Genomic DNA, 69,022 nt, shown 5'->3' with positions numbered 1-69,022 from the left:
TCTAATTTGTTTAATTTGATGTTGCTTAATCTTCCTTTCCCACTCTTTGCCATGTTTGTGTAACAGATAGGGGATATTCCTGATGTTGAGATAAAGCCGCCAGACAATGTGCTTTTTGTTTGTAAGCTGAATCCAGTCACAGAAGTATGTAACTCTCCTTGTCTTGATTTTCTTTCTGATTCTGACAATGTGGTCTTTTGCCTAATTTTAGCGGTAATTCAATTGATTCAGGATGAGGACTTGTTCACAATTTTCTCACGCTTTGGAACTGTGCAAGCGTAAGTTGTAATGTTTATTACTAAACTTTTGGGATAGGTATTAGGAACTGGAAACAGCTTATGTTATGATATGTAAATGATTGCAGGGCTGATATAATACGTGATTATAAGACTGGAGACAGTTTATGCTATGCGTTCATAGGTGAGTGAACTTTATGCAAGATATTACTGTGTTTACTTTCTGTTTCGTGTACCGAATACACTCTTGTATTCTGTTCCTGAGAATGTAGTTTTGTTGTCTTTGCTTTGTTGTAGCCGTTCAATTATGTCCTAGATTGTGTAAGCTAATGACCGTGACATTTTTTTTGCCAGAGTTTGAAACAAAGGAGGCATGTGAGCAAGCTTATTTCAAGGTATGAAAGATTCATTTTCCCTATTTCTTGAATCTAACTGTCATTCCATGTGTGCATGCAAGATAATTGTGGTACTTGTGACCTGAACTAATATCGTAGCATGAAGCAACTGTTATGGAGATTATTATAAAGTTGGATTTGTAGTGATGCTCAGTTGTTTTCATGTTTAAACAAATAGGTTGCAGCAAAACATGGGTCCTTGCTGTGGATATTCTGTACCAAAGCCCAGTTTTAATTTCTTGTTTTATTTTAACATTTTTGTCATGGAAATGTATAATGCTTTGATTGATGACCGAATAAATATTCTGTAAACCAGGAACAAATTTCTTTGATATTGAAGCCCATTCTTAATCTCATATTTTCTTCAACATTATTGAGGTATAGATGGATAATGCTTTGATTGATGACCGAATAAATATTCTGTAAACCAGGAACAAATTTCTTTGATATTGAAGCCCATTCTTAATCTCATATTTTCTTCAACATTATTGAGGTACAGATGGATAATGCTTTGATTGATGACCGAATAAATATTCTGTAAACCAGGAACAAATTTCTTTGATATTGAAGCCCATTCTTAATCTCATATTTTCTTCAACATTATTGAGGTACAGATGGATAATGCTTTGATTGATGACCGAAGAATTCATGTTGATTTTAGTCAGAGCGTTGCAAGGTTGTGGTCCCAATACAGGCGCAAAGAAGCTGGCAAAGGTATAGAGTTTGAAGATGTATGATTGGTTCCTTTCTGTCCATTTTTTGCTTTCTTCTGCCTTGAGATACATATGCAACAGATCTTAAATGACCGTTGCTATTCTTTGTTGTAGGGAAAGGTTGCTTCAAATGTGGTTCACTTGATCACATTGCCAAGGAGTGCACTGGTGATTCTGCCAATAAACAGCAACCTAATAAGTACATATTAAAGAATGATAACGCACAGCGTGGTGGAGGCAACAACTCTAGGTATGTCATTCAGTCATTGTGTGTGCCCTAGATCTAAAATGAAATAAAATTACATGACATTCAGTTTTGGCTGTTGCCATAGGGGTAACAATTGGAGAGAGTGTGTCTGATGTTATTATGATTGTTGCAGTTACAAGATGGTGTTTGATGGAGACACTCCAGAAAGTCCAAGACAAAGAAAAAAACATCAAGGCAGTGATCCAAAAGACCAAGCTAAGAACCAAAAGAATAGGCAGAGTTCTGAGGACCAAAGACGAAATCAAGAAAATAAGCACTCTAGTGATAGGGACCGGCACAGTGTCAGAGGTAGAGGATACAAAGAGGAATCAAGTCGAGACAGTAGATCAAGTCGATATGGTGGAAGAAGTCATCGGGAGTATCATGAAGGGGGAAGGGAAACTGAAAAATCGGTGAGACAAAGAGACACAGATGATAAAGTGGACCAACGGGGGAGTGGCAAGAGATTTACAGATGATGACACCTATCCAGAGAGAAGACGTGGTGGAGATTACAGGAAGAGGAGTGCAGATAGTGATGGAGAGAATCACAAGGAGAGACGAAGAGACAGAGATGATGATGAATTCTACAAAAAGAGACGTGGGGAGCGTGATAGGAAGAAATCTGTTGATGTAGACAGACGAGACAAGAGAGATGAGCCAATTCATAAGAAGAGTAGCGCGGGGAAGAAAGATAGAGAACATAGGTGAAAGACGCGAAATTCTCTTGAAGGAGATGAAGAGTGTGATTGTATAATTTTGACCCCAGAACTTTTACCAGAATTTTGTTTTCTGTGACTTGCTCTCTGTAATGAATTGAATCAATATTGTATCGATGTCCATTTTGACTGGTGACCCCAGAGGATGAAATAATAAAACCGATTTACAACTTGGTTCATTTTAATTGAAGACATAATTATCTTCATTTTTCTTTTGGAACATACTAAATGAAACAGACAAATTGCAACATGGAGGGGGTTGCTCCAGCTCATCTCTAAATTAAGGGAAGACAGGGAGAACTGTAGGTCACAATTTCATTACTTCATCTGCAACAAAACTCTGCCATGGTTTATACCAGCTGCTGAAAGCGAGATAAATTGAAAAGACAAAACAAAAAAGGGATGACAATGACCGATCCCAGCTCATTGATTAGAAATATCAAGAGTTTCTTCTCAATTTTAACTAGTAACTACTAAAGATTCAAATTATCATTTTAAAACTATCGTACAGCGTTACATTTGAAACATGTATAGACGATATAGGAAGATAAAGCCTCTTAGGATTTAGGGATCTCTCTGCAGCACAGTACTGGGGGAAATTGGAAGTCTAAAATGAGAGGTACTGATAGATAGGAACATTTCCAGAAGCTGGGAAAGAAGGGGCAATGTAACCCAAAATCATCAGCAAAGAGATCATGATACATGGGTCTAGTCCTCTCTGGAATGTAGCACACCACCTCTTTTTTTTTTTTGAAGTTATGTAGCACACCACCTCAGACATGATTCTCCTGTAAAGCTCTTTTGTTATCCCTTTCACTGTGACCAACTCGGCCAACCCGGTTATTATTTTCAGTAGTATGGTCTAAGTGATTATGGCGGTAATCATGTCTCTGTTTCTTTTCTCCAACAATTTCTAGGGGGCTTCCTTCCTTTCTCTTGCGACTGCTTGATTTGGGGGAAGGAATTCCATGTCCAGCTTCAAAAGCTGATAGCTCACCTTCTTCAAAAGTACTAAAACGTGGTCCACCATCTCCAACACCCTCTCGATGTCTTCCCTGATGAAGGCTCTCATGTTCTTGTCTATGTAAGGGCTTGAACCAGCTTTGCTTTCTGTCCCGTTTGTTTTTCTCACTCCCACCAGCCAGTTCAATACCATCTTCCAGTTCCCTCTCAATCAGATCATCCTCATCCAGCACATCTGTTTTCCTGGTCACATCGGCAGTGGCTTTCCTTCGTTTCTCCAGTGCTGCCCTTACTTTTTCCTTGTCCAGTTTCTTAATAGCTTCCTGAGGTGATCGACCAAGAGCACTATGTGTATTATCCAAATTTCGGCCAAACTGTTTGTCCCCACCTTCCCTTATTTCGCCCTTCCTGTCATTAATCTCTCTTTCTTGACCTTCTTCACTACGTCCCTCAGACACAGACCTTGAAAAATTTTGAGCTTCACCAATTCTTGAGTGTTGAGGGTCTTCTACTTGCATATTTTGATCCAAAGCACCTGTCAATCCAGCACTTCTGTTGTCATTACTTTGACTCTGAGTGGTTCTAGCAGGGCCATCATTCTCAACATATGACTGCTCTGATGCAGGCCTAGATGTCGGCCTTGTAGTTCCAGATCTCGTACCTCCACCCTGCAAATGACTGTTACTTGATGCTTCATTCAAGTTAACAGATGATCCATGACCCAGGTCTTGTTGCTCCAGCCTGGATTTAGTCTTCGCAGAACTTGCTACAGTGCTTTCAACATCGTCAGAAGATGGAAATCTATTTTGTTCATATAGTTCCAACATTTGATTGCTAACTTCTGCAAAAACATACATAATAAATAATTTATAAATAAATAGTCAAGTGCAACCAATACCAAATATTTTTTTAAAGGAAGCTGAAGTAACACTTTAAAGACATGATCACAGGACCGAATGGTGGGAGAACAGATGGAAGGAGAGTGACTGATGGAGCAAGCGACATTATAACTCTTACTCATGGTTGGTAGTTAGAACATTTTAGTTATTCCTAGGAATCATATGATCTCACTACAGAAACATATTTTTAGGATCGAAAGTGGAGTGTAGAATGATGAAAAAATTCATCAGATGAGAATGAGGATGGGAAAGGACATTATCTATTGCTCTGTATTATCACATGTTGTAATAAATCAAGGAGACCCACCCTCCAATTGGCGTGGGGTGACATCAAACTCTTGCCACCAGACCTTCTCGCCATCTGATGGGAGCTTTACTTTGAGGAACTTGGCAGCAAGAAAAATGGCACCAGCTGCAATATGATGGGGCTTAAATTGCAAGCAAAGAGAAGTCCGAAGTCTGCATGCCACATTCCAAGTTCAAGAAGAAATGAAGAAAGGCCAAGAGCAAGCAACAGACATGAAGCGAGAGAACTCTTACCCATCATTAACAAAATTCCATGCAACTTGAGCGAGGGCATTTTGAGCGACTTTGAATTTCTTTATTGCCTCCACCAAGGGTTTATAAGGATGGTGCACATTAAAATCAAAAGCAAGAGTTCCGAGTACAACCCTCTCGCCAGTTAAAATCATTTCCTTCTGCTGTTCATATACCTCCTGCACCATTATTGCATATATGTGAAAAGACTAAACAGATACCAACATAAATACTAGATATTTGACACAATCACACAAACTATGATTTAAAAAAAAAACGTATGAGAGTGGCAGATATCTAAGGATATTTTAACAGTAAATTTCATGAGAGAGAGAGAGAGAGATGTGCTCAACCTAAAGAAGATAACTAAAAATTAAAAGAGTTTAGACATTAAAAAGTTGTATAAGAAGAGAGCATACATGAAGCAGTTGGGAAATTGGGGTGAACCATAAAGAAGAAAAATAAAAGTGCAAAGATCATAATCACCACGAAGAATATAAGGAAACCAATTAGATGAACACAGTAATATTAGGTAAGATAAACTACCTTTTGCTTGATTCTTTGAGCTGCTGCAGGATCCTTCTTATGAATAATATCATAGGAGACAAGGATAACATCTTTCAGAGGCCGGGGAGTTTCTTCAACCTTACCGGCGAGAAACATACACACTGTTGCAATGGTCTACATACATTTTAAGTTGAATATAGTCAATAAGAAATTCACTCAGGATCACTTAAATTATATGATTTATATCTATATACCAATTAGTAAGAGAGCTCCTGTCAAATCTAATTATGGTAATCCCACTCCTAATGTGGCTTCATGCCCAGATATAATCATCAGTCTATCTCAGTTTTCCTATTATCTATCTGTTCATTAAACACATTAGGGCTCTAAATGAATATCAGACTGCGTAAGAAAAACGTGAACAGTACAATATTATAATACAACCGTCGTTGACAAGGTAGAGAGAATAAATAGATGCCATAGAACCAGCCAATATAATGTAGAACCTATCACCTCAGCTAGCAAGTCTAAAGCTAACTCAGATACATATCTAACACAAGAAGAACACATAATGGATTGAAGCCATTCTAGGTCAGAAATCCTCACCCTTCTATCATTTCTTGCATGTGATTGGCAGACGTAGAAACGATGACAGAAAATTATGGCTGTTGCAATTGTTACCTGGGGTCTGCAATAGTATCACAAAATGTTCAGGATCATCAACACAATGAATCATTGATCCAATTGGTTGGTACAATGTGAGCCACCACATAAAAAATTGAGAGTCAAAACACAACATAATAGACTCATTCAATAGCACGGATATTCAATATTTAAACATCCATATTTGGCAATCAGTTAGTTTTATGATGTACAACAGCTAGGAGAACTTTATATATCTTCAGTCCACATAAAATCCATTTCATTTTTAGACATACGTTTATATATATATGGTACATGTATCTCAATATAACCTATTCTAAAAAAAAAATTCACAAAATACATAACCTTTAACCAACAAACAATCTTCACTTTTTAAGCTAAAAGGTAAAACAGAACCCAAGTTATAAGGCTTAGAACTCACACTTTAAGTCTCATCCCCAAATCTTGTAGAAATGTACAGTATGACTTTCGTAGATATGCCTCTTTCTTTAAATCTATACCATCTACTTTAGATGGGGAATTTTCTTCAATTTCCTTCCTGGAAAAGTACCAAGAGCCTCCTTCCTCTTTATCCTCAGTCTGTCTATAGCAACTACTTTCGCTAACAGCAAAATTAGAAGAATCGCCAGACAAAAAGGAAGCCATATGTAGATCTCTTCACCAAATAAAACAAATCGGACATAAACAGTTCATCGGCACAGAAATGTGAAGAATATATACCCAATTCTAGCAATTTCCTGCCAAGGATTCCCACGCCTGGTCAGAAACAATGGGTCGTAAAAAGGGGATAAATGGTATGAAGACAGAACAAAAAAACTATATATATAACTTGTGTTTAATGAATGACAACTGATCACATAACAGCACATTCAGCATCCAGTAAGTGACCTTTATTACATAAAAAGGAATATACAAATAAGTTCATAAGACGGGCACAGTGAAAAGCCCCAAGATACAGCAGCCGAACCACCAAAAACAAAGAAGAAAGAATCACTAAACACAAAAACATAGAATTCACAAACGTCTGTCCCTATACCTAAACTGATGAATTGAAGCCAACAAAGATGCCCCAAAGGTGACTCATCCAGCAAAGAAACATAATATTAACATTCTTAATATTTTATTGCGTCCTCTTCCTCTAGATGATCCAGACCACCGATAGTGTAACACATCTCCCCAGAACCATCCCCTTGTTTCTCACTCAAGAACTTAAAACAAAAGAACATAATCTAAATAGCCACATCTACAGCTGATCAAAGGTTCAAACTTTAGAAGAGACTTTGACCTTCCAAATTACAGAATGAAAATGGATTGGGGTAAAGAATTCACCCCAATCTTCTGGTTCTCTTATCTTTTCTAGATGGGACCAGCAGAATATCCTCAATTTGAGAAATGAAGGAGCTCCCAAACTTCCACATTATTGCAACAGGCTATGTCCCATATCACCAACACTTTCTCCCTTTCCACCCTAAACTCTATTTTATCACAATCTCTACCCACACTTCTCCGACTACAAGCACTGAACTCAAAGATATAATCTTAGTACTCTCATACTCGGTTACTCTGATGGGTGCTGGAACATCCCTTTACATCGTTGCATGTTTTGTTTAGGCACCAATGAGTTCAAAACACAACACCGTCCAACATCTAAACTAAATTAAATTTCATGTTTCTCAACTTTGCTCAATTACCTCCAAGTTCCCACTTTCTCATACTGCCAAAAACCAACACTTCAAATTGGGCACAAGCCGGCGGCATCAAACATCACACAGCTGCTGAATATAACTACTACAAGATCCAAAAAGCCTATCAAACTCAATCTTAAGGGTTACTACACTATCTTTAGCACAAACTCAACAATCATAACTCAGAAGTATATGCAAAGTGCTCCAAGTATCAAACTCAGCTAACCCAAATCAAAAATGCAAAAGCATAAAGCAAAAAATTCAAACTGAAAAAAAAAAACAAAAACAAAAAATCAGCTACTCACTAAAGCTCAAAACTTTGTTCTTTTCTCGGTGAAAATTAGAGGAACCAATCGGTTATGTATCGAAACCGCAAGACCCAATTTGAATTTCCAATTTGGGAAAGATGGGTCAAAATTTGATAAACCCAGCTCAGAAAGAGCTCGATGCTTTGAACACAAAACTGAAAATGGAAAGTAAGGAAATATTAGGAAATGAAGTGAAGGGAAGTGATTGTTACTTGGGTGTTGAATTGACGAAGACGACGAGAGTAGTGCGGTGGCGTAGTTTGCCCAAATCGAAAAGGAGCTTTAGGGTTTTGATACACAGAGCTGGAGGAAAAAGAAGGAAGAAGAAAGATCGGTGTTTTAAGGACGAGGTCCAGCAACTAGTGTTTGTATTATTACTGTTGTTTTTTTTTTCTGATATTGTTCTTACCAAAATCGTAAAGTGAAATTGTCGGCCTCTCTCTCTCTCTCTCTCTCTCCTGTATTATTAGTAAATTAGAGGATTAAGTTAGAAGTAGGAAAGTTAGAGATGCGGATTCATGTTTCGAATTGTAGAGTTAGAAAATGGAACTACGAATTTATCAATAAAATTAGACGGTAAGATCGTAGAGTTGATCATTAATGACAACACTAATCGTATCTTGATGACTCATTATTCACGCTCCGTGATGGACAGAGTGAGATGTTGTACAACTCATTTCTAGACTTACTATATGTATGAGAGAAAAACCGCACCTAATAACGGATTTTCTATATATGAATAAAGAGTCGCAGTCCCATTATACTTTGTATTGAACATAGTTTATGTCAGCACGTGAGAATTGCTCTTCGAGCATAGTGTTGGTCACTTTAACAACTTTGGAACTCGAAGCTAGGTAGGGGAACATAGCTAGCTAGGCAAAAAACCGCTTTGCGATGGTTTGGTTTGTTTGTAACTCACATTATTGCTCATAACTCGCATAACAAATCACCTAGCTCGAGGCCTCAAGCCATGTACGCGCACATCATATGAATCTTTACTTCGTCATTAACCAATGTCTTCTGAGAACTCCGTTAAAGATTATTACTGAAGCTTGTGACAAGTTAATGGTCAAGCTTTGAGATATGACTAGTGGCGGATCCAAAAAAATTTTCCGGTCAAGGCAAGAAAAATTATTCATCACTTGAAGTTATAATCCAATTCTTAATAATTTGTATGAAAGAGCCAGAGGAATTGTCGATTTCGAGGAAGACGCCAAGATCGAGATAGAGTGGACGAGAAAGAGACCATTCCGTTGAGCTTCAGTGGCCGGACATCAGAGACAACATGTGGTAGTCTAGTTTCTGGTTTCGGACTGGTTGTCGAGCTCATCCGCCACCGCCGACATATGTGTTGTCGAGTTGTTCCTTGATTCCCAATTACTCAATGTCATACCACAAACCCAACCATTCTATGATATCTCCACCACCACCGATTCACCGCCACCTCCAAGCATATGTTAAAAGTCAAAACTCAAAAGCACCATGTTAACTAAACAAAATAAAGAGATAGAAAGTATATATGACGGTGTCGATTTGACATGGTAGAGAGAGTGGAAGAGTAAAATAGACATTCCATTTGTGGGTTTTGCCGAACGAGAGGCTGTAAAGTGGTGGCGGTTGGTTCTGCGTTGATGCAGCAAAGAAGGAGAGTCAGATGAACTATGTGCTTTTTTTATTCTTGAAGTTCCTACCTCTTACTAGAAAAGATGTTGAGGTCCTCAAGTTGAGAGTAAATAGAAGAGATGAGTTAACATGTGGCCTAAGGATAAAAAGAAGAGCTGAGATCATAATCAATGGTTGATTTTAAAACATAAACATGGTGATAAGTTTTAACCGATCACGTGCACATCTCATTTTTTTTTTCTAACAGATGACCATCCATTTCAACAACCATTTTTTTCCCCTGCATGTCATTTCTTCCTCCAACCTTTGCCGGAAAACTGTCATTTTTGTATGGCATTTCTTCAGGAAAACTTCATCCTCGACGCCCAGCAGCAAAAACCCAGCCTAAACAGCTACCTAGGCTCGCCCACAAGTGGATCCGCCCCCGCATATGACCTATTAGTGGTGCAACAAAATCATTGTTGATTTTCAAGTTTTTACTTCCTTCTTTTAGGACGTTGCGGATCGTTGGATCTTTTTTTTGGTCAATAAGTTTCGTTGGATCAGTAGAACAAGAAATCAACTAGACAAGATACATCACACTCAAACCAGGCAGCCCAGATCATTAGCATCCAAACCCAAAAGGAGCACTAAGCGTCACTCCAACGATCATAAGCGCTAGTGGAGTTTGGCGCGAGCCAGCGGGATTCATATATGAATTTGAGAAAGAAAATCTCAACAATTAAATACCACAGCAGTGACAGCACCGAGTGCTTGACTAGCTAATACCATGTGTATTAGGACAATAGAAAATGGGAGTGAGGTGAAGCAAAATTGTGATTGCAATGGATTACCTATCCCTCGTATATTCATCATCATATTATTGTCAACCCAGTCCGTAACCATGGACAATGGAACATAAATACATGATGCCCCCACAAAAATTGCAATCATTTTTAATAATTGATGCTTCATCAAGTATTGGAAGTTTCTTCAATCACGATACATCATCATGATGAGCCTTTATGTCCCTTTGGAAACATCAATAGTATATTATTCCGATACCAGGAATAATAAAGGATCAGATGAGCATACCGAGGATAGTCAGCAAAGATATCAGTGTACAATTGTGCAATGAAGGATCCAGCCAACTCAAACATGATTCTCCTGTGCTTGCCATTTCTGATCCCTTTCTGTGTGTCCAACCCTCCTACCATGATCTTCTGCATAATCAAACCCAATATGGTGGGAGGTGCCAGGCTCATAATCACGACGGTGCCTCTTCTCTACAGCATCACGGGTAGGGCTATCTGCCTTGCGTTTGGGTGATTGGTATCCGTGGCCACCATCATCATGTGCAGATACCTCACCTTCTTCCACGTTATTTGTATCAGTTCCACCATACCCAACACTCTCTTGATGTTTTCCTTCATGTAAGTTCTCATGTTCTGGTACATTTGAGGGATTGGACCGGCTTTGACTCCCAGTGCCAAGTTCAATACCATCTTCCAGTTCCCTCTCAATGAGATCATCTTCATCCAACAAATCTTTCTTTCGAGTCATATCACCCTGGGACTTCCTGCGTTTCTCCAGTGCTGCCTTTAACTTGTTTCTGTCAATCTTTTTTATGACATCCTGAGGTGACTGACCAAGAGGACCTGTTCTATTCTCCATACTTCGATCCAATTTGTCCTGCAGTTCCCCTGCTTCTCTTGTTGCACATTTCCCATTATTTTCACCTTCACCACATCCCTCTGACCCAAATTTTGATACACTTTGAGATGGTCCTCCCTTCTCCTGGTGGGATGGCATTGGTACTTTGCATTCAGCATCCACATTTTGCTCAGAAGAAATTTTTGTTTCTGTACTTCTGTAGTCATTACTTCGGCTGCGGGTGGTTCTGGGAAGTCCATCGCCATTGTCAACATCTGACTGGTCAGAAGCTGGTCTAGATGACGAAGACTTCAAGGTTCCAGGTCGTGTAGCATGTTCTTCATTGCAAGCTGTACTTTTTGGCAGAGCCCGATGAGTAGCACCGCTAACGGTACTTCCTTCGACTTCATTGGAAGCTGGGGCTCTATTTTGTTCATACAGTTCCAACATTTGATTGCTAACTTCTGCAGAAAACAATTGTGTAAGATTAAAGCTGGCAGAGCCATAAATATTCAGAATCATATAAAACAACATTACAGATGATACAACTACTATTTTTTCTTCCCAGCAATACTATTTGCCGAAACTACTTTGATATATCCACTAGTCATTCTAGATTTGAACTAATATATTCCATAGACCTGCTATACTTATAATGAATAAGAAAAGGAATTGAAAGGGTATAAAAATAAGGGGAAAATCTGGATTGATTGAGAATAAGGGTGGGAAACGGACACTGTTGATTGCTCTGTAGCATCACCTACTGAATTAAAATGAGGACACCCACCCTCCAATTGGCGTGGGGTGACATCAAACTCCTGCCACCAGACCTTCTCGCCATCTGACGGGAGCTTGACTTTGAGAAACTTGGCAGCAAGAAAAATGGCACCAGCTGCGATGTGGTGGGGTTTAAATTGCAAGCAAAGAGATGTCCGTAGTCTGCATGCCACATTCCAAGTTCAAGTAAACAAAGAAAGGCCAAAGACAAGCAGAATATACATGCAATCAAGCATACCCATCATTGACGAAATTCCATGCAACTTGAGCAAGGGCATTCTGTGCCACTTTAAATTTCTTTATCGCCTCGACTAGGGGTTTATAAGGATGCAGTAAATTAAGATCAAAACCAAGAGTTGCAAGAACAACCCTTTCTCCACTTAGAATTAGTTCTTTCTGCTGTTCATATACCTCCTGCAGTATTTCAAATTGTATTATAACACAACAAAACAAATTGGAGACAGAGGAGAAATATTCTAGGCCATGAAATAGGAGTTGAGATCGTGAGGTGTAACTGAGAACAAAAGATATCATGAATTTGTAATTACCAAAATCATTAAAATGAATGAACTCTAAATGAATAGGACCCATCACAAATATGAATACAGTGACTGGATGAGGTACAGTAATGTATTGTATAAAAGCATTGTTGTGATAACAACCTTTTGCTTGATCTTCTGAACTGCTGCATGATCCTTCTTATGTATGATTTCATAAGAAACGAGGATAACATCTTTCAGTGGCCGTGGAGTTTCTTCAACCTTGCCAGCAAGAAACATACAAACCGTTGCAATAGTCTGCAGTAACATTTTTTAAGAGTTCAGTCAATAAAGATGGATCATCTATATCTCTAAAAATTAACTAATAAATCCCCCCTCCTCATACATGTGCGCCCACACACACCCCAGTATATAATTTGTCATTTTTACTTTTTTTTATTTATAATTCCAGATTGAAAATAGGATATATGAATAGGTAAGAGTCCACAACAGCCAACACCACATGTCAGCTATTACCCCAGGAAGATGGTCTAAACTAACTCAGAGATTGAGGATATAGAAAAAGGCAACCATAAGGGTAGGAAGGCATTCATATTTTCAGTGCTCACCCTTCTGTCATTTCTTGCATGTGATTGTCGAAGAAAAAATCGGTGACAGAATATTATGGCTGTTGCAATCGTTACCTGGGGTCTGCATAACAAATATTCAAGACCTTGATCATACTGAATCAATAAGCCATACTAAGGAAAAAAACGTATATGCAAACTACTATGGAGAGAAACATATACAATGTCAGTTGCAATATTTTTCATAAGCCTTCCAACCCTGCCCACAAGACTCAAATCAAACCTAAATCTGTCTTAGTAATTCAGCTGCAGTGAAAAGCATGCTAGGTGACTTATATATTTTCCACAAAAAAAGTAGAACTTGTATTAGAGAATCACTACTAAACAAGCTGTATCGGAAGCAAACAACAAAACAAAAGGATTCAGGACAAAGTAGCTCCATTAAACATTTTGTTAAGTTTGACACACTTGTAGACCTTTACTTTTATACATTACCAAACACATTGTCAATCAACATTTTTCAGTAGTTACTGAAATATACATTGAAATTAAATACAGCAATGTCAATCATCAGTTTACAATAGTTATTGAAAAATACATTATAAATAAATACAGCACTAATGAACCCTAGTATTCCAATACCAAATAATTCAAACTCACTATTTTGGAATGAGTAAAAATTTAATCCTTCTGAACTGATTCCAACTATATACATCCATCAGGAAAAGGTAGAAGCAATGAGGCATGTCTCTAATGGTTTTGGTTTCATGGATACAACAACAATATACCAAATAGATAGGCAGATCCATAAAAGTGAAGGAAATACATAATACAATGGAAAATGACAGCCTCAACAACAAAGAATCGGTACAAAACTTATGGCAACTGATATATATTTGGAGGTAGGTCTCAGAAACTCACACTTTAAGTCTCATGCCCAAATCTTGTAGAAAGGTACAGTATGACTTGCGTAGATATGTCTCCTTCTTTAAGTCAATGCCATCTAGCCTAGATGGAGAATTCTCTTCAATTTCCTTTCTGTAAAAGTACCAACAGGATCCTTCCTCAAGCCTCTCCTGAGCGTTAGATGATCCGCCATCATACATTCCAGTGATTCCACTATGAGAGGACTCAGCAGGCAAAAACCCAGCCATATCTATTTCTGCTCACAAATTTACAACAACTCTGATGTACAAAATTTATCGTGTTGAATGTTGCAAATTGGAATCCTCCTGTAATATCATGTTCATAGATTAGTAGGCTGCTGAGGACAAGTTGGCCATTAAAAAAGTATATAAAATTAAGAAGCATTGTGCACTAGCCAAAAATTATAACATAACACAGAAACCAAGCATCCAATCACTAGCCAAACACAATTTGCCTCTTTTTTTCACATCATGTCCATGAGATAAAGCTTCTAAGTTTCTTACTGGCTTGCACCTACAAGATTTTTCACCCATCCAGAATTACATATTAAACCATGACCAAGAGAATTCTCATAAAAAAAAAAACCATAATCCTAGGAAGATATTCTTGGCAAGGTCAATATTATAAGAAATCAAAATAAATAAACGTTTCATAAGCTTCAAGCACTTGGTTCTTCCAGTCCCAAAAAAGTGTCTCGATCACAATAAGCTCATTCTACAGATGACCACTAATTCATTCATCAATGAATCATACTTCTTACCCCGGGAAAACAGTACCCAATTGTTTATCTGATCCTATTGCATCAAATGCTTGCCCCTTAATCTTAGCCTTCTCAAATCAAATGACAACCCAGCTTTCGTATGCACTTTCAAGATCCATACAACTTTGTTAAACACTCAATCAATAACAAAATCACAGAGAATTTACACTAAAACATAATAAATTACAACAAAAATTTAATCCTTAACAACCCCAGCCCCACACCATCTGTTCTTAAACCTATTTTCATGAAATTAAATCAAAATAAACAGGGCATTATCCTAAAGCTCCAATCTTTCAGTACCCAAAACTACAGAAACCCCCAAAAATCAAAACCCTTCTCCCTAAATCGCATTTGCGATGATAAATAGGGTAAAATTGGGCATAATGCGAGGTTAAAAAGGGCTCGTAAAATTAAATTAGATGCGTAAAATTGAACGGGAAACTAAATGGGCAAAACCAAAGTAAGAAAAAGACAATAGATTTCACCTGGAATTGACGAACAGGACGGCAGGTAGGGGTAGATAAGTAGCCAGTCTTCCCGATTTGGATTTTTAGGGTTTATGCTGTGGAGACTCTGAAGAAAGAGAGAAGAATCGCGGTTTGGGTCGAGGCCCGAGTTTTAAGAGTCGAGGAAAATTGTACTATTTCTATTCCTTTTCCCTGTGTTGTACGACACGTGTCGTATTTTGGGTGGATAGGTCATTTTAAAAGTTCAAATTCTACAAAACTCAAAAACACACTCATGATTTTTATTATTTTTTAATTTGTGATGATTTCTTGAGCCGAGCCGAATTAAATACTAATTATTTATATTTGGTTTGTTTTCATCTGTTTGAATTCGAGTCAGATTAAAATTTGATTTTTGTACTTTATGTTCAAATTTGAGTCGGTTTGAAAAAGCTCAAATTGAGTTCGGATCAGCTCATTTTATCAGACGAGCTCAAACTCGAATTGAGCCGGTTTGAATCATATGAAATTAAAATTTAAAAATTAATAAATTCAAAATAAAATTTAAAATCTGATGTCATAACATCACATAAAATCTCTTTTATTTGTAATAAAGTAAAAATAACAAATTAAACTTATTATTAAACTTAAATTCATTAACTAACTATTCTAAAAAGAAATTTTTTAACTCCTTCGAACTAATATTATATTTTTAATATTATTTTCTCATATAAAAATTATACTCTATACATACTATAAACAACAAATAAAGTCAACTTTCATTAGTAAATGAGCCGAATTTTTCCCGAACCCGAGCTTGCTCTCGAGCTAAATAAGTCAAACGAGTTAAATACTTATTGTTCAAACTCGGCTCATTTTTAAGGTTTGGCTTAATATTGAGATCAAACTAGGCTCATTTAACTTTACGATCTCGAACCGAACGAGCTAAAAAAGAGCCAAACGGGAGTCAAATTGACTCGAGTTTACTTCCAGCTTTAAATATCATAAGAAGACCTTGATTACATTTTTGTTCGGAAGGATTATTCATTATTGAATGGGTAACACTTATTTCCCCTAGGACAATATTTATCTTTAATTTATTTAGTTAGGGGTTGTTTCAAACGATTTTAAATATAATTTTGTTTTGTTATTATTCTTGTTTCATAGAAATCTCATCGAAGTTTTTTGTTGCACGACAACCATATTTGTTACTTAAGCTATTCATATGTTTGCACAACTAATTTATTTTCATACCAAACTAACATATGTGAATCCCAAAATATCACAAACTCATACAGATAATGTGACGATACAAAGTCTCATTAATAACGTCCTAAACCAAAATTAAATGTCTAGTTTCATCCCATTATCGTCTTAAATCCATTCATTCATAGTTTGATATAAAGTGCAATAATAATATTCTAAATCAGAAGAGAGCTTGCAAGGAGAACATTTTTGTGGTTCAAAACTTTACATTAAGATTTGTTGTCAGACTTGTTTCAAATTCAAAATCGAGCAATCCATACTGACATCGTACTCGGTACAACTATTGGCGGGGTTGTTCGTATTTGGTTGACGACGAACACGTCGGCAGTCACGTGCGGCCACCCACAAAACCAAAAAGAAACCCCAAAATAAAACGACGAAATCGTTTTCAATAATTTACAAAATCATTTAAAAACTGAGAGAGCTGTCACAGCTTGGAGAAAATCCCAAACCAGTCGGCCCTCAAACTCCGGCGGAGATTGGTCGGATGGCATCGGCGCCGGCGAACAAGATCGAGAGGGCCCACCAGATGTACCGTGAAGGCAAGTACGAGGAGGCTCTGGGTTTCTACACGGAGGCCCTATCCATGGCCAAGACCAACCCCCAGAAGATTGCTCTCCACAGCAACAGAGCCGCTTGCTTCCTCAAACTCCACCATTTCCAAAAGGTCCCTCCTTTCTTTCTCTTTTCACAATCCCCATATCGACTAGTTGCTAAAGTTTGCATCTTTTTGTCTGCTAATGATTACATTTTGTGATTTTGGGTAGAAAAAAGTGATGGTAGTTGCTCAATTTCAAGTTTTGAGGAAAATGAAACCAGTGCCCTACAAAAGATAGCGTCTTGTCCTGCCTGGTGTCTGGTCTTTTCTGTTGATTGGTTTCTTACATGGCTTCGCTCTGATCATCTTAGGCTGCAGAGGAATGTACCTCAGTGCTTGAGCTTGATTACAATCACACTGGAGCATTGATGTTGCGGGCTCAGACACTGGTGACACTGAAGGAGTACCGGTCAGCACTCTTTGATGTTAATAGGCTCATAGAGTTAAATCCATCATCTGAAGTGTATCAAAACCTTGAAGCTCGTTTAAGGACGCAAGTGGTATGATCTCTTTTTCATTCTGCCAAATTTTCATTAATCAGCAGAAGATTTCCACGTTACTTACGCTCCAATAAATGAAGATTAGGATCCATCTAAGAAAAAATGCATAATTTCGGTGACCTCTAATTTTTCATGGAATAGTTTGCATTTGGCCCAACTTTTCCAACAACTTCAGGTTTCTGTTCATTTGTATTTGACATAGAATTTTCATCATCATCATCATCTTTGTGTCCCTCATGTTTGCAATTGTGGACATCATCATTGCAATAAATTTACAATTATGAACATCATCATCACCAGTAGCAGTGCAGCAGGTGCTGAAATCATAATTTGCACTTGTCAATTTCCTGGCTGTGAGTAAGAAGTTATTTTTTCTGCTTGAGGAAAGTCACTGGCTCCAATACCCGAGTCCGAAGCTGAGCTAGAAGAAGAGGAAGAAGACGAGGGTGAAGTCGAGCCAAAAAGACATCGGGAGAGAGGAGAGCAATACATAGGAAAAGAAGATGTAGTACCTTTGAGGGAAGGAAGGGATCGGCTTGCTGAGGTTAATAGGACTACTATTCCCTATGTTATCCCATTTAAGACACCAACACATAAGGACTCTGCTGATCAAGGAAGGGATCCAAAAGAAAACTCTGTGAAGACTACTTCCCTGGCTAAAGATGCTACACCAGAGAAAGTATCACCTGAAAAAGAAAAGGGATGGCAAGCAATCCCAAAACCAAAGGGACACTCCTCTCTGGACTATGGGCGGTGGGACAGTGTGGAAGATGACTCTAGTGAAGATGATGATGATGACGATGAGGAAGACTCTCAACCACAGTATCGGTTCCGTGTTAAAACGGTTGGTGTTCGGCCGGTAAAATGATGAGAAAATTATACAGTACTTAAACTAGACGGTCATGATCATAGTGAGTTCAAGTTTGGTTTCATACTCTGAGATTTTTTTTGGCTATGAGAATCCAGCTGTGACATGTTAGCAAACTTGACAACTGTATTGTCCAAACATTCAGGATTTTGCATTCGGTTCAGTTCAGTTGGGCTCGTCGAGTCAGTGCAGTTGTATATTGCGCTCTGCCATGTTCGAATTATACATGCTGCAGCAGCGAACTTAGGGGAGGCTCGGTCTACAATTGAGATAATACTTGCACCTATTGATTATCACTTACGAGCGTCTTGCCTTCATTGCTGCTTTTATGTAATTATGTGTTGTATATTGTATGTGATGCTTGTTTGAAAAGCATGGAAATTGGATGTTTACACGACAGCTGATACAAAGATTTCAATATAGAATTTTTTTTATTACTCTTTCTGGTGTCTCATCGTATTCAGAGTGAATTTTGTAACATTGTTCCTTGAAATGTTTTTATGTTTTTCGTTTACTTTCTTAGCAACCAGCCACAGCCAAGTACAAGTCAATATCACTCTCCAATAACAATTGTAGTTATAGCTTATCCATATATTAAAATGTGGAAAAATAACATTCAGGAGTCTAGATACTGAGAAAGATTTATTCAAACAAAAAACGATACTGAGAAAAAAAAACTAATACAAGAGCTATGGAGCAACATCTACAAAAGAACCGATTCCTACCTTCTAATTTGAATTCTATTTGTCAAGTGCAGGCAACGCTTGGTACAAAATCTTAGCTGCATGATCCAACTCTTGCTCACTTATGATCAATGGAGGCACTAGCCTCACAATATTGCCTTTTCCAGCAGTTAATACTAGAAGCCCAGCATTCTTACATGCGTCCACAAGAGGTGAGGCAGGGACATCCAATTCAACTCCAATAATAAGCCCAAAACCCCGTATATCTTTCACATGAGGATTTCCTCCCAGCTTCTGATTTAAGATATGTTTAAAGTAGAGACCTTTCTTGGAGACACTTTCCAGAAAATTGGAATTTGATATCTTGTTGAGAACAGCTAGGGCAGCATTGCAGATGAGAGGTCCACCCGCAAAAGTACTTCCATGGTCACCAAAAGCTATGGCAGAAGCAACTCTTTCAGTCACCAATGCAGCTCCAATGGGTAGGCCTCCAGCAAGTGGCTTAGCTAGAGTCATTATATCTGGGAATACACCAAATGCCTCATGCGCCCAAAGGTACCCAGTTCGACCTAATCCACATTGAACCTACAAGGGACAAAAAATGTGGAGTGTAAACATGAAAAGCTGTCTATTAGGAAACAAGTGAAGTTCTTACACATTTAACATCATACTCTGGTAGATATAGGATCAATTTACAATATGTTTGTACACAAAACATGTTTGTGTTCTTTGGTAAAGAGGTATGCAAAAAGAAGAATATTCACAAAGTGAAAAACAGTCCCAGGTGATGCAGGGTTAAATCCAGAGGCCACCATCGCCATTATGAAAGGGCTTAAAAAAAAGGATCCCTATTGCAGTTACCAATTCAATTAAAATCAACATACAATGATTCTGGTGCAGACATTGAGGTGTAGACAAATAACTAATATATGAACTCACCATCTAGCAATATGAACTCAACACAAATGAGGACAAAAGTAGCTGATTACCTCATCAAACACCAGAAGAGCCCCGGCCTCATCACAAGCAGTACGCAGAAATTGCAGAAACTCCTTGGTAGAACTGTATATTCCACCTTCACCCTGGATAGGTTCGACAAAAACTGCAGCAGTTTTTCCAGGCTGAATTAATTTTCTGGTAGCTTCTATATTTCCATACTCTGCAAATGTGACCCCAGGCATGACAGGCTCAAAAGGAGACCTGTAATTCCCTTTGCTAGTCAAAGCAAGAGCACCCATGGTCCTTCCGTGGAAGCTGTTAGTGAAAGATATGAAGTTTGTAGCAGGTTCTTTGGCATCGGGATGATTGTGTCTCTGAAACTTTCGTGCAAATTTAATAGCTGCTTCATTTGCTTCAGTTCCAGAATTAGTGAAAAAGACACGGTCTGCAAAACTAGAGCCCACCAAACGCTCTGCTAGTTTTACCTACAGCAAGCAATGCCATAACCAGTCATAACAAGCACAGAACTTAAAATGCTATCATCACAGCCTCTACAATTCACTATTTCAAAGGCTGCTACCTTCATTACAGTAGTTATACATAAGAAAATCAACTTTTGAATTCTCCAAAGGGAATATTTCCATTTTATAAACCACAATTTCTTGTCAATCAAACAAAGAATAATCCGCAAGAATAAAAGATAACACTTGAACCTGAGGGATGGAGTAGTAGACGTTGCTGACATGAGTGAGGGTATTGGCCTGTTCAACCACAGCCTTCAACCAATCCTCATCACCATGTCCAAGTGCATTCACCGCAATCCCCGAACTCAAATCCAAATACTCTTTCCCCTCAGTGTCGAACAATTTACAACCTTTACCACTGGCCAACACCACTGGAGTTCTTGCATAGGTCCCCACCAGAACCTTCGCCTCTGTCTCTATAATTTCCTTGCTCTTCACAGACCCTGATTTTGATGCAGTAACTGGTGCTTCCACGTCAAGGCTAAGGCAAGCTGTCACTGGTCTCCGGACATTAATAAGTCGTACCTTTCGGTCCAAATTTGGCTTGAACTGATGGCAGAGATAGAGCGGCTGAGAAATTGTGTTGGAAGAGATTTGAAGGGAAGTCATTTAAGCGTAGGTTGGTATTATAATCTGTGTGTAAAACAAATCATTTGTGAGCATAATCAAACCAGCAGACTGTTTGGTAAACTTTTGCTATTTGAAAATGTTGTGATCATAAAGTGGTGAATTCGGTAAACCTTACTGTAGAACTGATGTATGTGGCTGCGTAAAACAACCCCGCCACTTGAGGCATTTTAGATTGTGCAATCAAGTTCTTTGCAACTAACTATTATCTAATGATAATGTACCAATTACACATCTAATATTTAGTCTTTACTCACCAAGCTTCATACTTGGGATATATTACCCATGTTTTTGTTAATTGTCTTTTCGATTCTAGTTTTAAACATTACAAGAACCTAAACATATAATAATTAACAAAACAATTAGAATGAGAAACTTGAGAGCCTAGAGTCGAGCAGCATCTCACTATTTCAACATACTTGGTCACAACTTGCAAAACGAAACAATTCAAGACAGCTCTCTTCTCAAACAGCTAGATGAAATTGATAATTCAAGAATGCAGCAAATCCCAATAACCAAGTATAGAATGCAATTGCACACAAAAAACCAAATCAATAGTAATCCGAATCGCATCAAACACCCAATGAATCAGAAAGTAAAACCTTAAAAGACCCAAAATTTAGAAAAGGGTATATCAAATGTTGCTAAAGATGACAGCTTTATTTGAATTTGGAAGACTCAAGTAAACAAATATGAGAAGCATTCAACAAATTTAGCGGGGAACAATAAGAACAAACCTCGAAGAAAAAGAAGAAGAATGCAAATTGGGGAATATGATAGAGCAATAGATTACAAGTACCTGGGTGTAAGATTGGTGAATGAGAGAAGATCAGAGTGGCCTACGGCAGAAGAAGAAGAAGAAGAAGAAGAAGACTGCGCTTTGTGCAACTAGGGATACAGACGGCGCACGCAGACTGTTTGGCGGGTTAAGCCGTTAAACTGTATGTGTCAGTGGGTTTTCCCAAAAACGACGTCGTCAGATAGGTCTGGATTATTATTTTTTTTAAGAAGAAACGAAAAAAATGGTCTGGATTTAGACACGAGTCACAGCTTTTTACTTCTTTTGTTCAACTCAAGTGGCATCTGTTCCGTCAATAAGAGTATATACACCCATAAAATGAGTTTACTTAAATAAGTAATGGGTCTGGAAGTAAATTTTGCTTCAAATAAATTGATTTCAAAATTTACTCGAGCAAATTGATTTCAAAATTACTCAAATAAATTGATTTTTTCACACACTTATTTACAATTTACTTAAACAACTCAATTTTGTCTTGTTGTGAAATGATTAGAATTTTTTTACCGGATATACTTACAACCAATATTAATGTGTCACGTGTCGTTATCGACTCGATATTATACAAGATTTCTGATAGATTTTCGACTACTAGAGAATTGACACGTGTCACTGCCACATGTCATTATCGGCAAAATAATTGGACCAAGTTTCCAGTGAGATTTTTGACCAATTGATTATAAATTGTCTAATATCACACATTCTATATTCACACCAGTGTGAAGAATCAAAGCAGATTTATGATCATTCTATCTAAACACTTAGCAGCATTTCCTTGTTCATGCACCAATAAATCCTTTCAGCTTCCACAATTTTTTCAGGCGGAGATAACGTCAACATGAAGAGGATGACTATATGGAGCAATCATTCATCAATCAGGTGGTCATGGCGGAAGCACAACACGACGATGAACCAACACGGCCAAACGGTTCATGTCGCGGTAAAAAACTGAATAAGCCACGTCATAGGCTATATAGGGGACACAATCTCATAGAAGATTACTTCATCGAACGTCCAATCTTCAACGCGCAAGACTTTCGCCGGAGGTACAGGATGAGTAGAGACCGATTCAACATTCATGACGGACCTCTGCAACCACGACCAATCTTGGCACCAAAGAGAAGACACTACTGGTTTGCCAGGCTACTTCCCCGAAAAAAAATAACTGGGGCTCTACGAATGCTAGCGTACGGGTCAGCCGCAGACCAATGTACTGAAATTATAAGGATGGGGGAATCGACTACCCTCCATTGTATGAAGGAGTTTTGCAGGCAATTGGTTCACCTCTATGGTCCAAGATACATTTGTAGTCCAACATTGGCAGACCTCACGTGACTACTAGCTAAAGGCGAACGCCGAGGCTTTTCATGTATGATTTGAAGCATCGATTACATTGATAGAAACACTTTGTGCGACGTTCTTAACATATTTTTACATCCAGTTGTACTTTTCTTAGCACTTATTGTTGTAGTATTGAGTCATTTAGTCGAGTTAAGAGTCTATGGTGGCGTTGGTTGCATTTCAGTGTTAAAACAGGTTGAGAACACATAAATTATCAAGAGTCCTATTTAAAGTAGGATTCCATGTGTAACTAGGAAACCTAGTTAAATTAGGAGTCTTCATTAATCGACATTTCTATAACATTTGTGATATATTGAGAATCCTACTTGCATTACGAATCATTTTTAGACTAGGAAATGTATCATTTGGGAAAATCCTACTTGAACTGAAACTCTTATTCTGTAACTTTCCTACTCCGTAACTTACTTGTCTTTATTCTTGTCTTTTATTATTTTCAGATTTTAAAGATGATATTTTGTAGCTAGAATGAATAAAAAAAATAGAGGAAAAGAAGCAAAGGAGGAAAATAAAGAAAGAATGAGACACCTAAAAAGGAAAAAAAGAAGGAATTTATCAAAGGAGATTGCAGCCACCAATGACAAAAATAAGTGAAAGAAAAAGAGAAAAAAAAGAAAAGAATAAAAAGAGATAATGCAAGAGAGAAAGAATGAGACACATAAAAAGGAGAAAAAGAAGTAACTTATCAAAGGAGATTGCACCCACCAATGACAAAAATAAGTGAAATAAATTGAGGAGAAAGAAAAATGAAGAGAATAAAAGGAGATAATGCAAGAGAGAAAGAATGAGACACCTAAAAAGAGAAAAAGAAGAAATTTATCAAAGGAGATTGCACCCACCAATGACAAAAATAAGTGAAAGAAATTTAGGGGAAAAAATCAAAGCTATAATATTCAAGGAGCCAAAACTCTACCAAAACACCACCATAAACTTCCCTCACAAATCAGCCAAGTCGTCCACCCCAAAACCATCATCATCTCCACTGAGTTTCACTTATTGCTGTCGTACCTCTAAGTTTCATACAACGTGTGATTCTCGCAACTCATCTCCATGGCTTCGTTTATTTGTGTTAATCTACAATTATTTTTATATGAAGATTGTAAGTTGTTGTTTATGTGGAAGTATTGGTTTTGTATTTGTTTCAAAATTTTCAGATTGTATTTGATATGTTTTTGAGACTATGCCGAATCTATGTTCTTATAATTATTGAAGTTTATATTTCTATTGTTGTGTTATACTCTTTTTTTACTTGCTCTTAGATAATTTTCAGATATGTGCATACGAATTTAGTGCTTGAATGCAATCTCTAAGATTGTATTTGAGTGCTATCTTCATCATCCATATTGACACAAATCGAAGTAGGTTCAGTTTGTGTTAATTAAAGTGGGAAATTCTGGAAATTTACATGTACCTCATGGTGAGTGACGCCACCGTGAAGCATGTCTCCAACAAAGTTTTGGTGCTTAAATGTAATCTTGTTTGATTCTACCCTAAGTTGTTAAACTTGATTGCATGCAATTTGGGTGAGGCTCTAAGTCAACCTAAACGTCAATAGAAATCTTGCATGATTAGATGTTTTTCTGAGACTCTAATTGTATTGGTGTCTAAAAGTATATAATCAGATGAATTAGAATGCATGATAGAACCAAACTTGTAATTATGTGGTGCATTGGTGAATTTGGTTTAGTTTGGTAAAGAGAAGTCGATCATGTAAATAGTAATTTAGGTTTTATTTTAGTAGTTAATAATTAATCTCAAACCCCCATTATTTATTAACACTCAAAGTTTAGAGTTCCCTTCAAATTACATATTCGAAAATTTAAATTACATCAAACTTAAATTACATAAAATTTTAATTTAGTACAATACTATAACTATCATGGAAATAACACGCGATTTGGGTGATAACAATCTGAATATGTTTCATCAGTAGGTTGATCTTGACTAGCTCCTCCTTCATTAAGGATTTCTAGTTTCCTCTTACTAAATACATTTTCGAGATTGGGGTCATAGCCTCCAAATCCATTGTTATAATCCTTGTGTCATTCTCTTGTTTCTTTAATTGTAACTCTTCTTCCGCCCTTGCTTCCTTCCACTTTTGAATGTGCCCTTGCTTCCTTCCACTTTTGAATGTCTATGTACTCTGCGTAATAATTAAGCTCACTTTCATTATGCGCTAGCCTCTTGACGTGCCATGATGCTTGGTCACTTGTAATGGTTTGCAAAACCTCAACTCGTTGCTCCATAAGAGTCTTACCCTGTTTCTTTTGGCGCCTAGCTTCCTTTGCCGCCTTGGTTCCCATTGGTCTAGGCGGACTCGATGAAGCTGCCGTTGTGCTTTGAGGTGTCTCATTCACTTGGTCATCATCCAAATCAATGGTTGGAGTTGATTTGGTTGCGGAAGGAGTAGCATCGTAACTACTTGCATATGAAGATGGAGTAGTAGGTAGCACCGCAACAAAATATGAACGATCCTTAACCACTTCCCAACATGTAAAGTGTGTAAAAAATTTCTTCTTGACATTATAATAACATGATTGAGCATGTCGTTTCTAATGAAAACTTATATTAGGTACATATTTAATTACATAATTTAAACAAATTGAATAAAATAAATAATGTAACCAAATTAGATATATATAAACAAATAATGTAAACAATGATACATATTTAAACAAATTAGATATATAAATTTAATTATATATAATCGAATAAAAATTATAATATATGATAAAATAATGTAAACTTACTTCATCCATTAACGAAGTGCCGCTAGCTACACGTTACCACGCCGCCACCAAACATTCGCCCCATTGTTGCAAGAGTAGCTTGAACTTGTTGTAGTGAGAAGCGAGTGCAGTTCGGGTCCTCGGCTCATTCGAAGGTTTCTCACCCGGTGTTAGCACCCAATTTTGCATATAATCGGTAAAAATTGTCTCTCACAATTTGTTTTTTTTGTATGTTACCGTTGTATTCATCAACGTTGTGACAGACAAAACAGATGCACATTTGTAAATCTTTATAAGAAAGCCAATGAGAGCCCATTGTTTTGATAAAAAAAATGCTAAACGAAATGAGGAAGGAAAAGGAGGAAGATGTGAAATTTTTTGTGCACAAATTGGTGTGAGTTGATCAACAATTGAAGTAGTATTTATAGGCAAATTTTTTGGAGAGGTGGGAAATTTTTGGGATTTTTAAACAATTATTTTGGGGTTTATTTCCGTTCTGATAAAATAGTAGCCGTTGGTTATGAATTCTGACCGTTGAATCAAAATTTATGATTCAAATGGAAGGCCCAGATCCATTTAACCGTTGGAGTTTGATAGCCATTCGGTAAGCCACGTGTTAGCTATTCAGTGGTTTTTTTTTAAAAAACCCTTTTACTCGCGCATGCATTGCACGCGCCTAATAGAAGAAAAAAATTTCAACGTGCCCGATGTCACTCACGTGCCGTGGGCTCCGCCAGGCGAACGAGTAAAGGTCAGAGCAAATTATGCTCGAACGATCGATCGAACAAAGCAGCCAAAGCCTTTCGGTTGACTGGGCGAGCACTAGTAGCTCCGGTGCGAGGTCGAATCTGGGTTTGCTCGAGCAACCATCGCGGTCTCACCGCCTACTCGAGCAGCTCGCCTCCTCTTGCTCGTCGGTGCAGATGCTCTAAAAGAGAGAACATAGAGTCCATCATATTCATCGGTAAGAGCTTCTGTTTGTAGAGAATTATTTCGTTTAAAAATATATATATTAGGAAGTTTATCTCTATATATAATAATAAACCTATTACAACATGAAATTCGATGTTCTTATTTTTAAGTGGAATAGACCGAGACACATATAAAGTGAATTTTCTAAAACATGTTTTACTATTTTAACATCAAATAACCCAATACTCAAACGGTCCTCAAATTATGGAAATTTGACGCGAGTTTACTTTGTGGATTCACACCATATATTTGCTTACTATTTGCGGATTCACGAACGTAAGTGAATGAACTTTGTTTGCTTCAATTTTATGTTCTAAGTAATAAATAAGATGATTTTACGTTGATATTTTTGACGACGACACCGCGCACAACTTTTCCGAGAGCCATGATTTGCACAGCTACTTAATTGGTTAGCTAGCCCTCACCCATGTTTAAATTGTTGTACTAAACTGTCGTCCTTTTGCTTAAATTCCTATATTAAGTTCGGGTTTACCTCAAGCGATCATCAGTTTGTTAGCCAAAACTAATTGTGACTAATGAAATTGAAATATATCAAAACGTACATAAAGCCCATCAATTGTGACTATAGTTTGGGAATTCCATGAATTGCCATATGTATGCTATATATGAATGCGGCACTGGCCGGACTGCACACATGCAATCCTAATCATCCATTCATCCAAGTTAATCGTGCAAATCAAGTCAATATCAGAAAGTTGGTTATTCAGTTTATGCAGTTATTCTGCTTCCACAAAATTGTTCAATTTCTTTGGTGTTTCCCACTCGACTCATAGAATTGTCAATTGCATGTAGCTGTGTTACGTGCATTTTCTTTGATATCGACCAATTGATTACAACACCGTAAAATATCACATGACTAACTTCGTTGGATGAGCTGGCCAGGAAGCCACATTTTCTTCCTTACAATGAAGTTACAATACAACGGGAAACTAGTCAAACTACCCATGCATGGTGACCTTTCTAGCTAGACAAAGATGTGGGCGGAAAAACACACTTCTTCGGGAGATCATTATAAACTGTATGTTCACAATTGTGTCCGAGTTAATATATCAATATATCATGTTGCTGTCTAACGCATATTTGTTACTAGCTCTCTAAAAGATCTATACGTAGTTACAAGAAATTAAAATTTCAATTTTCATATATATATATATATATATATATATATATATATATATATAGTCTCTATCCAGAGTGAAACTTCACTCTGAAATTACATAGTGAAGTTCTAATTTTGGCACACTTTTCGGTCAAATATTTTCACCATAAGTGATTCAATATTTAGGTATGTTATTCAAGATCATTTCTACAAAGTTTCATCCAATTTGACAATGGTTTGAGCTTTTAAAATTGAGATTTACACTAACGGTTCACGTTGAACAATTATAATTCATTCATTGATTTAATCTAATTTCAATACATTAACGATGTCCGAATTAGATGACATTTTGTAGAAATGATCTTGAATAGCATACCTAAATATTGAATCACTTATGGTGAAAAAATTTGACCGAAAAGTGTGCCAAAATTGGAACTTCACTCTGTAATTTCAGAGTGAAACTTCACTTTAGATAGAGACTATATATATATATATATATATGAAAATTGAAATTATATTAAATCAATAAATAAATTAAAACTATTCAACATGAACCGTTCGTGTAAATCTCAATTTTAAAAGCTCAAACCATTGTCGAATTAGATGAAACTTTGTAGAGATGATCTTGAATAGCATGTTAAAAAACAAAGTACAGGCTTGAAAAACTATTCATCAATTGCAGAATCGAAGATATGAACATTTTGGAAGAAATTCTAGAATTCTGATGAAGAATAGCCACAAATGGTTACAAAATCAACAAGGAAAGAGATCACACAAATTAATACGAGACTGAGAGCTTCATATGGGCCTGGCACCTGGATCATAGTTATTGGGCTGAACAACCAAGCCTTCTCTGTTTCCTCTTAACATAACATACTCAAATATTAAATCACTTATGATGAAAATATTTGACCGAAAAATGTGTCAAAATTGAAATTTCATTCTGTAATTTCAGAGTAAAACTTCACTCTAAATATGATATATATATATATATATATATATATATATGACGAACCATTCAGATTTTTTATTCCCTGAATACACTTTGTTTCTCCTAATTGATGACTTTACTTTCAAATGCTAAGGCTATATATGCATGCATATATGCAGCTGATCCATGAACCAGTCAATATATAAGACTGAAATCACGTCGATATCAACCTGATAATTAGATAATGAGTTTCTATCTTCAACCCTGATCGATCACCAGATCGATTGGTTATGCAACTAACAGGTTCGATCAAACCATACATCTGAGTTTCCTTTCGCTTGTTCCCACTTCATATATCAAATCGTGTGATCGAACTCTTACTTTTCTTAAAAGACGGCCAAACTTTACGATCCTGCACAATATAAAACTAACTTCATTGTATAAATTGGGAGATCACGTACATTTCTTGCGACAAATCAAACTATGGCAACCTCCAATTGCTTGTCGTACATTCTTTAATTAGTCAATCTCGACATTCTGGGACCTAAAACAACGCTCTCATTTTCGAAATTCACCACGAAATTTGCCAAACCGGAAAGTGACCTTACTTGCATGCAAGTTTCTATGTATACCACCAAATTCAAAACACTGACTTAAGTTTTCATATATGATGTAAAATCTTTGGTTCGTTTTGAAAAAACTATCCAATCGGAGGTTGATCAAAGTGGACCGGTGAGTTCTAATATTTGGTCGACCAGTAGATTGAAGATGCTAACAGTTTCTAGTCTTTTGACTAAGATTGTTTAATTACCACCTCAAGAAAGATTTGCATACCACGTGATAGTCACATGTAAGGTAGGAGACAAGCTAGGGTTTGGTCACTTTGGTGTGTGTATGGTATTATTCGTATGATATAAGCAAATCCCTAGATGAAGTGGGACCAAATCAAGTTACTTGGATAAGAGCTTGACTCGATTCGAATTTGCCATTCTGGAATCTAACTCGACACAAGAGATCGAGGAGAACAAAGTTCTCGTCCAATCGGTTGCTTCACATGATTTGCTTAGTGTAAAATGCAAAGTGTTATGTGTTACACATGAACAAGCGTGACCCGTAAATCACCAATATATTAATACTGTCCCAATTTAACTACATTCAAAATATTAGATTTTAATCTAAAAAAGTCTCGATACAATTGTGTATTATCCATCTATTTATAAATTTTATATTATTTTTCACATTTCAGATATGTGATCTCTCCTTTTCAGCATTCGGTTCATTACGAACAATCTCAATCGATTTTTATTGGTCTTGCACTTTGCTCTAACTATAACAAAAGTTTGAGACACTTAAAAGAACAATATATTACTGCCGTTCATTTCCTTTTACATACGGTTCAAAACTCTGGTTTCTTAATCAAGATGATATTATTTTATGCCCGTCACAATCAAGAATCCCAAGTTATTCATATGCTTGCCGTTTTCCTGGGATATAATAAGATTCTATATAGCCGCACGGCTATGGTACTTTGCCATATTCTCAAAGATAGATATATACACATTACACCCAACTTTGAATCTTTGATCCGATCAGTTAGATGTGGACTTGCTAATCAACAATAGAAACTCCATTAGCTTTTAACTTCACTTCTCTTTTCATCTTGATTGATCTCTTTGAAATTATGTGTTTTTTTTTTTTGAGAATGCTCTTTGAAATTATGTTATCTATATAAAGAAATGAGAAATGCATGTTAATCCATCCACATTTATTAAACTATGATCGGGGAAAATAATAACATATTAGAAAGAAGAAGGAAGAATTTTTAACAGAGATCACTGAGAAATTTAAAAGGAATTACGCTAAAAAAAATTTCATAAAAAAACTCACTTTATCTTTTGTTCTAAATCGATCATAAACATACAAAAATACCTAGTTTACACCCCAAAATTTGATTCTTGTTACCCAAGACAGACATGTCTGGCTAATGAGATAAGGTGGACCATATTTTATGTTCGTTCCCCAAACATCTAGGACTTGTTACATTGTTTGTTCACTTTGTTGTTAATGGCGACAATCTCATCTAGTCTGATCTTTTACCCAAAGTTAATTATTGGCAAGACTATTTGTTAAATATATATATATATATATCTTTATTATTATAAAGCGAGCAAGAGAGTACCACTAAAATACGAACCGACATATTTACCATTCTGTCATCCGTTTTTAACGGCTATACAGGTAAAGGCAAAATAAAATATAATTGTAGAAAAAAACTGAGTTCTGGATTGGATTGTGGAAAGTTTCAATCTTCCGTGAAAATATTAACTGGTATAAGCTAGTTAGCTAGTATATATAAAAGAGTTAATTTCGTGATCGGTACCCAAACTATTGTGGCAAGGTCAATGTAGTACCCCAACTCTGAGTTGTACCAATGTAGTACCCAAACTTGTAATTCGCTATCAACGAAGGGTCCGAGCCCAATTTCCGTCACGGCTTCGTTATCTCGGTCACGTGTCCCGCACGTGACCACAAAAAAAATTTCAACATCGGTACCCAAACTCTTGTAGTAAAATCAATGTAGTACCCCAACTTTGAGTTGTACTAATGTAGTACCCAAACTCGTTTTTCTCTATCAACGAGGGGTCTGAAGCCAATTTCTATCACAACTTCATCTTCTGGGTCACGTGTCATAACTTCTTATATTTTCTCATTTTCTTCTCATTCTCCTTCACTCTTAGTCATTCCACATTGTATTTTTGAGCTCAGATTTCGAGGCAAAGCAACACTACAGGTTGTGTTTCTTTCAAACTCTTCAATCACGATGACGACTTCTCCAAGCTCCGCCTTGAGCCACAACATCGTCTCCCTCACATCCTCCACCTACGACCTTCTCTCTTTCCACCTACGACATTCGAGGCATGTAAAGCGGTGCGGTTAGTGGTCGAGAATCTCAGAGTGAAGGTCTGCGATCATGACGTGTCGATGGATCGGGGGTTACAAGGAGAGGTGGAGGAACTCGAAGATGGTGTTGATGGTGAAAGAGGAGACGGTGGGGATGAGAAGAGGTGGAGCTCCTCGATGCCACACTATGGTAGTGAGGTGCCCGGAGCATAATGAGAATGGGTTGGTGTTTTGCCCAATTTGTAAGTTGTTTCATAATTCTAGATACTGTAAGAGTTTCTTATTTAGTGCCTTAGAACCCACATAGAGTTATTTAGGTAAATACCATTTTTATTTTGATCCATAAGACGAAACCGTGACGTAAATTGGCCTCAGACCCCTCATTGATAGCGAAAAACGAGTTTGGGTACTGCATTGGTACAACTCATAGTTTGGGTACTACATTGACCTTGTCACAAGAGTTTGGGTACCGCTATTGAATTTTTGTTGTTGTCACATGCAGAACATGTGACCGAGATAACGGAGCCGTGATGAAAATTGGGCTCAGACCCTTCGTTGATAGCGAATTACAAGTTTGGGTACTACATTGGTACAATTCAGAGTTTGGGTACTACATTGACCTTACCACAATAATTTGGGTACCAATGGTGAACAGGTGAACTTTTTTCTATATAAAAAGGGCAACCTTTCTACTTGGCAAAAGCCCAAAACAGAGAGACACCTAGGCCACCGTAGTGAGGAATATTCTAGTCCCATCCTGACACGTTGCGCTTGCTTCAAAGCTCCCAGTTTTTAACTGCTTTCCTCTCCTTCCCTCCCACATTCTGTCAGTTTCTCTGTTTCTTCTTGCCCATCAGTGGCTTCTTCCATTAGAGAAGATTCCATTGAAACACAAGTTGATATCTTTGCTTCCTTTTGGGTCCTCCCCCTTTGCACCATTTGGCCAAAGCCGAGTTTAGCGTCGCACATAGTTTACATCTCTAAACTCTAGAGTGGTAGAAACTACAAACTCAATGGCAGGGCAAATGGACCCAGAATCTGATTCTGGTGCCGGCCGTTTACGTATGGTGAGTGTGTCTTTGCCTCATGTAATCATGTTTAGATTTTCACTCTTGTTCTTTCTTTGTCTTCTTGTTTCTTTCTTTGGAGTCGTAGAAGAATTTAAATAGAGTGAAAGTTTGAGTCTTTATGGGAATAATTTCTTTAATTCGATATGGTTTTTGCCGTTCTCTGATTAGATTACTAAATTTTCAGTATTTGTCATTGGTAAATTATCACACATTTTGTTTCATCTGCCTTGTTTATGGAACTATGGATATTGATTATGGATCTTATGAACACATATCATGTTATCATTGTATGACTGTTGGCATTTAGAGGCATCTGGCTTGGCTTTTCTTAGTTGTGTTTGTGCCATGACTGGAATTTGTGTTCTTTCATATTAGTTCTGGTTCTTATATAGATTATTTCCCATTCAATTTTATCTAGGCACTTCATCTCATCCGGGTTAGCTTTTTGTAAATATAAGAAAACTAAATTGAAGTTATTTTTTGGTGGACTTGTTCATGACTGACCAAAAGAAAAAGATATTTTTTTCACGGCTTCTGACTTGTGAAGAGTTCTGGTTCCAGAATTTTAGATATTTAGATCTAAATATTTACTATCGCTCTCAGTTACAGTTAGTCATACTATTATTGACTCTTTGGTTATTTGGTTCTATAATAAGTAATGTAATTCTTGTTCTTAGTTTGTAAACACAGTAACACCTTTCCTGGTTGTATCATCTGCAGAATTTATATGCAACCACTCTTTGCCTTGCCTATCAGAGTCTTGGTGTTGTTTATGGAGATCTTAGTATATCCCCGATATATGTTTTCAAAACTACATTTTCTGGTGGTTTACAACTTTATGAGGAGGATCTTGAGATTCTTGGGGTACTTTCCATGGTCTTTTGGAGTTTGACTCTTATTCCTCTCTGCAAATACATTATATTTGTGTTAGCAGCAGATGACAATGGCGAAGGTGCTTATAGTAACCTGAATTATCATATATTATTCCACTAAATACATGGTTGATTGTTGTTAATTGGAGATTGGATATTTACTTCTCGGTTTACAGGTGGAACATTTGCTTTGTATTCATTACTATGCCGACACTCAAGGATGGGCCTTTTGAATACAGTTGATCCTCCTCAAGAGCATATATCTTCTTGCAGATCTGAAATGTCAAAGGATACAAAAATAAGCTTACTCATAAAAGATTTTTTTGAGAAGCATAAGAGTTCTCGAATAGTATTGGTGCTTGTAGTTTTTTTAGGGATCGGCATGGTAATTGGTGATGGTATTCTCACCCCAACAATGTCTGGTATGATATCTACAATGATGTTCTTGCCATTCTAATTGGCTGTTTCTAAATTGAATTGGGGAAAATTATCCCGTATATTCTGCAGTCATTGATTGAAGGGCTTTGTTTTATATGTTGGCAGTTCTTTCTGCGGTCTATGGAATTAAAGTCAAATTCCCAGAATTACATGAGAGTAAGTTGATCATGTATTTGTATTTCAACGAAAATGTGAAGATAGTTAAAATTTATTTTCTCACTTGTAATTCAGTTGAATGGAGAAACTTCCTTTCCTAACTCTAACCTTTGTAAATAACAGATTATACCGTGCTCCTTGCTTGCATCATCTTGGTTATCCTTTTTGCTCTACAGCATTATGGGACACACAGAGTTGGGTTTCTTTTTGCTCCAATCATGACAGCATGGCTGCTATGCATTAGTGGGGTGGGCATTTACAATATATTTCGTTGGAACCCTGGTGTTATATGTTCTCTCTCACCACACTATATCTACAAGTTCTTTAAAAAAACTGGAAAAGCTGGGTGGAGTTCCCTTGGAGGCATTGTTCTCTGTCTCACAGGTCAGATTGTATCACAACTTCAGCTTCATTCCTGCAATGCTAGATTGTTTTTTGTCTGACAACATCCTTGAAATACCCTAGATTAGCTTTATTTGGCTAAGGCTAAGTCATTATTTGGCTGTTACAGGTGCAGAAGCAATGTTTGCTGATCTTGGCCATTTTTCCAAACTGTCCATCCGGGTATGCTAGTTGCATCATTTTCCATGAGTTTGGTGCTTAAATATAGGAAATTACGATTTTTTGGTTAGCAAACAATTTTCACTCGCATTTTAGTCTTGATTTTTTATATTAAGAAGTACAATTCACCCATGCTTTTCTGTTAGTACTGCTTGTGGCATACACTATTATGGATTTAGGGTGTAATAAGTTCTTCTGGCAGGTTGCATTTACAGGGCTTGTTTATCCTTGCTTAATTTTGGCGTACATGGGCGAAGCTGCTTTTCTGTCCAAGCACAAAATGGATCTCCATAGAAGCTTTTACCTGGCCATTCCTGGTAATAAAGCTTGTATATAATGCTATTTCACTGCGTCCGGAAGCTCCTTTAATGTAATGTGTGATGCTTTCTATGTCTCACTCAAAATCAATGATTTAGACAATTTAGCCTTAATATGGTACGTATGTGGATTGTATTTTCTGTGCAATTCTAAGACCTGAGTTAGTTTCTGAATTTTTACAAGTCTGATTTATCGTGCATACCATAGATTTTTATCTGATCTTTTTGTGTTTATCTTATCTTTTCCATTCAGAGGTTATCTTTTGGCCGGTATTCATCATTGCTACTCTTGCTTCTGTGGTGGGAAGTCAAGCAATAATTTCAGCTACCTTCTCAATAGTCAGTCAGTGCAGGGGACTACGGTGCTTCCCGCGTGTGAAGATAAAACATACATCAAATCAGATACATGGGCAGATTTATATTTCTGAGGTGAACTGGATTTTGATGGTATTGTGTCTTGCTGTTGTCATCGGATTTCGAGACACTGCCATGATAGGCAATGCATATGGTTCGTCCTCTCTCTCTGTATCTCTTTGCTTTTGTGTGCATGCTTGCATGCAATTTTGAAGCAATAGATTAATATCATGTTGCTTTTTACAGGGCTTGCTGCAGTGACAGTAATGTTAATCACAACCTGCTTGATGTTTTTTATTATTAGTACTGTTTGGAAGCAAAATATTCTTGTGGCATTCTTGTTCGTCATGATCTTTGGATCTCCTGAGCTGCTCTATGTTTCTGCATGCCTCAGTAAAGTACATAAAGGAGGCTGGCTTCCCCTTCTCTTTGCTCTAATAATGGTGTCTTTGATGTCTATATGGAATTATGGGACTATAAAGAAAGATGCATTTGAGCTAGAGAACAAGGTGCCCTTGGATAGGCTTCTAAGCGTTGGCCAAAGCATAGGTATTTCAAGGGTCCCTGGAATCTGCCTAGTCTATTCTAGCGTTGCCTCTGCTCTCCCACCAATGTTTGCACATTTCGTCACAAACTTCCCAGCATTCCATAATACTCTCATATTTGTGACCCTCAAGTCTTTGATGGTTCCAAAAGTTCCGGTGCATGAGCGTTTTCATGTCAATCGGGTCGGCCCACCAGAATTGCTCCTTTTTCGGTGTATTGTAAGGTATTTTCTGCAATGTTTTTCTTGGTTCAAGCTCTACCTTTTAGTTCTTTTTATTGACTTATATATGAAATCCTTATAAGTTGTAATTTCAGGTATGGATACAAGGATGTAAGAGATTGCTACAAATTTGAAACCCAACTAGTTGAAGAGGTGGAACAGTTCCTGAAACAGGAGGCCCATAGCAAAGAGATGGCAGTCAGAGAGCAGCCACCGAACCGTCTATCTTCTGCGGTGGGAGATGAGGTTAGCATTGCCAGTCCTGAGCAGTGGAGAAACAAGATTAAGGATGGCAATGTTGAGTGTCAAGAGGTGAACACGCTTAAGGAGGCCAGGGAAGCTGGCGTGGTTTACATGATTGGAAATATCTATGTTATGGCGCGTCCCATATCGCCTTTCCTGAAGAAGTTTGCAATTGACTTTGTCTACGGTTTTCTGAGACGGAATTGCAGGCGTCCAGCAATTGCTCTTGGGATTCCTCACCCCTCACTGATCGAAGTGGGAATGCTTTATCAGGTGTAACTTTAGCACGGAGTAAGTAACCCTCAAGGCCTCATAGGCAAGTGAGGAGCTAGTTAGCTGTTCAAAAAACATTGTTCTTTTTACCAAATCAAAGCTTTTACTTGATGAAGGAATTAGACTGAGGAAAATAAGTTTAGCTATGTACATGGAGTAGATTTTAGTTGATAGCAGAAAATAGGCGACACCAACAACCACCCCTTTAACGTACATGATGTGATGTATACTTGAACACAGTTTTTTCTTCCCCTTTTTCATCCATTCCAAATCTTATTATGGAACATTTACACTTACAATGGCTAACTAATCACTTCTTCTTCGGCGTGTTGGTGCCTTTTGTATTTTACCATTACTTTTCCGACGACCAGTGATGAATCTTGTGCGTCACGGTTGTAACCAAGCAAGTCGGGGGATGTGGAGTTGAACGAGTTTGAGCGGGCGCACAATACCAAAGGGTGTACAACTGTACATGATCGAGTTGCACAAAGAAGAGCCGCTTCGAGATTTTCACGACCAACATCAGAATAGTCTGAAAACGTCAATAAGCTAAGTAATAGAGGCTTGGTCTTGAAAATCTGAAAGCGCTCGCTCTTGTTTGTGGCGCTCGTTCAAGTGTTCAAGTACACTATGCGGTCTCGCTTTTGCTTTGCATTGTCATTGTGACGATGACATGCTAGCAGCAGCATTAGAGTTGGTGGTTTCGTTTAGTTGAGACCGAGACCGAGACCGACTAGTACAACTAACAAGGTTCTGATGACATTCATGGTTTATTGTACTAAATGCAGAAAGTGAAGAAACCATTAAAGAAAACGTTGAAAAGCTTAATAACTACATTGTGAATTCTTGGTTAATCGTTACAGTACGTAACAATGGTATTTAAAGAGTATGGATTTAATATAAAAAGACCTAAACACCCTTATATGGTTAACACCCCACCCCCCAAACTTATGATTGGTAACAAGCAAAATGGTTGCATCAACGCTATCAACCAAAAATTACATGATATAGAACAATTGACAAGATAAACCCCAATTCAAAGTAACCCAACATGTAGCAATAGGAGTGAATCAGTAGAGCAAGATAACAGAAATATGTTGGTTGTGGGACTTGTGGCAGAGCAGCAGAACGCACAACAGAGAAGAGAGAATCCATGGCAGAAGAGCAGCATAGAAATCAACTAAAATACTGGGAATTTGGATAATCTCTATATTTGCTAGAAACTGATATTTCTCAATTTGACTGCACACTGCTGAAGCAACTGCATACGTATTGCTGCAACCATATCGTTTTACCACAAATTTCAAGCACTAATTCTTCAGGCAAGAATGAAAATTAACTGATAACCCACAACAACAACACCATCGCTTTATTGAGAATACTTGGATAAGAAATCAGTCTGCAACTTGCCAAATCCTTCATTGCTCGACCAACAGAACAACTAAATTTGATACCATGTCCCAAACAACAAGAACTAGCACATAACCATGAATCCTAACCCAGCTGCACAGCATTGAGAAATATGCCAGATGTATAGTTTCCAATAAGCACCAGACTACCAATCTCTCATTCAATCCCTCATTCACCATGCGTACCAACACAACCAATTAAGAAAGCATTATTCCATAACCCAGATTACCAACAACTAGTCTTCAACCCTTGTATATCACCACATTGCATAAACAACATAGCTGCTGCAGTTAATGTCTCTATCTACATCTCATTATGATTTTGACTTACTGTGATTTTTTTTATAAAGAGGTTACTACCTCCATCCACATCTACACAGAGGCAATACTCCCTCCATCCACATATATTTTTGTCATACAATGTAACATAATCAACAATAACGGCAAAGCGACTCGAGCTAAAAGACCACCGCTATTGATAGCTCAAAGAGGTTGCGCATGGACATACAAATAGAACGAAACGAAAGACGATGAATCAAAGAGCAATGGGTCAAACCGGCCGAGTGATTGAGCACGGAAGCCATGGCAGAGGCTTAAGGATCCAGATGATATTGAATTTGGGGGTTAGGGTTTGAAATTGGGGAAAACGAAATCAATGGCTACTGAATAACAGCGGAAGCTAGAAAACAAACAAAGCATCTACAACATGAAGAGGTCCACAGGATCAAGAGCCGAAGCTATGATACCAGTACTAAATGCAGAAAGTGAAGAAAGCATTAATGACTACATTGTGAATTCTTGGTCAATCGTTACAGTACATAACAATGGTATATAAAGAGTATGGATTTAATATAAAAAGACCTAAACACCCTTATATGGTTAACACCTATATGCCAACTTTAAGAGATAACTCTACTTATATAGACAAGGCTGTGAATCTAACTACTTAAGCAGCTGTTCTTTAATCAGAAATATATACGTGATTAGTCTCCTCTATCATGATGATGGGTATGCATTATGACAAACAGAACTATAGCTTACATGTTACAGCTTACTCCACTCTTTCTAGACTTGTACAGTATCGTATGTAGATAAGAGCTACTTTTTTTGTAATTTTGTTTTAATTTATGCGAAATCATTGGAGGGTATTGAAAGCTGCAAACTCTTTAATCTTTTTATTCTCTGAGGGGTTCGCATTTAGAAAAGAAGTTGAAATTGATCAGATCACCATTTTGTATAATTTAAAACGGTGACATAAATTTGACATACAAAACGGTGACCACCTTCTTCTTGAAGTGACGTAGATGGCTTCATAAATTTGACAAAAAACATAATTAACTTTCGGAGCATGTAACTATATACTAAAATTGAGTTGAGATTGAAAAATGATGTACGGTCTTGATATTTTATATAGTAAATTTTAGAGTGAACCATTTTGTGATGTGCTGTTGCAATAATTACAAGAAAAACGAACATGAGGGGCATATCACGTGCAAAACATATCTGATTATTGAAGCAAAGCTCATTTCTAGATAGGAGTGTAAATGAGCCGAGACGAGCTGAATACTAGGTTGTTTTCATTTGATTGAGTTCGAGCCGAGCTAAAATTTGATTTTTGTCCTTCATGTTCAAGCTCGGCTCGGCTCATTTTGTTAGACGAGTTCAAACTCAAATCGAGCCGGTTTGAATCATATAAAACTAAAATTTTAAAATTAAGAAATTCAAAATATAATGTCATAACATCACATAAAATTCATTTTTATTGTAATAAACTAAAAATAACAAATTAAACTTGTTATTGAACTTAAATTTTTTAACTAATGATTCTATAGAGAAGCTTTTTAGCTCATTCTAACTAATATTTTATTCTTACTATTATTCTCATATAAAAATTATACTTTATATATATTAAAAAAGTTAATAAGTCAAGCTTAATTTATAAACGAACCAAGCTTTTAACGAGTCCAAGCTAGTTCACGAGCTAAATGAGTCGAATAATTGTTGTTCAAGTTCGGCTTATTTCAAGGTCGGGTTTAATATTGAACTCAAACTCGGCTCATTTAACTTTACGAACTCGAGCCGAACGAAATAAAAACGAGCCGAACACGAGCGGCTCGAGCCTACTTACAGCCATATTTCTGAAAAAAAAAAAAAGAAATACACACAATAGGCTCCTAGCCGTTGTAGAGATCTCGTGAATACGTTCATACTATAGGGATATTCATGGAAAATACGCCTATTAAAGTTCCTCCAGATTCGACCGTTGGCAGATTTAAATATATACCTCGCGACCGTTTCAAGACCCTTTCACTCTTCTCAATCTCTCTCTCTGTCTTTCTCTACAAAAATCCATGGCCAACGAAACCACAGCAATCATCATGGAGGCGAGAATCTCACACCCACTTCACCAAATCGCCTCCACACCAAGCCACAAGCTCCTCCTGAAGCAATGGCTCAAAGAAGAGGAGCTAATCCTCAACCGTCTCTCCCTCAAAGAAACCCAAATCGACTCAGTCCGCAAAGAAATCACAACCCTCTTCATCTTCTTCTTCCTCTTCCACTCCATCTCCCTCATCCTCCTCTTCAACTCCTCCTCCTCCTCCGACCGCCACGCACTCGCTTGCCGCCGGTCATGGATCCCTTCTCTCTGCTCTCTCTGCTTCTCTCTCGGCATCATATGGGCGATTAGGTACAAGACCGACACTGAGGGCCACCTGGCGAAGCTGATGGAGAGGGAGAAGGAGGACAGGAAGCTTCTAGGGAAGTGTATCGAGGAGTTGAAGAAGAAAGGGCTGGAGTTTGATCTGTTGAAGGAGGTAGATGCGCTGAGGAGGGCCAAGAGTATGAGGGTGGAGACCAAAGTGGTCAAGAAGTGGTCTGCTAGGGACTTTGTAACTCTGTTTTTCTTTGCTGTTTCTTGCTTTGTGCTTGCTATTACTAGGGTTATCTTGTGCAATTAGGGTCTTGGGGATTTGGGGATTCAAATTCGTCTAGTTCGGGTTAGATGGGAAGCAACTGCAGAATGATTTGTTCTGCTTTTTGTAATTTGGAGGGAGTTGTATGACATAACTATGAAATGAATTTGGATTTATTTGGAATGTTTGATGCAAATTGATCAGAATTTGTATTATATCCATTTACTCATTTCCTTTTATACAGAGCTCGGGAGATTTCTCAGCTGGGTATAACAAATCACTAAATCAATCCAAGCTCTGAGAAGAAGTCAGAAACCAATCTCAGTGATGAATCAAATTAACCCCAAACTTTTTTCGAATCATAAGGAACATGAGCGCACAGAATTTCCATGTTTTATTGAATTGCAATCGAGTCATAGGTCAGTGAAGGAACATATGGAGCTTACATGTTTCTTTTTGTGCACTAGTATCCCCTGCTCATGCTTTGTAACTCAAAATACGAATAAAAAAAGGGCGAGTTCTGGAATGCACCGTTACCTATAGGAGCCCTTATTTTGTCTTATTACGTGGCACGCTGTGATTGGTCTGGGTCAAAAAGTTCGTTCCACGTGGGCTGCCTCGTCCTCAGGCCTTGAAAGGCTGTTGCCTGTTGGCGCGGCTTGTGCAAGCCGAGTCCAGCTGGGTAAAATAATCAATCGAGGACGGTAAGTGAAGTATGCGAGAGAAGCTTCAGATCTGGAATGAAAACATCATTTCGAATATCAGATCTGGAATTGGGTAAGATGGTTTAGGGGGGGGGGGGGGGGGGGGGGGAGGGGAGGGAACGAGTTGGTGAGTTGATCCAAGAGGTCCGCATCGGGTACCTCAACCCTTTTAGCCGCCGCATCAATACCACCGTCTCACAGCCGCAGACGGAACCATCATTCAATTTTCGCGAATCCACCGCCATCTCTCAGTTTCATAGATCCAGCCGCCCATCGGGTTCCTTCGTAAAAGGTCGGTAATCGATTCCATGATATACCATTGCAGCCGTTGACATAGAGATTGCCATGGAAGCGTCTGTTTTCATTCTTTCAGAACCACAAGCAAAACCGAGACCGAACTCAATTCTTCGAAACCCTCAGTTGCTTCTTTGATCTGAGCCGAATAAGTCAAATAGCTTCTCTGATTATCTGGCTTTCAATTTATATGTATAATATAGAGTTTTGGGTGGGAGCTAAAGTCACAGTGGAACGAGAGAGGAGTGATTCGCGAATCAGAGCTTTTTGTCTATACGAACGCCTCTGTGGTGTTGGATTATAGAGATGAGCTCGGAAAGTAGTTTTGATTTTGTGAAGCTCTGGCCATGGTTCTGTGCTCTACAGCGGAGAAGGATTCAACTTTGGAAAGCTCTGAGTTTTTAGGCGGCTTGTCGGGTGACTCAGATTTAGCTTTTAAGGTATGAAATTCCATCTTCTCATCATAATCTACATGTTGAACTATTTGGTTTTCAGTTTCGATTAACTTCTCCACTCATTATCCTCATTGTTGATTATCTATCCAATTTTGATGGTGAACGACCATGTGTTTGGTTCTTGAGTTAGCTTTGTTTCGTGTTTCATATGTGAAAGCTTGAATTCCAGTGTCCCTGCCGATGGACACTTGGATGTTCAAAACTTTTATATCTAAAGTTTGATCCTTATGTTAGTTTCTACCAAATTAAGTGTACTAGTGTGACCTACTCTTTCTTTGTTTATGGTGACATGTATTTTATCTTTTACTTTCTACTTGTTGTTTTCGACCTGAGAATGATGTTGTGATTATGAGGTTTCCATACCTATGTTTTCATAAATTTTGGATTTAAATGGCTTTGTACTCGTGATTGCTTTTCATATATCAGGCTGGGAAGCACCAGTAAAGGCCGTTCAGGATGAGGAAGTCATCAAGCATAAGCTCTGTGAAGATTTAAATAGTATGGTATATCATCTTCTGTTAATGTAGATTGAGTTCGGTCTTATGTCTAAGTGAATGTCGTTGACAGTGTGTTTACACTTTTAACAGTTACAAGAAAGCATCAATACTCAGTTTTCAAGGCTGGAGGAGTTAAAAAGACGACTTGAAGGAGGCTGGAGGAGTTAAAAAGGCTGGGAACCCGACCAGAGCATCAGCTCGGCTTCTCTTGTAAGTTTTCTTCTCATATGCGATGATATTATATTTATAAATTTGGATGGGATGGATGGCTTGCATGGTGGTTATCGAGTAATGTAGAGTTTTTGTTGTCTGAGCATGTGAATAATTTTTATGCATGCAGTTTAAGTAATCTCATCTGCCTGTGTGTATAAGTTATTGGCACTAGCCTTCATGCATCAGATGTGTTGATTACATTAAGAAGTACTTGACAAGACTACCATAGATAGTGCATTAGTATTTTGATTAAGAATCTAGATGTCAATTTGAATTAGTTATTAATGTTCAACCCATGGCAGGCATTTCTTGTCTCCTATCTAAGAGTTGTCTCTTGTTTGGTGTCTATTTGGCATTCACATATGGGAGAGGCCATAGTTACAATGCTTTTCTTGTTTAGTGTATACTGTTCATCCAAATATGATTGGTTCAGCAGATATGTTATCTGTTGGTTCTACAAATATGATATCTAGTGATGCTATTCTAAATTGGTTCATCAAAATATGATATATGTTGGGCCTTATGTGTTTTACCATCACTAGCTACTTGCGGCAATATTATTCTTTATTGCTGATTTAGTTTTTTTTTAGCACACAATGCATGTAATCTGCCCACTTATCTATCTTTGGCAGAACTTGAAATCTATCCCAATTGGGCCAACTCTAATATTACTAGTAATGATAACTGAATAGCCTAGTGTAATGAAGACTATCTTATATGATGCTTGTTATATTGCATCTCTTCCTTGTGTTAACTTGACCTTTGGACACTTTCTTTCTTACCAATCCTGATCTTGCATGGATGCTTTTTAATAAATGGAAAAACATGTGTATATTTGTTTTATGCCGAAAATTATATTATTTTTTGTGAGCAAGCTTAGTATCTATTCCTGTGTTTTTATCTTTCAGGATGGGAATGAAGTGTTCTTTATGATCAAAAGAAGCACCCAATTAACTCAAGAAGCTGATGAATGCCTACTGTGACCGCCAATTTGTGGAGCTCAGTCAATTTCCTTCATATTTGACCGTCGTCAATTGCCTTAATGAGGTTTGTCTCTCTTCTTCTCTGTGTCTCCCTTCTTCTTTTTCATACCACAAACAAGTAGTTGGTTGCGCCTGTGTGCAGGGTTACTAGGTGCTATTAGAGTGTGTGCTAACTTGTTGCTTTCATTCCTTGCTTCAGCTTGAAATGGAAGAACGGATGAGATTGATGCTATGGCACCGGACTGGATTAGCTGCACAGCTTTGAATATATTATTTTATGGAAGACCGATTGTGTTTTATCAATCTCTAGGTTTTATGAAGTGTTATGATTCTTCTGTTTATCTATTTTGAACTTGCTGGTCTCTCGTTGTCAGCAACATATTAGAATTGATGTGATGTGAAATTAAAAAAAAAAAAAACTTGATCAAATTTTCTGGAATTCAGTTTATTGAGCTAAAGAAAGGTGCCAAATGTGCCATAGCTTTATTATCGATGTGAAATTCTAACTATGATTTGATTGTTGAGTTCTGCAAAACACATTTAATTGTTAACAATAATAATAATAATAATAATAATATACACACATAGATGCAGTTTTTGTTTTTTTTTAATGGGATAAGTCAAATGACTTTAACTTCTCCGTTAAATTTCAATATAAGTGGTCACTTTAACAATTGTGGATTAAGTTTGATGAATGTTTAATTGATAATGGCCTAAAATTACCACACTCTATTTGCCGATATAAAAAATTTATAATAATTTTAATCTCGCAACACAACTGCCCTTAGAAAGGTAGTGTGTTAAAATAAGGTTAACCGCCTAGATCGAGATCCAAATAATTAGGAAATTTTCCGTACATATATTTAGACATAATGTAAAAATTTCTTTAAATTTTGACCTCGTTTGGCCACCCGAACATCATAAAACCAAAAATACCACTTATTCGCTCTATAGGTGGACCCATCTTCGTGATGCGAATGCCGAACTTCCTCTACATCTCATAAACCACGTAATTATAAAGAATCACCTATTGCGGTTTGATCCCGGAGACTTATTTAGGATTGCCCCGGTCAATGCAACTTTCTAAAAGATAAACGTATTTATTTAGGTTGACTATAAGATCGGATGGTCAAAAAATTTCCAAATTTGACTAAATTATTACAGGGTAGATAAAAAATATGTATTGATCACATCTAACGGTTTGATTGATAACATCACGAACTTAGATTGTCCATCACTGAATTGTCCACTAATGTATTATAACATTTATATTATGTTATATATTAAGGTGTCACATTATGAACCGACTATATGAAAACAACTTTTGAACATCAATCGGACCGTATGATGTTTTTTCTTACATATATTTGGACATCATGTAAAAAGTTCGTTTAATTTGGACCTCGTTTGGTTGTTCGAACGTCGTAAAATCTGAAAATACCACTTATACGCCCTATGGGTGGACCCATCTCTGGGACGCGAAGGCCGAACCTCCTTTATATTTTCTAGACCACGTAATTATGGAGAATCACCTTGTGCAGTCTGATCCTAGAGACCTAATTAAGAGTACCCCGGTTAATGCGGTTTTCTAATAGATACACACATTTATTTAGGTTGACTAGAAGATCAGATAATCAAACATTGTCCAAATTTGTCCAAATTTTTATAGGATGCCTAAATATATGTTCTGATAACATCTAACGGTTCGGTTGATAATACCATGATCTTAGGTCGTCCATCACCAAATCGTCCACTAATGTGTCATGACATTTATATCATGTTATATAATAAGGTGTCACATTATGAACTAGCTATATGAAGACAACTTCTTAACATCAATCAAACCGTAGGATGTTTTCCTTACATATATTTGGAAATCCTGTAAAAATTTCGTTAATTTGGACCTCGTTTGGCCGTTCGAATGTCATAAAATCTGAAAATAGCACTTATATGCCCTATGGGTGGACCCATTTTCGGGACGCGAAGGCCGAACCTCCTTTACATTTTCTGGACCATGTAATTATGGAGAATCACCTTGTGTGGTCTGATCCTAGAGACCTAATTAAGAGTGCCCGAGTCAATTCGGTTTTCTAATAGATAAACACAATTATTTAGGTTGACTTGAAGATCAGATGGTCAAACATTGTCCAAATTTGTCCAAATTTTTACAGGGTGCCTAAATATATGTACTGATCACATCTAACGGTTTGATTGATAATACCACAAACTTATATTGTTCATCAACGAATTGTCCACTAATATATCATAACATTTATATAATGTTATATACTAAGGTGTCACATTACAAACCAAATAGGTGGGTGACGACTGCACAAGTTCGATCCTGTCAATTTGTTCAAATTAGTTACTTATTGTTCTATATTTTTTATCAAAATTATTTGTTGTTTAATAATACATTTTATATTATTAAAATAAAGAATCCACGATTTTTATGAAATTAGAAAATAAAATAGAATTAAATTACTGTCGACTTTGAATAATTGTTTAAAATAAAGCTTGGGGAAGTCTCATGTTCTTTTCTGAAAATCCTTCTTTTTTATTTCCCATTAATTTGTTTTTTGGATTATCAAGCTAATAATTATGTCAAACTTGGTAGAAAAAAAGGTGGAGTGCTGTTGACTAGAACCGGGTTACATATCAACAATACGAGACTACGAGTACTTGAGTGAGTGGAGCCACTCAACTACCAAGTTTAGACTCACATTCCTTCCAAAAGATTACCTCCAAAGACGGCATGTAAACTGATACAAAAACTTTTGTAGCTACACACAAACCCAGGTTCTATTCCATTGGCCTTAAATTTACAAAAAAAAAAACTAAAAACACAGCCTTATATTGCTCTTTTCATATTTCTTGTCGGTATTAGAGCTACATGATTTGATCTACTGATGATAAACACATTTGATCGCTCTTTTCCACGTCTTTTTGAAACCAGACCACCGCCTGCCTTCACCACCACCGTCTGCTACAGTCCGGCCGCCTTAGAGCATGCCATCACCACCATTAAAATTCTCTCACATGTATATGGTGATATAATTCTACACCTCTTGCTGGCCAACGGATGCTTGCGTTAAAGCAGGTGAAATTATAGGTTTCTTTTGATGACTTGATATCCTTTACTCAGACTAAAATTTGTGAATAATCAACTCTTGGAATTATTCAGGCGTTTGATATATGAATTATTAATTTAAATCATGAAAAGGGAATAAAGCAGAACCTCACATTTATGTTTATGTTAAACCATCACATTATATATGCCATCAAAGGGGGAAGAGGATTCATAGGCCACCTATAATATCATTGGTCATGACATCTTGATAAATGTAAGTATAGCGTAATGCTAGAGGTAATTGCTGAAATTTCTTAGAGCCTGAAATGTGATACTTCACCCATGGCTTATTGTAAAGGCTTTTCTTGATCCAAGGTAATGAGTTGTTCAGATTCTTTATGAGAAATGAGTATATTGTACCTTAAAAGATGGGTCGGGGATAAGAATTCAACAACTGTATAATATTTCCTTGGATCCTAATGCAGTATTGAAGAGTAACAAGTAGAGTGCCAACATGGCATTAACCATACTACATACAGGGAAGTATAAAGGTCACCTTCAAACAACTCAACAACTGGTACCGAGATGTGAAAGCAAGAAAATGCACATTTATCAAAAATAGGCAAGCACACAAGAATTGACAAACAAATGAAGCTAGAGTACTGTGCCAATACCAAATATCCATTTTCACAAAAGTGCAGCTTGGGTTCTATTTAACTTAAACATATGTTGTAGTGATTATCTAGTTTTTACTACATATATTATACATGCAGCAACTCGAGGCCATATTGTTTGTTGAACATTGGATGGATCACCAGTCTTACCCCATATGCATACCTCTCCTCCAAGGGACAAGCTTTTGCTTGGAAGAATCATGTATTCCTTCAAGTTGATCAGCATTATATGTTTCATTCCAAGGGACATCTAGATGGTCGAGATACCCAACACCATCGCATCTGAAACCTTTGTTAGCAGCCTTTAGACCAACCTATGCAGAATTCAGAAGATGAGACAGTGCTCAAAACAACTATATCTTCACTTGATACTAATAAAGGTCTACACAGAGAAAGAGAATCACCAGTTATGCACTACTGTCTTTCAATTGAGCTTGGGAAGGTGCCGAAGGTTTCTTCCCTGAGGTAAGAAGCTTTTGCATGTCACATTAATATTTACCGGTTGAGGTTTAATCAACAACAGAAACAAACCTTGACAGTTTAATCCCTATATTTGAAGACTGCCAACGTGAAACTGATGTTTCATAACTTTAACCTTGTTAAGATCATAGAGAATACAAAGGAACATAAATCTGCGGACTTGCCATGCAGATCAATGTAGATCTTGACAAGTTTGCAGCTTAGTTTAGGGATGCATTGATCTTCATGGCCAGAAAATCAATGTTGCATTGTTTTAGTTTAAACATAATAATTATGCATACAAAAATCTTCGACACCCTTGTTTGTGTTTTCAAGTATGCATAATGAGTTTTAGTTATATTACCTATCAAATACCCAACCGAATAAATTCAAATGGAAGGTCAAACAAGTTTTCAACTCACATAGCAGTATACATAATGTACATAGAGGGACCGAGAAGCCCAATAAATGAACTATTACTATCGGAGTAAAATTCAGGCAAAATAATCATAGCCAACTCAGAAAAAGTGGAACAACCAGAGATATAAGAATAAATGCTTCAGTAACATAAATTTCATTAAAACAAAACCATATATCAGATAATGCTTAGTTACTTCTAGTCAAAGAATATGTACATCTGTGTTTCCTAGAGATGGAATAATGAATTTCACAGTATGCTTGCAATTCATGCATAAGTGCATATTAAGTAGGTGAACAGATTCAGTTATCAACTATTCTCGTGTACCTCTTCAATTCCTTTTACCATATTTTGGTTTCGTCCACTTATTTCATAGCTTGGAAAGTAATATAGCCAATTGCTCGTGAGACACCTTATCACCAATGTTCCCATGTATGTATTTCCATATAGCAAGTCTTGCAGCTAACTGATGCTTACACTAGACAAGTAAACAAAGTTACAATAAGACTAACACCCTTCCCATTTAGTTTTAGGAACAAGAAAGTAATGAATAATCGAGATAAGTTTCTTACACAAAGCTGCTCTCCTCTGTTTACAATGTCATAGAAGAATGAATAACAAGCACATTAGTGTTCAGCAAAACAAAAGTACTCTTCCTTCCGTCTGGATTCTCCTACAACATAACCAAAAAAAAAATCTGCGATTCCAATCTTGTTTTCACATAAGTAAATTATGAAGGTGAGCATTAGAACTGAAGGATTTTAGCTTTGGGCATTCTGAGAAGATAGTTAAAAAAAAGCTGCATTATATAGAAAAGAATCACTACTACAATACTAGGATGTACTTGAAACAATTACATCTAAAGAGTCATCTGATATTAGGAATTTCTTCTTTTTATTTTTTATATAAATGTGTATGGCCATTAGTCTACCATATCAACTTATCTATAGAGCTATCACAAATTGACCTTTAAACAACTCAGACCAAATTACCATGATTTGGGTTTGAATGAGTAACCAAAACTTTGCAACGGAACTCCAAAGTTAAAGTTAAAGTGTTCAACCCATTAAAATATACACTAAGCCATTGATCTCAACCTTCTCAGACAACATATATGGTAGATTTCCACTTGCTCAGCACAAATCCAATACACTGTCACCCATATATGCACTACAAAGCCGAAGATTGATGGGCAAAAAACCGCAAGTAAGAAAAAAATTAAATAGAACTTTGAACAAAATGAGATGAAGTTTGAAATTACCCAGTCGATGACACAAGCATAGTCGGTGCTGACCTAAGCTCAACATATCGCAACTGAAAAACAGAACAAATGATGTCTTTAACAAGGTTAACGTTTACAAAGAAAGATTGAAGGAAGAGGCAGAACCATATGTCGTTTTAGAAAGGGGCAATGCGGTTGAAGAGCGAGTCGACGAAGCAGGGGTGGCGACACCTCATTGAGCTGCAACCCTCTCCATCCGCCACGATTACTGACCTTTGACGAAGAGACCCGATGCGGTGGATTCGTGAAAATTGAAGAACGATGTCGTCGCGACTGTGAGACGGTGGTTCTGATTCCAGATCTGAAATTCGAAATGATGCTTTCATTTTACTGTACAAAAACAATTACCTAGCTTCTCTCGCACACCTCAATCCTCGTCTTACCGTCCTCCATCGCAGATTTTACCCAATTCCACTCAGCTCGCACAAGCCGCGCCGACAGAAAACAATCATTCAAAATATGAGGACGAGGCAACCCACGTGGAGCGAGATTTTTTTTATCTCAACCAATCACAGAGTGCCACGTAATAAGACAAAAGAATGGCTCCTTCAGGTAAAGGTGCATTCCAGCCGTTGCACATATTTAAGAATAAGAACAAAATGGCAAAAAGAAAAGAGTAAAATAATGAATCACAATCTCAAATTATTTTGCACATATTTTTATATCCATTAGAGATTATGTTGTATTCATCTCTCAATGATGTTCATGAATCACGACCATCTTCAATAACTTGCAATTCCTTTGATTACAGATTCACTCGCTCACAAAAAAAAAATCCATCAAAATGAATAAATAACAAGAAGATTTTGTCTACATGATTTCCATCAGAACTTACTATTCAATCGCTCTGTGCCACATTTAATTTAATAATTCAATTCCTTTAAACTTCTCAGCGACCATCATTAACAGTACTGTGAATCAAGGGATGAGTGGCATTTGTAGGTGTTTGCGGTGCATCCCCTACTATGCTTGGACTAGCCGATGAGTTGAAAAGGCTCGAAGAAGTTCCTTGAGTTGACATACCAAGTGATATGTTTGCGGTTGTAGCATCATTGAATTTCCAATCAGTCAAGTACCAAGTGATAGCTCCTGTAAGCATTCCCACAACACCAGACATTGTAGGCCGCAACATCAGTGATGTTTGAGTGCACAAGAGTCCTATCTTCATTATACGTTTTGCTTCTTCCTCATTGAATTCGGATAATCTATAGTCCACTAGTTCGACTTCACGGTTGTTTTCATGCAAGTTCCAAGCCTGAGAAGCAGAAAGAGAATCATGAAGGATGAAACCAATGCAGAAGATACCAAGAGAAGGAATGCTGTGGTGAAAACCAGATTTTATTAGAAAAATCGGTGAGGTGAAATCATATGTAATGAACATAGCCAGGATTAAGAACTGAAAAGCCTTTATAAAAGATCAACAGGGAACAAGACAAAGTCCTTACCCATTCCAGAAGATAAATCTTATCTTCTTCCAAACTTGGGTCAGAATTTGGCCTACCACTGAGAATTTCTAGAGCTACAACACCAAATGCAAACACATCGGCCTTTTCTGTAAGGTGTCCACGCATGGCATATTCCGGTGCAAGATACCCTCTGCATCATGGACAGTTGTAAGTACTACTTGTAACTAACTAACAAAACTTATTTGTATGACAAAAGGCAAATAAATTGAAAATCAAAGTAATACAAAAAGAAAAACAAGTTGACTAGATCTCATAACTCTTACATTGTTCCCGCAACCCCGGTACTTATGTGGGTCATTTTATTGTCATAAAGCTTGGCCAAACCAAAATCTGAAATCTTGGGGATGAGATCAGAATCGAGCAGGATATTACTGGCCTTCACATCTGTATGTACAATTCGAAGCCTTGATTCCTCATGAAGATAAGTTAAACCTCTAGCTACTCCCAAGCATATGTCAAATCGTGTTGACCAATCGAGGTTTAAACTTTTGTTTCCTGTTTCATACAAGTCATAACATGAAATCTTTTAAATGTTACGTAAATGATATATTAAAGAATAGTAATAGATCAATTATGTTGTTTTCATACCAAATAATGCATGATCAAGACTACTGTTTTCAAGATACTCATAGACAAGGAGCCTTTTAACTCCCTCAGCGCAGAATCCATACAAAGTCACAAGATTATTGTGTTGTACAGCAGATATAGTGGCAATCTCAGTTACAAATTGGCTCTTTCCTTGGTGGGATGCTGCAGGCAATTGCTTCACGGCAATTACTCTTCCATCATGAAGGGTACCCTATCAATATTAAAATTCCAAGTGTTTAGGAAAACTAATATAAACTTGTTCAACTTCTCAATCAACGAGTAATCATTTACGGTTGACACGTTTGAAGACATGCCATGCCCTTGATTATAGCAGCAACTTACTTTATAAACAGGTCCAAATCCTCCCTCTCCAAGCTTGTTTTCTGGACTAAAGTCATTTGTAGCCGACTTCAGTGCAGAATAACTGAAAGTGAGCGGTCCAATATCAATCCCCAACAGCTCTGCAAGTTAAACAGAACACCATCATGTGACTTTCTGTATATCTACTTAATTAAGCCTAGAGCATCTACTATAAAGTTACATATATAGCTGGTAGGCTTTTAAGCTTTCTTGTAAATCAGATAGAAAAATACTCATACATACACAAATGCATGCATAAATTAAGAATTTGACTACAAAGAAATTAGTCAAATACCCTTTGTTCACAATAGAAGTAACAGTTTACCTTCGACATCATCAAAGTTGGGCCTTTTTCTTCTTTGAACGATGTAGAAAGCTACCATCATCAGAATTAAAACTCCACCACCAACAACAATCCCTACTATCAGCCCAGTCCTAATCTTCTTATTAGTTGGAGTGTGGTTACTGACAGTAGGTTCAAAATCTGTAGAAAAGCTTTGGGGTCAACAACATGGAACAACATTGAGAAATATAAAATAGGATGTTCCTAAGTTGAACCTTAAATTTCCACATTATATTACCTGGTGTAGCACTAATGGCTGAAATAATAGGTCCATAAGTACCCTGCGCAGGTACACAGCAAGTCCCCTTTCCAGCCCAAAAGAGTTGGATTTCAATGTAGTTTTCTGAAACCTGAACTGTGTATTCCTTCTGAACAGCTACTTTAGATCCCCCTGCCTCTTTTCGTATGTCAAAATTCTTTAGAACAAGATTTCCCTGAAAACAGAGATTAATTTTACAGAAGATGTGAGAGATTACACTTAACTTCGGTTATAAAGCAGTATCCCAAGAAATGAGATTTTGAGTCTTGTTAAAACATTTTTTCTGTCTTCGGACGTGTTGGCAGTATCGGAACTAAGCCTTGGCCGGGTGACAGTTACGATTCAGTTAGAGCTCTAGTCTGTCTGTCGGTGTACTGCATGAGGGGTAACAGATGGGTTGCCTGGGTCTCATGAGTACCCATATTTTTGTGATATTGGGTAACAGATGGGTTGCCCAGTATTTGACGGCGTACTGGATGAGGGGTAACAGATGAGTACCTGGGTCTCATGAGTACCCATATTGTAAATGTAATTTGGGTAAACAGATGGGTTGCCCAATGTCTCATGAGTATACATATTTTCAGATATTATTGGACATTCAGATGGCATGGGCTGTCTTGTGTCTTATGAGTGCATTTATATTTAAATGTCATCTGTATTTTCTTTTGTATACGATGTGTGTTATACTGTTGGTTTACTCATATGAGCTGCAAAGTTTACCGGGTTTGTGTTTACAATCCCGGTGCACATATTCGATGATGTATGAGATAGTTCTGCAAGTGTGGATTAGCATAATTGGAGGGTTAATCTGAATATTTTTGAAGTTTATTATTTCTATTTGTGGTGAGAATTGAGAGGGTTTACATTTCCATTTGTTATAATACTTGAATTATAAACTGGTTTTGTAATAATCAAATCGACTGATACATACTATGAACTCAATTACGATATAATGTGACTATACGATGATTTCAATATGTATTTGAGATTGTTTTAGACTTTTTCATGACTTCGATTTCGAGTTTATCACTTAAAATTTCGGAATTGTGACATAAATGTGATCCTTTCAGCTTTTAGTGTTCTAATTGTATTCTATGTTTATATATATCAACACTTCTCAATGTGATCCTTTCACACATGCAAAAGAATAATTAATATGAATTTACTTTTAATAAAAATTCACATTAATTAATATATCAATTAAAAACGTATAATCGCACGCGTGAACGCGACCTTTCACACGTGCATCGCACAGATTAATTGAAGTTTCCCACTGAGTGGTGGTAAACAAAAACATATTTTATTTGTTGTTATATGTTTTATTTTATTTTTTTGAAAACTTATTCATTTTTATTTTCATAATGCATACTCTTTTTGTGTAATTGTGTTTAAAAATAGTATTTTAGCCGAATCACTTTTTGGTGATTTTTTTAAGTAATGACTTTATATAGTAGTATAAATAGATAAGGTGAAAAGTTTTACCAAATGCAGCCTTACCACTTACCAGTATTTAGCTTGGAAGGTGATTAACAATCAAGATTCTTATAATAATGAATCTTTTTTCTTTTGACAATGGTAAAACTCTCGTTTGAGTCGTTTCTAAATGTATTACATTATTTATGTACCCAAAAAAAAATGTATTGTAAATAATGTATACCTCAACTAGTGGTAAAAAGTCAATTGGCACGTCGATCAAGGCCGCTCTGTGATTGTCTGATTTTTGGTTATCTGATCACACTCGTTAAATCCATTTGAGTGATTTGACAACAAACCATGCAAGTGACTCTACCTGATTAGTATACATCAACCAAATCTACAAGAAATTAAGAGAAAAATTGTGTCGCTACTTTTTTTAGTTTTCATGAAACAATGTGAGCTCCGTATCAACTAGTCCTTTTAAGTACCGGATGGAATTTCGATCATATAAAACGAAGCGTGGTTATATACATATATATATAGGCCGCTTCAGGTGCGGACGTCCGCACCGTGCGGATTTGCCGATTCCGACGACGGCATGCCGCAACGGCGCGGCGGACCAGCACAGCCGCACTACCCACCTCCCAGCAATCTAGTCTGTACCGGCCGGAGCTCCATCGGTGGCCCACGATGGCCGAAATCTGTAAAAATGAAGTTTCTGAGCAGATTCCGACGATTTCGCGATTCCGGCCGCTGTGGGTCGCCGATGGAGCTCCTACCGGCACAGACGGGACCACCGGGCGGTGGGGAGTGCGGCTGTCGTGGTCCTCCCTGCCGTTGCAGCCTGCCTTCGCCGGAATCGGCGAATCCGTACATTACGTAAGGTACGGACGTCCGCACCTGAAAATTCTCCTATATATATATATGTCCATATTATTAATGGTGAAACTATATTGGAGTATTGGTCCAGACCCCTTAGGTTTTCCACATACAGGGTTTACTATGTATTAATTTACATTTTTTCTAAAAAAAAGTATTAATTTACATTAGTTGGTTAGATTTCATATTTTTATGAGTAGTGGATCCCTCCTAATAAAATTATCCTCAACTACTTATTAATCGATGTACATTGAGAAATAAATTGCAAAAAAGTTCAACATTGACTCAATAATAGATGACTTTCGGAACATGCAAGAACAATCGAGTTTTGTTTGATATATGGTTAATTTGATATTGTATTTTATTAAACTTGTATGAGTTTGAAATTTAATTTAATTTTTAATTGTTGAATTATTAGTTATCGAATATAGTTTAGAAAAAATATTATATTAGGGTTTCAATTTTTCAACTTATGATCGTTGATTTAATACATTATATCTGAACCCCAAAATTAAATCATGGTTCCGCCGCTGATTATTATTCCTCAGCATGCATTGTTTCGTCAATTGGGAAATAAAGGCACGTACTTACGTAGATATAGGGAAGAGAGGGAAATAGAAACCTTCAGATGGATCTGTGGTGGCTTGAGGTTGAGATGAGGGAGCTAGAGAAGGAGCCTGAGCTTCGGTTACACCAGTAAGGCCCGAGATGAAGCAGTACATGGCAGCAGCACACCAAAGAAAGACCAGAACAGACGACGATGACGATGAAGGTCCCGACATTTATATATGCGGCGGGAACCCAAGATTACTACAAGCTAAAGAGGGATCGAGGTTGGCTGTAGATCGATGGAAGATTTGCAGGTTATCAACAAGGTTGAAATAGAACGTAGACGACTAAAGCCCACTTTCCAAAGGCTGATAACAACGTTGCGATAATAACTGCACCAGTTAGATTATTGATTGCTGTATATATAAACCAGCTGTGTCACATCAAACGACACGAACCATATAGATATATATATATTATCTATATTTTATATACTTGAAGCAATTAACAGCTTGGAAGTCTTCGGAGAATAGTCTTATAATTCATGTGAAAAATAAATAAGAGAATTTACAATGGAGATTCCCCACTTGAATTTCATCAAAAAATAGGTGTTTTCTGAATTCTTTCTAAATGACCTTAATTTTTGTTATTTTTAAATGTTTCACGTTATATAATTCAAACAATGAAATTCTTAATTAATGTGATTCAAATTTATTAAATTTTTATTTTTATTATCTTATAATTTATATGAAAACTTAAATTACAATATCTAAACACACGGTAGAAATGCAATCGGTCAACATTAAGCAAGTTGATATGTAAAAACTTAAATCTAAGCCTTTTTCTCTCTCCCACCGACAGTTCCTCACTTCCTCCCACCATTACAAACCTTAAATCTAAGCCCGTTTGTTTCTCCCTTCCAGCAATCTTAATCTTGTTATCATATCCACTTATATCTTGCCCCTCAACAACATGATGAGATTCCTTAGGAGGATGGGGATATCATGGAAGGTAGGGCTGGACCGGTACAGTTCGGTTTGATATTTAGCTTTTATTGATATCAATATTGATGCCGAAATTTTATTTTGTTTCAATTTTAGTTCGGTTTGGTAAAATTTACACTTTGCATGTATTTTTATATATTTAAAACTATTAGCTAATGTAAATTAATATTACAAGCTTACAAAAGTGCAATTAGGACCTAAAACGCTAAAGAAAACATTAAAAATACATAGATTTGAGATACATTAGTACGAATTATACATGTACCGAATTGAACCGTTTACAAACTTTACAATATTAAGTTTAGTATGAGATGAAAAAAATCACCGATTTGTCCCGATCCGTCAATATTTTATACGGAACGGTCGATGTCAGTACTATTTTTCGGTAGCAACTCCCGGCCCTAATTGAAGCAAGGTATTAAACTTAGTATTGAGCAAGGTATTTGCTTACTGGGTACCCTCATTGCCGAAGTTGGTTGGCATCAAACTCACACTAATGGGTATGTGGAAGAGCCTGGGTGAAAGAAAAACACTTATTCCACCACTGTTGGGTCTGAGAAGTTAGTTGTAAGCTTATCGATGATAGGCCTTGCCCCTTGGGATGTGAAGGGGCTCTGCTTCTCCATTCTTCATTGGCCGAGATCCTTATCTCTGGATGAGATTGATACCATGCATGAGGGCAACCTACTGTATCAGGCTCACGGCATTTTTCAGGAGCAGTTGAAGGAGACAAATGGTAGAAAATTGGGGAGTACTCAGCTGGGTTCTGTCCTGGATCCTCAAGTTGTCGGTAATAGGGAATATCTACGTTTGAGGATCGATTTTGATGCATCTAGGCCAATCTGGGGCTACTTCTTCTACCAATCTCAGTGATGAGTCAAATTAACCCCAATATTTTCGAATTATAAAGAACATGAGTGCACAGAATCTCCATGTTTTATCGAATGGCAATTGAGTCATATGTCAGTGAAGGAACATATGAAGCTTATATGTTTCTTTTTGTGCACTAGTATCCCCTGCTCATGCTTTGTTACTCGAAATACGAATCAAAAACCTCTACAATAATGTAAGAATGAGAACAAAATGGCAACAAAATATAAAGAGTAAAATAATGAATCACAATCTCAAATTCTTTTGCACATAGTTTTATTTCCATTAGAGTGTAATAAATAAATCTCAAATTCTTTGTTCACTCGCTAAATAAATAAATCTCATAAATCTCAATAATAAATAACTTACAATTCCTTTGATTACTGATTCACTCGCTCACAACAAAGTCCATCCGAAAGAATAAATAATAAGATGATTTTGCCTACATTATTTACAAACAGAACTTACAAATCAATCGCTGTGTGCCATTTAATTCAATAATTCAATTCCATGAAACTTCTCAGCGACCATCATTAACAGTACTGTGAATCATGGGATGAGTGGCATTTGTAGGTGTTTGCCGTGCATCCCCTACTATGCTTGTACTAGCCGATGAGTTGAAAAGGCTCGAATCAGTTCCTTGAGTTGACATACCAAGTGATATGTTAGTGGCTGTAGCATCATTGAATTTCCAATCAGTCAAGTAACCAGGTCTTGAAGTAACTGTTGTCACTTCAATAGCTCCTGTGAGCATTCCCACAACACCAGACATTGTAGGCCGCAACATCGGTGATGTTTGAGTGCATAAAAGTCCTATCTTCATTATTCGTTTTGCTTCTTCCTCATTGAATTCGGATAATCTGTAGTCCACTAGTTCGACTTCACGGTTGTTCTCATGCAAGTTCCAAGCCTGAGATGCAGAAAGACAATCATAAAAGATAAAACCAATGTAGAAGATTTCAAGAGAAGGAATGTTGTGATGAACACCAAATTTTAAGAGAGAATCGGTGAGGTGGAATCATATGTAATGAACATAGCCAGGATTAAGAACTGAAAAGTCTGTATAAAACTAGGAGAGGCAACGATCAACAGGGGATAAGATCAAGTCCTTACCCATTCCAGAAGATACATCTTATCTTCTTCCAAACTTGGATCAGAATTTGGCCTACCACTGACAATTTCTAGAGCTACAACACCAAATGCAAACACATCTGTCTTTTCTGTAAGGTGTCCACGCATGGCATATTCCGGTGCAAGATATCCTCTGCATCATGGACAGTTGTAAGTACTACTTGTAACTAACTAACAAAACTTATTTGTATGACAAAAGGCAGATAGATTGAAAAATCATAGTAATACTAAAAGAAAAACAAGTTGACTAGATCTCATAACTCTTACATTGTTCCCGCAACCCCGGTACTTATGTGGGTCATTTTATTGTCATAAAGCTTGGCCAAACCAAAATCTGAAATCTTGGGGATGAGATCAGAATCGAGCAGGATATTACTGGCCTTCACATCCCTATGTACTATTCGAAGCCTTGATTCCTCATGAAGATAAGTTAAACCTCTAGCTACTCCCAAGCATATGTCAAATCGTGTTGACCAATTGAGGTTCAAACTTTTCTTTCCTGTTTCATACAAGTCATAACATGAATTCTTTAAAATGTTACGTAAATGATATATTAAAGAGAGAACTCATTAAAGAATAGTAATAAATCAATTATTTTGTTCTCATACCAAATAATGCATGATCAAGACTATTGTTTACAAGATACTCATAGACAAGGAGCCTCTTAACTCCCTCAGCGCAGAATCCATACAAAGTCACAAGATTATTGTGTTGTACAGCAGATATAGTGGCAATCTCAGTTACAAATTGGCTCTTTCCTTGGTGGGATGCTGCAGACAATTGTTTCACGGCAATTACTCTTCCATCGTTAAGGGTATCCTATCAATATAAAAACTCCAAGTGTTTAGCAGAACTAATAGAAAATTGTTCAACTTCTCAATCAACCAGTAATCATTTACGGATTAACATGTTTGAAGACATGCCATGTCCTTGATTATAGCAGCAACTTACTTTATAAACAGGTCCAAATCCTCCCTCTCCAAGCTTGTTTTCCAGACTAAAGTCATTTGTAGCAGACTTTAGAGCGGAATAACTGAAAGTGAGTGGTCCAATATCAATCCCCAACAGCTCTGCAAGTTAAACAGAACACCGTATTGTGGCTTTCTTTATATTTACTTGATTACGCATAGATCATTTAGTTTAAACTTACTATAGAGCAGGTAGGCTTTCACCTTTCTTGTAAGTTAGGTAGAAAAATACACAAATGCAAGCAAAAACGAAGAAGTTGACTACAAAGAAATTAGTCAAATACCCTTTGTTCACAACTTAAGTAACAGTTTACCTTCGACATCATCAAAGTTGGGTCTTTTTCTTCTTTTAACGATGTAGAAAGCTACCATCATCAGAATTAAAACTCCACCACCAACAACAATCCCTACAATCAGCCCAGTCCAGTTCTTCTTCTTATTAGTTGGAATGTGGTCACTGACAGTAGGTTCAAAATCTGTAGAAAAGCGTTGGCGTCAACAACATGGATACACTTTGAGGAATAAAGAATAGGATGTTCGTAAGTTGAATCTTAAATTGCCACATTATATTACCTGGTGTAGCACTGATGGCTGAAATAATAGGTCCATAAGTACCCTGCGCAGGTACACAACAAGTCCCCTTTCCAGCCCAAAAGAGATGGATTTCAAGGTAGTTATCTGAAACTTGAACCATGTATTCCTTCTGAACAGCTAGGAAAGATCCCCCTGCCTCTTTCCGTACGTCAAAATTCTTTAGAACCAGATTTCCCTGAAAACAGAGATTAATTTTACAGAAAATGTGAGAGATTACAGTTAATTTCAACGCATTATCCCAAGAGTTGAATTTGATGTTCTAAATTACTTAATCTAGGAACTAGGTTCCGGAAAGTGATTGGATTGGACAAAAGTCAGGTTTTAAATAACATGTTTGTGATGTAATAGCAAGTTGGAACAAAATATTATCAATTTAATTATTCACAGACATGTTGGTCATGGGAATTCAGAACATATAGTTGAAAGAAAATCTCTTAAGATGATGCAGACCTGGATATAAATATCGAACACACGTCTCCCGAGACTTTTCCATGTAGAATCTAGGATATCTTGTTCTGCAAACTGTAGGTTCACTGTGTAGTTACCATTCTCAAGCCCCAATCCATAATATCTAAGTGATGAAGCAGAGAGCCTCGCAGTCTGGAATAGCTCAGAATCTAGAGTATTCTTGAATTGAGACGTGGACAAAATTGTGTACTTAGGATTGTTGTTGTTTGTGAAATACCCCACATTGCTAACTGCCCATCTGCTTTCATCATTCACAAAATATGTAGCTGGACCAAGGGTCTCATTATCCGTCTCATACACAATGCTATTAGAAGATGTAATCTGAGGACCCCCACATTTGATAGCGAAGTTAGAAACTGCAAAAGGAAAGAAAGACTCCCCTATCAGAAATGATTGCACAGGCATTTCAAGTAATGTTAACAACATATAAGACGTTCACCATACTTACAAATTCCAGACCCCCAGTTGCAAGGAAAACCTCTTTGAAGGCAATTCAACCCTGAAGGAAGATCACTGAAGTACAACAAAAAAACTAGTACAATTTATTTCCTTGCTTGATAATAAGACAAAACTTTATCTCTACTCACCCCAACTTTTTCAGCAAAAAAAAAAACACTCGAATGGGAAATATCTTTGTCAACTGAGTCAAGTACAAAGAAATGTTCTTTATGCCTAGAATTTCTTGACTAACACATTTATGTTTCTAGGCATAAAGTAATTGATATTGACCTTCCCAAAGGAGTAAGAAATGTGGAGAACAAAAGGTTTAATGACTTGCTTGGTTACAGGTCATATAATGAGGGATAAATTTAATTTATGTTCTCATATTGACGTAAGATGTATTTAGAAATCATGTGATAATAAGGCTAATGAGGGATTGACATTGTGATCCTGAGTCAAAATTGAAATAATGAGAAATTTGATTCAGGATCTAAGCCAGTACCACATGAATTTGGATGAAGCATCAGTTGAGAAACTAAAGTACAAAAAAAATAACTCATATGCATAACCATATGTTCACAAATGATAGTGAGTGCACTGCAAAGATCACCTGCTGTTTGAACTGTCCAGAGTGAAGTTGTTGGCGACTAAATTACTGCAGATACACCCAAAGAAATTCTCAATGTTAGTGTCATCGTATAAAAATGCATAAAGCCAGGCACACAACCACAACAAAGTTACGATTGCTGGAAAAGTGACACTTAAGAAACTAAAAAAAATATTTATAGATAAGCACATTTGTTACAAAGCTATCAAAAAGAATCATGTACTGAACAGATAAACATGGCAATACCAAGACATACAGCTGTAAACTTGTTCCATTGACCCAAGATGGAATGCTCCCAACCAGATTATTGTATGACAAATCTCTGCATACATGTCACAACAAGTACATCAATTACATAGTTCATGGAATAAATATATTAAAACCATGTCCATTAATATAATTAAGGCATCTTTCAAGCCTATATATACTATGATATATGATTTTATACCATATAATTTAAAACTAAAAGTCCATTTCTCCATGATTTCCCAGGGACCCACAAGATTATAGTTCAGGTTTCCAGCAATGAGAATCCATATTTTGAGAAAAACAATTGTCCTGACTGACTGAAGTAGGACCAAGAATGGGCTCAACCAACTTGAGGGGACAACAACAGTGGAGTAGTATGATACTGAATAAATAAATGCAAGCAGAAAAAGTAGCCACCTTGGGGGTGACCATAAGAAAATTAGCTGGAACTCATTGCTACTTACTATGTTCCTTCTCATAATGTTAACACATAGTACTGGTACGATAATGGTAGTGGTGAGAAACATATGTTCACTAGATACTGTATTTTTATACACAAAACCTGTACTTTATAGTTCCAGGCATTTAGTACAAATTATAACTAAAGAACAGGATCATCAAGTAGTGAGTTCAATCAAGAAGATTATGAGTCAATTAGAGAACGAGTGGGAGAAACCTTCAAGTTCATGCAGAAGCTGATATTGTACAGTTCAGACAGAGCCGAAGCAAGTATACTCTATTTATCAACATAGAATAGAGTTCATCCAACAAGCATATTTATCAGAAAACTCCTAGTGTAATGAATTAATGATAATGTTCAAGGAAAACAGTTCAAAGACTTACACATTGAGAAGAGATGAGCTTTTAGATTCAGGGAGAGTGCCATTCAACTTATTGTTTCCAAGAAACCTACTCATGAAGTCAGAAATGCATGCCTCAATTAGTAAGTGCACATTTAGGAGGAATATAAAACAACTAAGAGGGCTCGAGATATTACAGGATGGAAAGAGAACTCAAATTAAACAGTGAGTCTGGTATTTGTCCGGTTAGATTGTTGAAGCTCAAGTCTCTGGTAATCAAATAATAATAGAGTTACATACTTGAAGGAAAAACACAGTAGGAGGTCAAAGTTCTGATAAAGAAAATGCCATTAACTAGATGGATCTAAAACTGGTGAAATTCATTATTAACAGTACAATTTTCAGTTAATCAAAATTATACAATACAAGTTTCATTACAGAATACAGAAGGAATCAAATGACTTTACTCAATATAATGGTCTCAAAATCCATAAAAAACTTACAGATGAGCTAATTTTTGGTATTCGCCGATATTGGAAGGAATAGAATCAGAAATGTTGTTATTTCTTAACACTCTGCAGGATGTCAAACCATTTCTTAGCATAACTTTCCATATGTTACAAAAGCATATCAGTTGGATCCAGAAGTTGAGTACTCAAATTTGAACAAGATATTCTCCTTACAAGAGATATAGAGACTTCATATCCTTAATAAATCCAAGAGAGGAGCTCCCATTGGTAGTAGATAAGTCAGTAATTATCCTATTATCACATCACACAGGAGATATTAGCTTTGTATAGATGTTTTAATAAACATATAATGACCGATCGATCTAGGAACTCACAGCTCTGTCAGAGAAGTCAGATTGGAAAGTGCAGATGGTATAGGACCTTCAAAGGAGTTTCCTTGAAACCTCCTAACAAAACATTTAGCTTCCTATTAGTGGGAAAATATATTAATCCATCATAACCATTAAGCTTAAATCCTAGCTCTGTGATGAACCTTTATGATTTAACTGCAGTGCAATGCCATAAATTAAGATTAGAATATTTATTTAGAGTAGCTTACAAGGAAGTAAGCTTTGACCAATTTCCTATGAAGTCAGGTATACTGCCAGAGAGTTCAATATCTGATGCCCAACTGCAACAAACACATGTAATCCTCTATGAAATATTACAAATAATATATCTACGGCATATAATTTCTTTTTTCTTTCATTTGGTGAAAAGAAAGAGGTTCATAAATTCCTCACACTGTCTGCAAGCTTTTTAGATTAGCAAATGTTGATGGAATCTCACCACTAACTCCAGAACTATCAAGGTAACTGCGAAAGGTAAAGCAATGAATAATTATCACTTCAACAACGATATATTTTTATAAATCTTGAGTTAATATATGCTGAGCAGTCATTAAGGAATAGATGAATACTGTCAAAAATAAATCAATGTTAAACTTTAGTGTCACTGAGAATTCTGTCAGCTTTGTTTATTTGTTTATATCCATGGAGTCATGGACTACCTATGGATTTGTGTTGGGGTATTACATGTGTGCACAGTGCATGCTATGCGAGTAACAACTCTGGTAACCGAGAGTACACATTGTACATATTTAGGATTATATGAATACAGATGGCCGCCTCTCATACATCAGCTATGAAATGGAATTTAAGAGAAAACAAAACTTACAGTTGTTGTAATTTTGTTAAACTCCCCAGCTCAGCTGGCAGAGGACCAGAAAAGTTGTTCGTCCCAATAGCGCTACAAAAGTGACAGCCAGTTAGAATTTTTATGAATATCTTTGAGAGGTTTAGATTATTAATATCACGTACAAGAAGGTTTAAGACAACGATTACATGTTTGAATAGTCATTATATTGGAATGACACATTGTACCATATTATAGTAACCAATATAGATAAAAGATTGATGCTGAGAACATGACATCGGTCATGTCAGGTCCCAGGCTTCCATATGAGAAAACTCACAATGATATTAATTCAGTAAGTTCTCCAAGTTCCTTTGGTAGCTCGCCTGACAAAGCATTAATGCCGAGGCTCCTAGCAATTGAAAGTAAAATAATAATCATGAACACCAAAACGAAAAACAAGGATACACAAGTATCACCATATTTGTGGAATATTGCGTTCAAATAAAATTTAGAGGGGCTTACAAGTATTGCATGCTAGTTAGATTTCCAATGGAAGCAGAGAGAGGTCCTGTCAAGTAATTCTGAGCCAAATTACTGAAACAAGTTTACAAATTAGGTTAATAAACGTAGCTAATGAATGTCAGTCTAACTCAAGCACAATAGTTTAGAATATCATACAGATTGAAAAGGTAGCTCAGTGTCCATAGCTCATCCGGAAGTACACCAACAACATCCATGGAATAAACTTTCCTGCAAATGCAAATAATGATCATTCCAAGGTGTGATTCTGAAGGTAAAGTATGGCTCTTTTTGAAGTAAAGACAGAAAGTAAAAGAAATATTACAGCTGGGTAATGTGGCAAGTGACATTATCAGAACAATCACATTTGATGAAGGGGTTGTAATCCTCATTGTCGAATTTGGTGGAGTCAATTGCAGCTCCAGTACATGGGTCTCCTGTTGTGTTCCACTGCTTCACATCGGCCTCAATCCCCCATTGTGCAAAGATTGAATTCAAAGCTTTCACTGCAACATCAATGGTAAATAATCAATATATCACTGAAATTAACAAAAGGGTTACTTAGTAGGTATCAAAATCCAAACTTGCAGATGACCCAGCCTCAAAATCCAAACTTGCAGAGCCACACAGCCTCAATAGGAGTGAAGGGTTGATGAGGACCTCTACTCCCAATCCTCCCATTGCCAAAAATGGTTTAAAGTTGTAACTCATCAAACGTTAAATCTATTGTGGGGGTGGCGGTTGCTCTCCCAATGACCGCAGCAGAAGAACTTTCACTGTAACTATGGTGATGGGCTGATGGCTATAGTTCTAGCGAGAACACTCTCCTACTACTTGACAGTTCCCGTGAAAGTGTCAGAGTAATAATCCTTCTCAATAACCGCGTGATTTTTGGCCAATGTATTTTTACCACTTACCAATCATACCACTGGTCAAACACGAGATTCTGACACGCCGGACCTTAGTACGCGATGTTTAGTTACATTCTAAGTTTCTAACAAACGAGCGATAAAATCACTTATGTTACACGAACTAAAGAATTATAAATAAATAAAAACTGAACCTATTTAGCTGTAAAATTAAAAACCTCCAGTGATGAAAAATTATCCAGACAAGTTTATTGACTCTCTGGTGAATATTTTTTCCCTCACCAAAATGTACGAGTGACGAAAAACTAACCTGACAAGTTTAGACGCCTTACCAATTCACAAAGCCCTCTACATTTTTTTTTTTAAAATAGCAACAGAGGTATATCTGGAAAAATTACTTGCGATTTGGCGAGGGAGCATCTACCATCACACTGCCGCTTAAAGTCGAACCAACAGAGGTACTTTGGGCGCCTCTAGTTTGCCTCCTTCGATTGTCAACCAAGCCCGTTGCCTGGTCTTCAAAGCTCCCCGTCATGCCGCCTCTTGATCCAACACCTGACGCCGCCTCTTCTACATACACATGCATCCCCCTGGCCTATTTCCTGCCTAACAACTCCTTCAGAACCCATCACTTGATGTCATTGATGAACCAAGAGCAGAGCACGAAACCACCCACACCCCCAACCTCAAAACCACGAACTTCGCTCCCACCAAAGAGAGCGTCGTTGCTCAGAGCCATACAAATGTTGCCCACTCAATCGAAGCGCCACCGTTTTCACAAACCCTATAAAGTATTTTCGCTTAGAGCTTTAAGAAGGACAACTGGGGAGTTTTTCTATTGTTATTTTCTAGAGGTGTATACTCGCGTCTCGCACGACTTCTGGCTTCTAAAATGAACCCCTACTTCTGCTTTTGTCCTCTAAAATCCGGAGCTTCTTAAATAAGCAACTGACTAAAGTGTTAGTATCAAAAAAACTGACTAAAGTGTTTACTGAAACCCGGCTTCGCTTATTATCACATGAGATGAAAAGCTTTACCAAACGCAGGCATATATATATACCACTTAGCGGTCTTTAGCTTGAAAGCTGATTAACAATTAAAATTCTGATAATAACAAATCTTTTTCTTTTGAAAATGCTAAAACTCTCGTTTCTAGTACTATCCATAGTGTTATTGCTCTGCATACACTGTTTCGTTAATTGTTATATCAAAGGCACGTACATAAGTATAGGGAGGAGAGAGAAATAGAAACCTTCAGATGGATCTGTGGTGACTTGAGGTTGAGATGAGGGAGCTTGAGAAGGAGCCTGAGCTTCGGTAACACCAGTAAGGCCCGAGATGAAGCAGCAGATGGCAGCAGCACACCAGAGAAATACCAGAACAGACGACGATGACGATGAAGGTCCCGACATTTATATATGCGGCGGGAACCCAAGATTACTACAAGCTAAAGAGGGATCGAGGTTGGCTGTAGATCGATGGAAGATTTGCAGGTTATCAACAAGGTTGAAATAGAACGTAGACGACTAAAGCCCACTTTCCAAAGGCTGATAACAACGTTGCGATAATAACTGCACCAGTTAGATTATTGATTGCTGTATATATAAACCAGCTGTGTCACATCAAACGACACGAACCATATAGATATATATATATTATCTATATTTTATATACTTGAAGCAATTAACAGCTTGGAAGTCTTCGGAGAATAGTCTTATATTCAATTTAAGCTCACAAGCTGCGCAAAGACAATTTAAAAGAGGCCGCCACACATGCCCGCGGCCCCTAAAAATAGATCAAGAATCTAAAATTTCGGGCAGAACGGATATATTGACGATTTAAAAATTAGAAATTTCTATTGATTGGAAAAAATTTCGATTTTTTTAAATAATTAAGAAAATTGATAGAAATTTATATAAAAACATATAAATTTTAAATAAAAGTTTGAGAAATGTTTATTTGATCAATTATCTATTATATGACATAAGAAATTATTATATATCTATTAGTTTATAGTGAATTATATTAATCTGAGGTGAAATAATCGTCGAGTATTATTAAAAATCTACTATATATATATATATATATTTACTCAAATGGAGACATTAAATATTAAATTACATGAGTGATTTGGAACCACATAAATGATCCATGAGATACAACAAATTTCACTATCTTCATCATGTCTTTGAGTAAAATCCTGACTATATTGTGAATAATAGTCATTAAATGATATATCCCCTTTCTAATTTTGCATATACCGACTTATATGTCAACTATAGGGGGTCGTGGGTGATTGACTGTGGGTTGTGGTACTGGTAGTTCACGTTTGGATCAAGCATTTCTCGACTTTAACCATAACCATAGTTTTGTGAAGATTGTGCATCAAATTGTGTCAATATGTTTTCACTTGATTGCATCTCATTAGAGAATAATAGGTGGATAAGGCATGTTGAATTCCCTCATAAGGGTAAGGTCCATCATTGCTTTCTTCTAGACCAAAGGGGTTCGATTCCTTTTAACAACTAGTTCGGTTTTATTATCAATTTTAAGTGAATGTTAAGACATGAAATGCGATATATAATAAAAAAAACCATATATAACAATAAGTTGGTGTAGTAGAGTTAACTATAACTTTGTGCTTATAAAAAATGG

At 37.0% G+C, this 69,022-nt stretch overlaps 9 protein-coding genes and 3 long non-coding RNA genes across 20 annotated transcripts in view; 5 read left to right on the top strand and 7 right to left on the bottom strand.

Moving 5' to 3' along the window:
• Positions 1–2,479, top strand: part of LOC126786384 (peptidyl-prolyl cis-trans isomerase CYP59-like) — a 5,269-nt gene extending 2,790 nt beyond the window's left edge. The window contains exons 9-15 of one of the 3 annotated variants that reach the window (XM_050512198.1): positions 67–121; positions 215–278; positions 365–420; positions 591–631; positions 1,246–1,345; positions 1,459–1,594; positions 1,725–2,479. In XM_050512198.1, the coding sequence (XP_050368155.1) occupies positions 67–121; positions 215–278; positions 365–420; positions 591–631; positions 1,246–1,345; positions 1,459–1,594; positions 1,725–2,301 (1,029 nt within the window). In that variant the 3' untranslated portion in view covers positions 2,302–2,479. Of the gene's footprint in view, positions 1–66; positions 145–211; positions 279–364; positions 421–590; positions 632–1,245; positions 1,346–1,458; positions 1,595–1,724 lie in introns of all 3 variants that reach the window. The other 2 variants (XM_050512197.1, XM_050512195.1) reach the window with 2 other exon arrangements.
• Positions 2,480–2,637: 158 nt separating this feature from the next.
• LOC126789266 (cyclin-T1-3-like) lies at positions 2,638–8,229 on the bottom strand. 2 transcript variants are annotated; one of them, XM_050515386.1, is made up of 7 exons: positions 7,570–7,663; positions 6,300–6,615; positions 5,822–5,903; positions 5,255–5,389; positions 4,712–4,887; positions 4,479–4,630; positions 2,638–4,113 (listed from the first exon to the last, which is right to left on the bottom strand). In XM_050515386.1, exons 2-7 carry the CDS (start codon positions 6,521–6,523, stop codon positions 3,083–3,085), a joined length of 1,800 nt encoding a protein of 599 aa, XP_050371343.1. In that variant the 5' UTR covers positions 6,524–6,615; positions 7,570–7,663; the 3' UTR covers positions 2,638–3,082. The 2 variants fall into 2 exon arrangements, with proteins under 2 accessions (XP_050371343.1, XP_050371344.1); XM_050515387.1 differs by lacking the exons at positions 6,300–6,615; positions 7,570–7,663 and adding an exon at positions 8,084–8,229.
• A 2,078-nt stretch (positions 8,230–10,307) lies between these two features.
• Positions 10,308–15,267, bottom strand: LOC126789267 (cyclin-T1-3-like). Of its 2 annotated transcripts, none has more exons than XM_050515389.1 (7): positions 15,145–15,267; positions 13,891–14,201; positions 13,012–13,093; positions 12,566–12,700; positions 12,142–12,317; positions 11,887–12,065; positions 10,308–11,590 (listed from the first exon to the last, which is right to left on the bottom strand). In XM_050515389.1, exons 2-7 carry the CDS (start codon positions 14,121–14,123, stop codon positions 10,626–10,628), a joined length of 1,770 nt encoding a protein of 589 aa, XP_050371346.1. In that variant the 5' UTR covers positions 14,124–14,201; positions 15,145–15,267; the 3' UTR covers positions 10,308–10,625. The 2 variants fall into 2 exon arrangements, with proteins under 2 accessions (XP_050371346.1, XP_050371347.1); XM_050515390.1 differs by having other exon boundaries at positions 11,914–12,065.
• Positions 15,268–16,776: 1,509 nt separating this feature from the next.
• LOC126787966 (uncharacterized) lies at positions 16,777–18,784 on the top strand. Its single transcript, XM_050513887.1, has 3 exons — positions 16,777–17,038; positions 17,281–17,469; positions 17,858–18,784. The coding sequence occupies exons 1-3, from the start codon at positions 16,859–16,861 to the stop codon at positions 18,335–18,337; spliced, it is 849 nt and encodes a 282-aa protein (XP_050369844.1). The 5' UTR covers positions 16,777–16,858; the 3' UTR covers positions 18,338–18,784.
• A 125-nt stretch (positions 18,785–18,909) lies between these two features.
• LOC126787672 (acetylornithine aminotransferase, mitochondrial-like) lies at positions 18,910–22,018 on the bottom strand. The gene is made up of 4 exons (XM_050513561.1): positions 21,910–22,018; positions 20,673–21,116; positions 20,010–20,444; positions 18,910–19,605 (listed from the first exon to the last, which is right to left on the bottom strand). Exons 2-4 carry the CDS (start codon positions 21,090–21,092, stop codon positions 19,078–19,080), a joined length of 1,383 nt encoding a protein of 460 aa, XP_050369518.1. The 5' UTR covers positions 21,093–21,116; positions 21,910–22,018; the 3' UTR covers positions 18,910–19,077.
• Positions 22,019–32,755: 10,737 nt separating this feature from the next.
• Positions 32,756–37,225, top strand: LOC126787621 (probable potassium transporter 13). Its single transcript, XM_050513491.1, has 10 exons — positions 32,756–32,985; positions 33,709–33,940; positions 34,037–34,282; positions 34,404–34,454; positions 34,578–34,838; positions 34,966–35,018; positions 35,218–35,332; positions 35,586–35,840; positions 35,933–36,455; positions 36,548–37,225. Exons 1-10 carry the CDS (start codon positions 32,932–32,934, stop codon positions 36,972–36,974), a joined length of 2,217 nt encoding a protein of 738 aa, XP_050369448.1. The 5' UTR covers positions 32,756–32,931; the 3' UTR covers positions 36,975–37,225.
• Positions 37,226–40,725: 3,500 nt separating this feature from the next.
• LOC126788759 (uncharacterized) lies at positions 40,726–41,423 on the top strand. The gene has a single exon (XM_050514771.1). The coding sequence runs from the start codon at positions 40,729–40,731 to the stop codon at positions 41,335–41,337; it is 609 nt and encodes a 202-aa protein (XP_050370728.1). The 5' UTR covers positions 40,726–40,728; the 3' UTR covers positions 41,338–41,423.
• A 698-nt stretch (positions 41,424–42,121) lies between these two features.
• Positions 42,122–44,851, top strand: LOC126788650 (uncharacterized). Its single transcript, XR_007671398.1, has 5 exons — positions 42,122–42,730; positions 43,172–43,248; positions 43,333–43,452; positions 44,364–44,502; positions 44,638–44,851. It is a non-coding gene; the product is annotated as an uncharacterized LOC126788650 (long non-coding RNA).
• Positions 44,852–48,163: 3,312 nt separating this feature from the next.
• On the bottom strand, positions 48,164–49,377 carry LOC126786854 (uncharacterized). Its single transcript, XR_007671226.1, has 2 exons — positions 48,587–49,377; positions 48,164–48,496 (listed from the first exon to the last, which is right to left on the bottom strand). It is a non-coding gene; the product is annotated as an uncharacterized LOC126786854 (long non-coding RNA).
• A 9-nt stretch (positions 49,378–49,386) lies between these two features.
• Positions 49,387–50,740, bottom strand: LOC126786853 (uncharacterized). Its single transcript, XR_007671225.1, has 3 exons — positions 50,321–50,740; positions 49,632–49,732; positions 49,387–49,537 (listed from the first exon to the last, which is right to left on the bottom strand). It is a non-coding gene; the product is annotated as an uncharacterized LOC126786853 (long non-coding RNA).
• Positions 50,741–51,048: 308 nt separating this feature from the next.
• LOC126786973 (probable LRR receptor-like serine/threonine-protein kinase At1g56140) lies at positions 51,049–56,434 on the bottom strand. Its single transcript, XM_050512924.1, has 9 exons — positions 56,275–56,434; positions 55,130–55,146; positions 53,337–53,532; positions 53,081–53,239; positions 52,738–52,856; positions 52,396–52,606; positions 52,071–52,302; positions 51,787–51,937; positions 51,049–51,596 (listed from the first exon to the last, which is right to left on the bottom strand). Exons 1-9 carry the CDS (start codon positions 56,432–56,434, stop codon positions 51,231–51,233), a joined length of 1,611 nt encoding a protein of 536 aa, XP_050368881.1. The 3' UTR covers positions 51,049–51,230.
• Positions 56,435–58,398: 1,964 nt separating this feature from the next.
• LOC126785969 (probable LRR receptor-like serine/threonine-protein kinase At1g56140) lies at positions 58,399–67,919 on the bottom strand. 5 transcript variants are annotated; one of them, XM_050511659.1, is made up of 24 exons: positions 67,620–67,919; positions 65,824–66,004; positions 65,658–65,729; positions 65,502–65,573; positions 65,317–65,388; positions 65,019–65,090; positions 64,586–64,657; positions 64,402–64,473; positions 64,178–64,249; positions 64,017–64,094; positions 63,837–63,908; positions 63,531–63,602; positions 63,377–63,442; positions 62,541–62,606; positions 62,288–62,332; positions 61,685–61,749; positions 61,219–61,592; positions 60,748–60,943; positions 60,489–60,650; positions 60,158–60,276; positions 59,815–60,025; positions 59,474–59,705; positions 59,189–59,339; positions 58,399–58,985 (listed from the first exon to the last, which is right to left on the bottom strand). In XM_050511659.1, the coding sequence occupies exons 1-24, from the start codon at positions 67,777–67,779 to the stop codon at positions 58,596–58,598; spliced, it is 3,144 nt and encodes a 1,047-aa protein (XP_050367616.1). In that variant the 5' UTR covers positions 67,780–67,919; the 3' UTR covers positions 58,399–58,595. The 5 variants fall into 5 exon arrangements, with proteins under 5 accessions (XP_050367616.1, XP_050367619.1, XP_050367617.1 ...); XM_050511662.1 differs by lacking the exon at positions 67,620–67,919 and adding an exon at positions 66,766–67,096; XM_050511660.1 differs by lacking the exon at positions 67,620–67,919 and adding an exon at positions 66,083–66,349.
• Positions 67,920–69,022: the final 1,103 nt, after the last annotated feature.

This window comes from Argentina anserina, chromosome 3, assembly GCF_933775445.1.
Source record: "Argentina anserina chromosome 3, drPotAnse1.1, whole genome shotgun sequence".
NCBI classification, from domain to species: Eukaryota; Viridiplantae; Streptophyta; class Magnoliopsida; order Rosales; family Rosaceae; genus Argentina; species Argentina anserina.
Note: the sequence above shows the minus strand (reverse complement) of the source record. Positions and strands in the feature narration are given on the sequence as shown.

Bases quoted from the DNA above. Each gene is read 5' to 3' on its own strand.
- LOC126787966 (XM_050513887.1), top strand. From the start codon at position 16,859: ATGGCATCGGCGCCGGCGAACAAGATCGAGAGGGCCCACCAGATGTAC. The intron at 17,039-17,280 runs GTCCCTCCTTTC...TGATCATCTTAG, and splicing joins AACTCCACCATTTCCAAAAG to GCTGCAGAGGAATGTACCTC. The intron at 17,470-17,857 runs GTATGATCTCTT...GCTTGAGGAAAG, and splicing joins CTCGTTTAAGGACGCAAGTG to TCACTGGCTCCAATACCCGA.
- LOC126787672 (XM_050513561.1), bottom strand. From the start codon at position 21,092: ATGACTTCCCTTCAAATCTCTTCCAACACAATTTCTCAGCCGCTCTAT. The intron at 20,445-20,672 runs GTTCAAGTGTTA...TGCTTGCTGTAG, and splicing joins TCTACTACTCCATCCCTCAG to GTAAAACTAGCAGAGCGTTT. The intron at 19,606-20,009 runs GTAATCAGCTAC...TGTCCCTTGTAG, and splicing joins CTCTTCTGGTGTTTGATGAG to GTTCAATGTGGATTAGGTCG.
- LOC126789266 (XM_050515386.1), bottom strand. From the start codon at position 6,523: ATGGCTTCCTTTTTGTCTGGCGATTCTTCTAATTTTGCTGTTAGCGAA. The intron at 4,888-5,254 runs GTAGTTTATCTT...ATAATGGTGCAG, and splicing joins CTCAAAGAATCAAGCAAAAG to GAGGTATATGAACAGCAGAA. The intron at 4,631-4,711 runs GTAAGAGTTCTC...TGTGGCATGCAG, and splicing joins TGGAATTTTGTTAATGATGG to ACTTCGGACTTCTCTTTGCT.
- LOC126787621 (XM_050513491.1), top strand. From the start codon at position 32,932: ATGGCAGGGCAAATGGACCCAGAATCTGATTCTGGTGCCGGCCGTTTA. The intron at 35,333-35,585 runs GTAATAAAGCTT...TTTTCCATTCAG, and splicing joins CTTTTACCTGGCCATTCCTG to AGGTTATCTTTTGGCCGGTA. The intron at 35,841-35,932 runs GTTCGTCCTCTC...TGCTTTTTACAG, and splicing joins CATGATAGGCAATGCATATG to GGCTTGCTGCAGTGACAGTA.
- LOC126785969 (XM_050511659.1), bottom strand. From the start codon at position 67,779: ATGTCGGGACCTTCATCGTCATCGTCGTCTGTTCTGGTATTTCTCTGG. The intron at 65,389-65,501 runs GTAAGCCCCTCT...TTCAATTGCTAG, and splicing joins CTAACTAGCATGCAATACTT to GAGCCTCGGCATTAATGCTT. The intron at 59,706-59,814 runs GTATGAGAACAA...TGTATGAAACAG, and splicing joins TCTTGATCATGCATTATTTG to GAAAGAAAAGTTTGAACCTC.
- LOC126788759 (XM_050514771.1), top strand. From the start codon at position 40,729: ATGGCCAACGAAACCACAGCAATCATCATGGAGGCGAGAATCTCACAC.
- LOC126789267 (XM_050515389.1), bottom strand. From the start codon at position 14,123: ATGGCTGGGTTTTTGCCTGCTGAGTCCTCTCATAGTGGAATCACTGGA. The intron at 12,701-13,011 runs GTGAGCACTGAA...ATGTTACTGCAG, and splicing joins ATGCAAGAAATGACAGAAGG to ACTATTGCAACGGTTTGTAT. The intron at 12,318-12,565 runs GTTGTTATCACA...GAAATACTGCAG, and splicing joins TTCAGAAGATCAAGCAAAAG to GAGGTATATGAACAGCAGAA.
- LOC126786973 (XM_050512924.1), bottom strand. From the start codon at position 56,434: ATGTCGGGACCTTCATCGTCATCGTCGTCTGTTCTGGTCTTTCTTTGG. The intron at 52,857-53,080 runs GTAAACTGTTAC...TTTAACTTGCAG, and splicing joins CAACTTTGATGATGTCGAAG to AGCTGTTGGGGATTGATATT. The intron at 51,597-51,786 runs GTAAGGACTTTG...TCTGCTTCTCAG, and splicing joins AGATTTATCTTCTGGAATGG to GCTTGGAACTTGCATGAAAA.